Source organism: Oryx dammah, unplaced genomic scaffold, assembly GCF_014754425.2.
Source record: "Oryx dammah isolate SB20612 unplaced genomic scaffold, SCBI_Odam_1.1 HiC_scaffold_2, whole genome shotgun sequence".
Taxonomy (NCBI): Eukaryota; Metazoa; Chordata; class Mammalia; order Artiodactyla; family Bovidae; genus Oryx; species Oryx dammah.
Window position 1 is genome coordinate 22315213 of NW_024070186.1, and position 70808 is coordinate 22386020.

A 70808-nucleotide genomic window follows, 5' to 3' on the forward strand; every position below is an offset into this window, starting at 1 on the left:
AGTAATATATAAATCCATTCTTATTGTTAAAAAACCAATCCAGAGTGCCAAAGAACTCAAACAGAAAATTCCCGGAACTTCCCTGGTGCTCCAGTTGCTGACTCTGAGGTCCCAATGCAGGCAGCCCAGGTTCAGGCCCTGGTCAGGGAACTAGACCCCACATGCTGCAACTGAGAGTTTGCATGCTACAACTAAAGATCCCGCGCGCCGCAACTAAGACCCAGCACAGCCAAATAAATAAAATATTTTTTAAAAAGAAAATTCCCTTTTTACTCCATCACAACCATACTCCCCTCCCTGGAGATACTGTCATCAGTATACCGAGCACCTTTTTAGACACATCTCTAAGCTTGGAGAGGTATGTCTCACACACATATCTGTGTGTATAGATATGTATATATACCAACACCACGTGTTCTTATATTTGAATTTATTTATTTATTTGGCCATGCCACCCTGCTTGTGGGATCTTAGTTCCCTGACCAGGGATCAAACCTGAGCCCTCAGCAGTGAGGCCCTGACCACCCGGCCACCAGCGATTTCCCTATTTGCATATACCTGGAATAAGGTACTTTTTCTATAAAATAGGATATTTCACTGGTGTTTAGTATTTATTGAATGCTAGGCCTGGAGTCGCAGATTGATCCTGGTTCCCTGGGGCTCTCACAGTGTGAGGGCCCATTGAGCCACCCCTCTCCTCTGCAGAGCTCCCTACTTCGTTCTCATAAAAGCCAAAATCCTTACAGTGAGCCAGACATCAAGACCCATAGAGTGTCTTCCTTTGTACCTCCCCCACTGCCCCAGCCCTGCTCAGGCCTTTGTTCTAGTGGCACCTTCCACTGCCAAGCTCCTCCCTGAGGTCACCTCCGCTGACTCTACCCAAGGATACCGCTTGCCCCCACCGGAGCACTGCTCTCCCTGCTCTTCAGCTTCTGCTTGCCTTAGCACAGATCACCTCCTAATGTCTTCTGTCCTTCGCTTGCTTATTGTGAATAGTACTCTTGGTGTCAGTCTCTCCACCCCGTCATGGAATGCAAGCACCCAGAGGGCAGCGTCTTTGCTTTTCAGGGATCCAGACTAGTACCTGGCATAGAATGGGTGCTCAGTAAATATTTGTTGAGTTAATTAAGCAAATAATAACACAGATAAGTATAAAATTACTAATGTGGTAAGTGCTGGCTAGAAAGAATGAGCAAAATTATCTCTGAGCTTGTCTCAACTCTATAATTTTACTTCTGTATTTCTTTGAAATGTCATTCCGTGTTTACAATTATCCCATGTGGTCCAGACCGCTCTTTTCTATTTTTGTTATCGCTGTGTTTTTCCCATAGCTCAGGCCGCAGGCAGGGGAAGTATGTGAAGACTCAAAGGTCTCTCCGCTGCCCCAGGGTTCCTGGGAGCGAGGGCAGCAGGGGACCGGTGGGTGGCCAGCGGCCAGTCACGTATTCAGGCGGAACCAGTCACAGAGGCTGTCTAGAGGGAAGAGATAATGGGATTTCAGAACAATTGTAAAAATGCCTAACATGCCAGCAGGGAATGGCTCAGTGGGTTCAAGAGTGCTAAGACTTCTGAGCTTCCATGGAAGCCAAGGGAAGGAGAATTCCAAAGAAAGTGCTCAGGGTGTCAGGATTATGTGTGGCTGTGTGCATGTACTTGTGTAACAGAAGCTGACACCGCGACCTCACTCCTAGAACCCAGCAGAGATCAGAAAAGCCACCCCTCTGTAACAGAGGGAGAATCACATCCAAGGTCTAAACCATCAGAGAAAGGATGTCATGCAGAGCCCTGGAGGGAGTTAGCCCCGTCCCTGTTCTGGCACAGAGAGCAGAGGGGACAGCAGCCTTAGCTCAGCCACATGGACACTTAGCCTTCCTAGGGATGGGGTGGCGGCAGCAGGGCAGTGAAGTCTGAGTCTCTCAGGCCGCTATCTTCTGTCTCCCCCCATCTCTGCAGGTGGCTTTTGGCATTTGCCTATTATGAGTGAAGCAAGTGCCTGGCATCCTGGTCAGGGTGCCAGTACATGAGGGCCAGTCTTTGGTCTGGTTGATGTGCCCCTTTCCCAGAGAGGCAGAGATAGGCTCCAGGAAAGCTGGGATGAAGAGCGGGCTGGCCCATGGAGAGCACACCTTCTTGTGTGCTCTGGAGCAGGGGCCATCCCCAGCCTTTTCTCCGTGCCCAGATACCGTGGTGTCCCAGAGCTGCTGGGTGCTGTGCTCAGTCGCTTCAGTCACGTCTGACTCTTTGCGACCCCATGGACTGTAGTCCACCAGGCTCCTCTGTCCATGGGATTCTCCAGGCAAGAATACTGGAGTGGGTTGCCATGCCCTCCTCCAGGGGATCTTGCGAACCCAGGGATCAAACCCTCATCTGCATTGCAGGTGGATTCTTTACCTGCTGAGCCACCGGGGAAACTTCCCCCATCCCCATGTCCATCTGAACAAAGAGCCCCCTTCCAGGTAGCAGGCATTTCCTGGGGTCCAAGCTGTCCTGGCCATCCTGTTTCCAGGCCACCTAGTACCCCTTGGCCCTCTGCTCTCTAGGGCAGGAACCTTGGGAAAGCTAGGCACACAGTTCTCTGCCAGGGCGATGTGAGGCCACCTCTGGCCCGTGGGGGCCTATGGAGACCAAGACACCAGGCCAAGGAGGCTGCAGGAGGGGGGCCAAGGTCAGAGGTGTCATGACTGGGTCACAGCTGACATACTCCAGCAGGTGTGAGATGGGGGTCAAAGACAGTGACTGAGGTCACATGGTGGGGATGATGGGGGTACAGATCCCAGGAGCCCATGGGAGGAAGAAAAGCTGGACATCCTTCTGCTGGGAACGATTCCAGGCCAGAACTGTGTGTGGATCCATCGAGTCAGCCCTAGCTCAAGCCCCTTCTGTGGTTCTGATACCCCCAGATCCAAGTCCAGGTCCCTCACGACAGCCTTCAAAACCCAAGCACAGGCACCCACTCTCTCCTAGCCTCTCTCCCCGCTTCCCATCACCGCAGCTTCTTCCTTGGCACTTCCTCTCTTGTCACTCATCCCTCATTGTAAAGTGTCGCCACTTCCCAGAAACCTTTCCCAAACATGCCCGTGTCCTTGGTGACCTGGAATGGCTCTTCCATCTGGGAGTGTCCCTTCTCTAACCAGAGATAGGGATTGGGCACAGAGTGGAAGGCTGGGCCCAGGGAGCCTGGCTTTCCCATTCTCCTCTGCACAAGTTCGTGTACCAAGTCTCTCAAACACAAGGACAGCACCAAAGTGAAAATGAGTGCAAACAAAGCATAAGGCAGGGAGACTTCCAGAGCCCAGTCCCTGACTGTACTATCCAGACCAGCAGGTCCCAGGGTGGCCCCTTGGAGACAGCGGCTGTGGCAGGGACAAAAGGATTCCTTGCCAAATGCATTTCAGAATCTCTCCATGCTCTACATCCCTTATGCCCATTAGCACATTAAAGGCTCTGAAAAGTCCTGCAAGAAAGTGCCTGTTGTTGTTGAAGTCCGGGCTTCTCAAGTTTGATGAGGCCAGGGGCTCTGTTGTGTGCCTGTGGGACACAAAGGGTTAGGCCCATTAACATTGCCCAGGGTTCCTTCCACCACCTGCCTGATGCCACCACCTGACTTCAGGCAAGTTCCTTGGATGCTCTGAGCCTCAGATGTCTATTAGCAGGATAAGTTTTCCTCATGTCGTCAGTGAGAGTGAGCCCAGGTTTGGCTGGGAGTTCTAGGAGGACACACTGTGGGCTCCTGTGGGTGTAGCCTTGTCATGCTCTAGGGCTCACAGGGCAGAAGCAGGGGTGAGTGCTCTGGAGGGCATGGTCCTCAGGATTAGGCCCAGGAACCTCCTTCTGACTCACCCAGCGGCCATCTGAACAAAGAGCCCCCTTCTAGGCAGAAGGCATTTCCCTTTCTCCAGGCCATCTAGTACCCCTTGGCCTTCTGCTCTCTGGCCATGTAGAATGGCTGCTGGCCCCCCACCCCACCCCATACACAGCTCTCCCCTCTCACCCCAGCCACCCACCTTCTGCTCTCACACCTCTTCTCTTACTGGCCAGTTCAACCTACAGGCCTCAGCTGAGCTGCTCTTCCTCTGTGAGATTTTCCTGTTTCCCCCAGATCATAGGTCTCTGCCTTGGGTTCCTGTAGAATCTTTGCTTCCCTTCACCAACTTCACAAATGCTTGCTCCACCTGTTGTGAGTTTTTTTTTTTTTTTTTTAATCAGCTGCCTCCAGCCAGCTTGAACTCCTCTGAAGCAGGTCTGCCGCACCATCTGTGGCCAGCACAACAGTAGAGGAGGTGCTGAAATGCTGCTTGGACTGGTGAATCCCTCTCACCCACTCTGGGCCCGTTCTGGCATCTTCCTCCTTCCTCCGGCAGGAGCTAGAGACCATGTCAGCCTGCTGCTGCTGAAAGTGATGGCTCACCTGTCCCCGTGTCAGCAGCAGGTGGTGAGAAGCCCCTCCCAGGAGAGTGGAGGAAGTGCCACAGACTGTGGCTGGGCCCTGTCGTGGGGAGCAAGGGAGTGCTGGGTGGGAGATGCCTGTGCAGGGGGGAAAGGGTGGGAGCCCAGCTCCGCCCTGAGCATCTCCTTGGTTTCTGCTAGTAGGGGCTGTGCAGAGGGGCGGTGGTGTGGCCCTCATCTGAGTTGGGGCCTGGGGGCCTGGGCATCCCTGGCAGATGATAGAGGAGGAAGCCCAGCCCAGACTGCCTGACACTCATGGGATCAGTGAGCCCCTGAAAGTTGGTGAGGAGCCAAGGCCCTGTCATCCCCTCCTTAAGCCTGGGGTGGGAGATGGGTGGCAAACTTGATGCAGGACAGGGCCCTGGGGCCTTCTAGCTATGCCAGAGCAGCCCAATGGGCAGTCAAGGCAGGGCGGGATGGGTAGGCATGCAGGCCAGGCCCAGTGCCTTGGGGAGTCAGTGACCTGCTAAGAGGCTCCATTCTGGGTGGGGCCTGAGGGCCATGCTTCCCCCCATGCCTGGGGATCCTAGGTCCATGTGACCCTGGGCTTGATGGCCCCCGTGGTCAGTGTCTAGCCGGGAATCTCCCATGGGTAACTTGCCCGCTGGAGCCCCTGGCTGTCTTTCCCAGCCCTCTGGTAGGTCACTGTTGGGAACTTAGGGACAGAGCTGCCAAAGAAATACCAGGGTGCCCAGCACTGTGGAGCAGAATGAGTCTCCAGCTCCTCTAAGATGCAATCTGACCCTGCCATTCCCTGCCTTGCATCCTTCCCTGTGCCCTCCAGGCGGGCAGGGTGACAGGCAACCCTTGCCTCCTGTGATACAGTCTTGACACTCTGTCTAGCCTCACTTCCAGGAAAGAGCCCTCTTCCTAGGATCTGCTCTTCACACTGCTCACCTCTCACTTTTCTTCACCTGTGAACCACTTCTGTAACCCTCTGCCCTGAAGGCTGGGCTCCGGCACTCAGCTCAGGCCTGTGTGTGCTGCACTTGCTGCTCCAGGCCCATGACTCTGACTCCCATCTGGTTCCTCCGTGCAGCCCCTCAGCTCCCACCGGCCGCCAGCTCAGTGCACCGCTGAGCGGGCCCACATGTCACACTCTTGACCAAAGTGCTAAGGATCCTCCAGGAGCTTCTCCACAGTATCTTCTCAGCCTGCAGGCACCTGTGCCCATTCACCTACCTGAGCAACTGGCTCTACTTGGGCCAGGGGCCACCTGGCTCCACCAGGAGCCACTTACCCAACCTTCCTAAGTGTGGAATTCTCACTCCTGCCCCTGGGGGCTCCCTGAGTCTAGCTGTGGGTTCTTGCTCATGATGTCCAGACAAGATCTGACATCTTTCATGTGGCTTACATTAGGGCAACTGAACAACAACAGGGGGCCTAGGGTGAAGAAGGGTGAAAAGTAGATCCTAGGAGGAGAGTTCTTCCTTGGACAGACAAAACAAAGTTAAACACTGCATCCGTAAGTGAATGAATAAATGAATGAGCCAAGAGCAACACACGTTTTTGAAGATGATGGTAAAACTTGCAAATCAATGGTTTTGCTCAGGGAGTGCTGGCTGGCTACGCAGAGAAGCTGAGACACTGAGAAGTTGAGAAGCAGAGAAGTCATCCATGTGGAAACCTCTTCTCCACACTGGCTGCAGTCACTGTGCAGCTGGGTCACCACCACCTGGGACTCGGACATTCACATCTGCTCAGCCATCTAAGGATGGCTCGAGGTCTGCCAGGCATGTTGCTTATGGCTTTCGTTGAAATGAAGATGCAGGGGGTGTGTGTGTGTGTATTCTGGTGCACATAAAAGTAGTTACATACGCTTAGAAAATATAATAAAGCAAAAAGAAGAAAAGAAAAATTACCTGTAACTTTATCTTCCAGAGATGGCCACAATCAACACTGGTTTGTAAATCCTTAGTCTCCTTGTTTATACACATTTTGACATACTATATGGGCTGCTTTGTGTCCTATGTATTCCACTCAATAATATGCCATGGACTTTTTTTGTGTCAGTAACCACAGGTCTGTTTATTCAGCATGTTCTGCGTGTCAGACACATGCAACTGTGCAGTGATGGAAACACCAGTGTTCTCAGCCCCTGTCCTCATGAAGTCTGCAGCCTAGCAGGGGACACAGGCCTCAAGAAAACAAATACATAAATACTTTTTTTTATTTTCTATTTTGCGACCATTTTAGAATTACAGAAGACTTGCAAAATGAAGCAGAGTTCTCAAATATCCGTCACCCAGCTCAGCTTCCCCTGATATTGACATCTCCCACAACTATTATTATAGTTTTGAAGACCAAGAAGTTAATATTGGTTCAGTACCTATTAAAAAGCAGAGATGTTACTTTGCTGACAAAGGCCTGTCTAGTAAAAGCTATGGTTTTTCCAGTAGTCATGTATGGATGTGAGAGTTGGACTGTGAAGAAAGCTGAGCGCTGAAGAATTGATGCTTTTGAACTGTGGTGTTGGAGAAGACTCTTGAGAGTCCCTTGGACTGCAAGGAAATCCAACCAGTCAATCTGAAAGGAAATCAGTTATGAATATTCATTGGAAGTACTGATGCTGAAGCTAAAGCTCCAATCCTTTGACCACCTGATGCAAAGAACTGACTCATTTGAAAAGACCCTGATGCTGAGCAAGATTGAAGGCAGGAGGAGAAGGATGAGATGATTGGATGGCATCACCAACTGATGGACATGAGTTTGAGCAACTGGGAGCTGGTGATGGACAGGGAAACCTGGTGTGCTTCAGTCCATGGGATTGCAAAGAGTTGGACACAACTGAGTGACTGGACTGAACTGAACTGTCTAGTACATACTTTCTTATTCTGTTTTTTTTTTTTCTGTTCCAGGATTTAACCCAGTGTCTCATGTTATATTTAGATGTCATTTTTCCTTAATCACCTCCAACCTGTGACAGTTTTTAGTCCTTCCTGATCTTGAGACTTTTTAAGACTACTGGTTACTTTTTGAAGGTCTCTTAATTTGGGTTTGTCTGATACTTTCTCACTATTAGATTGAATTTATGTGATCATAAATGATGCCACAGGGGTGGCATGTCCTTCTCTGTGCATGGTATCAGGAGATGCATGATCACAATGTCTTATTACTAAGGAGGTCAATCTCTTTTTCACTTAGATTCATTAAAAATCTGCCAGGTTTCTCCACTCCAATTTTGCTATTTCTCCTTTGTCATTCATAAAAATTTGGTTTTGGAAGAGAATTTTTGAAACTATGTTAATAACATGTTTCTTCTTTTAACTTTTGCCCACTAAAGTTAACATCTAGGGGTGGATCTTGCCCATGGAGATCTGGTGTTCTAATAGTAGTTTTGTATTTCCTCATTCCTTCTATATTTAGCAAGTAGAATTCTTCTGTAAGGGAGAGTTGTCACAAATACTTCTTCTATGACAGCACTGAAGAGTTTTACAGGATGCAATGAAAATGGAAGAGAGTGACTTAACTTAGTCGGGGGTAGTCACTGAAGTCTGCACTGGGGAGGTGACATTTGAGAAATTCCTGCAGGATCAAGACAACTTACCAGGGCTCACAGGATGTTTCAGGCACAGGGAATAACATGAACAAGCGATTTACTCCCAAAGCTGAAGGAGACTATGTAAAATTGCATGATTAACTTTGGCCAGATAGGAACCTTGGCCATCTGGAGGTGCTTCCTCAGTTGAGAGGAGCACTGCTCTTTCCTCCAGCAAAGCCTTCCCAGGTGGAAATGAGGGCCTAGAATTGCCAGAATTTCTGGAGTTCAAGAGAAGCTAGACATTGGGATTTGTTTTTTTTTTTCCATAAAAATTTTCTTTTTAATGTTGGCAAATAATCCCATTCTCCTTAAAAGTCAAATGAAACCTGTGATCAGGGTTTTGGACTTTTTTAGAAGACTTTATTATTTTAGAGCAATGTTTGGCTCACAGCGATATTAAGGGGAAGGTACAGAGATGTCCCATTTGCACCCTGCCCCCACCTCCCCCCCACAGCTTCCTCATTATCAACACCCCTCACCACAGTGGCATGTCTGTTTTATCTATTGAACATACACTGATACATCGTGATCACCCTAAGTCCCAATTGTACATTAGGGTTCACTCCTGGTGTTGTACACTCTATGGGTTTTGACAAGCATAACATGATCTGTATTCACCACGGTAGCATCACACAGAGTAGTCTCGTTATCCCCTCCCTCTCCCTTCCCTTCCAGCCCCAGCTGTCAATTTTTACCTGTACATGGCTGAATCATAATTTACTTATCTCTATCCTATGGCTGGACCTTGAACTTATTTTCACTTTTTCACTGTTGACAACCTTGGCACCTTCTCTAGCTATGAAGGTTTGCTCTAAATAGTCACCTGTCGCCTCTTCATTCCCAGACCCATGGCTTTTCTAGGCCTGTTCTCCTCCAACCCTCCATGCCTGAGACTTCTGTCCTAACTCTATTATACTTTCATTCAAGCCAGAGTTGACTAGACCACCCCGGAGTTCACACCATTAGTAGAATCTGTGAGGTGATCTGGGACGTGGTCCCATAGAAGGTCCTTAGCTCTCACCTGGGTAGAGGGGCACTACTGGTCCTGTCTTGGGGGCATTTCAGGCTGGAGCTCTGGCCTGGGTAATTGTGCTGCTCTGCTTCCTGGAAGAGCAGGGCCCAAGGCCAGCTCTGCAAGTGTTCTGGTTGTTGAAAGGGCAGCAAATACATTCCTGGTAGATTCACTGAATTGCTTTGATAAGACTGGTATGGGGGAGATAAGGAGTTTAGGCCTGATGCCAGAATCCAGAGAAGAATTCCCAACACACGAGAAGGAAGAACTTGGGGTCCACTCTTTGAGCTGGTAGGCGGGCCCATTGCCCCAGCTTTCTGGACATGCCTTGCTTTCTTCCAGTGGTGCCCTCCTGAGCCTTGGTGTTGTGACTGGGCTGTTCTTATGGTGTGTGTCAAAAGCCAGCCGATACATGGTGGGAGGAGGGGATAAAAAGAAGGGCACCTTTCCTTTCCCCTAAAGCTCCTACTCAGTGAGACAGGAAAAAAAAAAAAAAAAAAACTTTCTTTCCTGCTTGTTTTGAAGAAGGCTTCATCTGTGTCCAGGTAAGAGGTGAGAGTAGAGCCCTGATGATAGCTCCTAGGTGGTGAGGTGGGGGATACATCATTTTCTTTGGTCTTAGATTGGTCCAAGTGGCACCTACTGGAGGATTTTTGAAGTTATGAATAGAATAAAGCTACAAGATAGTCTGGCTGTCAGTGGACTTCCTTCTAGAATAAATTTAAAAGTTTTAAAAAATGACCATAGATATAACAATGTTCCCATTTACCAAACGCCTATTCTATGCCAGAACCAAGAGCTCTTCATGCATTATCTCATTGAACCCACATGCCAGCCCTGTGTTCAGGATGAGTTTAAAAACCTACTCAGAAGCTGTATGAAAGCCAGATCTAGAGTGGTGACAGGTTTGGCTGCCACAGCATCCAGAAATCGCCACCTGGATCACAGTGGATAAGACCCCACTGCCCACTGCACACCCATTCATCTGCCTTGTGTATGCTCTTAGGGGCCCTAAGACATATGCCACCACCCTGGGTCCTTGCCATGTTTCCCTTGTTTGAGAAGGGACTTCCCATGAAGGGAGGATTCTGGAATAAGTTTCCAGAAGCTTCTGCCCCCCACCCCCAAGTCTGGGTCCCCAGGTGAGGTACTCTTGACTGGTGGACCAAGCCACCCAATGGGAAGGGCTTCATTCTATGTTTTGATTTTTCATAGTCTCCACTGCCTCTGTGATTTGTAAGGATAATGCATATTCAGACATTTGTAATAATACAATGATCACTATTTCTAACAAGAGCCTTTATGCTCTTGAGATCCTGTGCTTTATGGGTTCATTTTTTCATTCATTTCTTGGGGCTCAGTAGGTACTCACTGCACCTGGCCCGGCTTGAGGGACTGGCAATACTGCAATGATATGGCCTCAGCCTTGCTGGACATATATTCCTGTGGGGAAGATCCTCAATGAAACACTAACAAATTGAATCCATATAAAAAGAATGTATAATATGACCAAGTGGGATTTATCCCAGGAATGCAAGCTTAGTTTAGCATCTAGAAATCAATGCCATTCTCCATATCAATAGATTTCATGACAAAAATTGTGTGATCATTTCAATATTTGCAAAATAAAATTTAACACTCTCTTATAAAAGCACACAACAAACCAAAAATAGATAGGAACTTCCTGAACTTGATAAAGGGCATCTCCAAAACCTCATACCTAGTATCATGCTTAATGGTAAAAAATTAAATGCTCTTCCCCTAAGATCAAGAGAAGAATATCTACTCTCACTGCTTCTATTCAGTATTGTGCTGGAAGTTGTAGCCAGAGCAATTAGACAAGAAAATTAAATGCAAGGCATCCAGATTGGAAACGAAAACATAAAACTATCTCTATTATAAATGAGATAATCTTGTATATAGACAATTCTAAGGAATCCACTAAAAATACATAATAATAAGTTACTGTATACAACAAGGGTGCCAGCCCCCTGACACACAATCTCCAGGGCTGCATGAAAGTGAAAGTGAAGTTGCTCAGTCGTGTCTGACTCTTTGCGACCCCATGGACTGGAGCCTACCAGGCTCTTCCCTCCATGGGCTTCTCAAGGCAAGAGTACTGGAGTGGGTTGCCATTTCCTTCTCCAGGGTATCTTCCCGACCCAGGGATTGAACCCGGGTCTCCTGCATTCCAGGCAGACACTTTAACCTCTGAACCACCTGGGAAGCCCAAAACCTAACCAAAGGGTTGGAATAAAAGGAAACATCTACTTAACACCTTCCTCCCCATAACAACTGGGTTTTCCCTAGGTCTGTTCCAGTCGACCTTGGGTGCCAGAGTGTAGGCTGGCACTTAACATCATGGTGACCTGCATGTCGGGAATGCATAGGCTGTCTGCTCCTGGCCTTGAGTCGGTTCCTGGGAGCTCTGACATACTCCTGCCCAAACCTGACTCCACCTTGGCCTTGTCCTCCTGAAGGCCGGGTGGTAAAGGGACAGGCTTGCTGTTTGCTCCTGTGGAGCTGTGTTGGCAGGGTCACACATGGATGAACTTTGTCCCATCTGTCTGTCTGCCACTCACTGCAGACACCAGGTGTTTGCTCCTAGTAGAAATTCTCTTGGAGAGGAGTGGGTCTGGGTTCAGGGAGCATGTGTGTGTTTCTGGAAGTGTGTCTGTGGTGGGCATGTTGGTATGGATGTGGGCCCACAAGACTGTGCATGTGTGTGTGTCTTCGAGTGTGTGTAAAAGTGTGCATGCCCACATTAGTGTACCTGAAGGTTTATGCAGGATGTTGGTGGGCACGGGTGCATGTGGCTAAACCTGTGAGTATATTTCAAGTCTGGGTGTGTATTTGGTGTGGAAGTGTGTATATATGACTGGGTGTGCATTTATGGGTGTGAAAGTGTGTTCAACAAGAGAACACATGTCCATATGTCTCCACAAGTCCACTGCCACATACCCTGGACTCAGATGCAGATACGAATCAGAAGAACCTTTCCTGCAGTCATGGCCCGGCACTTTTGTGGACACAGGAGTGGGGCTCAGATCACCTCCTAGGCTGGAAACACCTCTTTTGTGCAAAGCTGGAAGTGGATGCACTGAGCCTGGCCAAGAGAATGTCCCATGGCAGGTGTGGAGAGCTGGCTCGTGGAGGAAGAGAGTCCTAAAAAGGGAGTGGAGACCATTTACAGGGCAACTGTGTTCCCATGAGGATCACAGTGGCTTCAGGGAGGCTCCTCCTGGGATCAAGACGGATGCTGAGAGGCTGTGGATCACCCAGGCCCACCTTGGGGAGACACACCTTGTGGAGCTATAGAGCCTGTGAGGATTCAGGGTCATCTGTGGGGATCCCCATCGTCCTCCCTTATAATGCCCCCTCACTTCCTGCCCTCTGCCCCTTACCCCTCAAGAAGGCTTCAGCCAAAGTCCAGACTTCAGACACATGTGCGGCTCTCCCCCTCACCTCCTTCAAATCTTTGCTCAGATATTAGCTTCTCAATAACCACCCCTTTGGAGCTTCCCTTGTGGCTCAGCTGATAAAGAATCCGCCTGCAACATGGGAGACCTGGCTTACATCCCAGGGTTGGGAAGCACCCCTGGAGAAGGAAAAGGCTACCCACTCCAGTATTCTGGCCTGGAGAATTCCGTGGACTGTATAGTCCATGGGGTCACAAAGACTCAGACATGACTGAGCTATTTTCACTCACTTACTCAACCGCCCTACTTTCAGCTCCTCATCTCTCTTGCCCTCCTGTTTTTCCCAAAGCTTTGTCAGCTTCTCATGCAGTGTGACCAGCAGCAGGAGTGGATGTGAGTACAGACATGGAAAGTAAACATTTAGAAACTTCTACAGATACTTCAGAATCTATAGCAATTTGACATTGTCTAGAAATAAAAATGCAGATTGGAAAAAAAAATAAACGGGCTCTTTGCACAGAGGATTTAAGAATCATTGTTCTAACACTCTCTATAAAATGTATTCAGTTTTCTGTTTGTCTTCCTCTCAGCCCATCGCTGCTTCAACGCGAGCTCCACGGGCCAGGTGCTTTGTCAGCTTTCTTCCCCACGTTCTTCCAGGACCTGGAATAGTGTCTGGCACATAGTGGGGGCTTAATGGATATGTGTTGAATAAGTGAATGTGGCAGAGGTGGAACGAGCGGGTGACGCATCATCAGCTGGACACGGGTGGGAGGGCAGCAAATGCTCCCTGAGCCCCGTCCCTGCCTGCTGGCCATGAGCACAGGGCTATGGTCTGATCTCTTGTGAGTTTTCTTGGGACTTCAGTATCACAGGGCATGGCTGGGAGCTGCCATCCTGATCAGAAGATTTCCACCCTGCCTTTACCCAGAAGAAGCCTGGGGCTGGCAGGGCCAGGCAGGAGCAGTTCTCTTGGAGGTGGGCGAGGTTTGGTTCTACCAGCTGTTCCCACGGCTGGGCTCATGGCCTGCAGTGCCTGGGCCTGCCTCATGGGCCAGCCATCCTGCAGGGCTGGTTCTGGGCTCACACACCCAGAGCTGCCTGCCTAGCTACTCCCCTCCACCTTGGCCTGAGCCCTCAGGCTCAACCTCTCCTTCTCTGACCCCAAGACTCCACCCACAGAATCTTTTTCGTCCTCCTCAATGGCAATCCACTTCAGTACTCTCGCCTGGAAAATCTCATGGACGGAAGAGCCTGGTAGGCTATCCATGGGGTTGCACAGAGTCGGACACGACAGAGAGACTTCACTTTCACTTTTCCTTTCATGCACTGGAGAAGGAAATGGCAACCCACTCTAGTGTTCTTGCCTGGAGAATCCCAGGGACGGGGGAGCCTGGTGGGCTGCCGTCTACGGGGTCGCACAGAGTCGGACACGACTGAAGTGACTTAGCAGCTAGCTCCAGAGTGGTGGTGGTGGGCAGGGGCAGGGGGGCGGTGACTGTCTACAGTCATACCTCCCTGAACGCACCCAATCTCATCAGAATGGTGGCGGGTGTGGCCCAGGAGGAGGGGGCATGGGCCAAACATCCTAGGGATGTCCAGGCAGTGTTCAGGGCCACTTGTGACCTCAGCACGGGAACAGGAGGAAACTCAGTGTAGTTAAAAACGTCAGTTAAACCTTCTTACCTGCTCCCTGTTGAACAGCAGAGCCACAGGCTAATGTCTGCTAACAAGGGTCCCATAGTCTGCAGGTTTCACCTCTCTTCCCTTTCCCTGTCCTGGGAAACACACAGGATGCTGTGGAGGGGGAGGCTACAGGAGTAAACGATGCTCAAGCCTGGTTTTGATGGATGACTTTTGAGCTAAACAGTCCAAGAGAAGAGAAAGGAAATGAGAAAGGCATTCCAGAGAAAAGGAATAGGGTGGGCCAAGGCCCGTTGGTGAGAGAGACCACAGTGTCCTCAGAACCATAGAGCCGTTGTTTGTATGCTGCATGTGAACAGCAAAGTGGTGGAATCCAGAACCAGGAAGGTAGACTGGGGCCAGTTCTTGTTTAGTCAACATCTTTGACCATCCCTGTGCTCAGCTCAGGATGGGGTATAATGATAAAAGAGGTGCTGGGAACATACGGATGTTTGGACACACAATTTGCCTTATTCATCCCTGGATCCCCAGTGCCCACCCCAGTGCTGGGAACAAGGAGGGCACTCAGTAAACATCTGTAACATGAATGAATGAACAAATGAAGGGATGTCCAGGTCGCTTACAGTGAAATAGCTTAAAGAAAAGTCAGTTTTGCTGGGGCAGAGAACCCAAGCCTTAGAGAAGATTCTCTGGGAAGGAGAACGGTTTTTATTTTCGAGAAGGTTGCTGTAGTTTTTCACAGTGAACCTCAGCTGTGGCTTGTGGAGTTAAGTCACTCCATGGTTATGATTTTGGTGTTTTTGCCAATGATGCAACAGGCTGTGAGGATTTCCACAGAACATTGTGTCAAGCAAGCAAAGCCTACAGAGGAGGGATGGGGCAGGGCCTTCTGGAGCTGGAAAAGAAGCCACATTGAGGCAGGGAACTGTCCATTGTTGCCCAACCACACCTGGAATGTGGCCCCAGGTAGGAGCCTTTGGACTCACAAGAGGAGTTTATCTGAGGACAGCTCGTGACTTTTGGCCAGCTCAGAATCGAAAGCGGATAGTCAGGCCCTGCACCATCAAGTCTCGTGGCTCTCCAGCCAACCGCAGATGTCCGTGTGTCCCCACCCCCACCCCGTAGCCACACCAGGTCTGGCAGGAGGCTGGAGCTCTGCTTGGTTGGGGAGAGCAGCGGGTGGACATGGACCAGCCATGGGTCTGGTCTTCTGCATGCTGCTCAGCCCTATTGTACAGGAGCTGTGGTGACATCTCCCCACCAGACTCCAGGCCCCTTGGTTGTGGGCACATCTGCCCCAGCGGGAGGGATGCAGGAAGAGAGGGGACCCAGAAGCAGCCATTCCTTGTGCCCTGGGGCTGGAATAACTGCAGCTTCATTGATCTCCAGCTCCAAGCTTCGGAGAACAAGGATGAGCCCAAATTGAATCATGGCACCTCCCAGAGCACAATTTCTTTGAGGTGACGATGCTCAGATGCAGGTTGATTAGGAAGTTAATGAAGCCTATGCCTTGAGGTGCTCACTTGAACAAGCCCCTTCCAAGACTCTAGACCTCTTTTTGTCTTTGCCATTTTTCATTCTTCTTCCTAAAGAGGATCTCCCCAAATTATATAAACTTCAGGGCCCACAAAACTGGACCCACCCCTCCAGTGCTCCTTGACTCTGGAAAACCTTGAGCAGTCAGTGGGTGCCTGGGGGCTCAGGCTCATGGGTCTTCTGCCCAGAATCTCAGGCCAGGAGGTCTGTCCCATAGCCTGGGAGTCAGATGGCTGAGGGCTCCAGCTCAGAGCAGGCAGTGTCCTCTTTGTAGCCCAGAGTGGGTGTGTTGGAATCGCCGGGCCAGCCCATTGGAAGGAGACTGTCAGCTATAGAAAGATCAAAGTGTCATCTTGAGAAGAAGGAACCGACAAGTGTGAATGTACCAGATCAAATAGCACTTCTCTTTGCGTCCGTATGGTCCACTGGTGGGGCATTTGGTGTTGACCCATGGCTGACTGCTGGTTTAAAACAGATGCTGTGATATAAAATATCCTGAACTGTATGCTTTGGAAGGGTAGATTTTATGGCATGTGAATTATGTCTTCATATTAATAATAACAAAGAATACTGAGAGCTCAGTGGCTGTGGAGCTTTCCTGCTGGCTTGGCCCTAGAGGGCACAGCTTGGTGCTGGGGCTTCTGGGCTGCTTCCTGAGGCATCACACACAGGACAAGTGTTCAGGGACTGTGACATCCTAGCCGGGTCCTCACTGAGCTGGGGGACAAGATGCTGGTACTGCAGACAAGGTTCCTGTCCGGCTTGGGTCCCTGGGACTGGTGGAGGGGCTTCAGCCACTTCTGGGCTCCTGGGTCCTCTTTTGCTGCACCCATCTTGGCATATTTACCAAGCCCTCTGAGCCTGCTGCCAACACTGCTGGGGACGGGGAAGAGTTAACCATTAACTCAGAGGTGAGAGAAAGGAGAGGGTCGGGACAGCACCCATAGGCAGCCTTCCGGCCCTCTGGGGCAGTGGGGGCCCCTCCTGAGCTCCCAGCCCTGTTGGCCGAGGTGCTGGGTGGGGGCTGGGTGGGCAGAGCAGAGCTGTCCCTCAGAGAGGAACTGGGCCTCTAAGGGCTCAGCAGAGATACCAGTGGGACTCAGGGACCGGCCTCATCTTGGCCCAGGCCCCCTTGTTACCTGTGCCCAGGCATGTGGGCAAACACTCCCCTCCCCAGGGCCAGCCCCGCTCCCCCCCACCCACACCAGCCCATGGCTCACCTGTTCCACGGCTTTGCCAGGCTGCCTTTCTTTCTATCTTTCTTTCCTCTTTTTTTTTTTTTTTTTAATTTTATTTGGCTGCTCTGGGTCTTAGTTGCAGCACGCGGGATCTTCGATCTTCGTTGAACCAGATGGATTCAGTTCCCTGACCAGGGATTGAACCCAGGTCCCCTGTATTGGGAGCTTAGAGCCCTAGCGACTGCATCATCAGGGAAATCCCTAGGCTGTATTTTAAATGGCAGTAAGAAGCTGACTCAAACCCTTTCTTGAGAAGACATGGCTCTTCACACACACTGGTGACCCTGTCACTGGACACTGTGGTGACCCAGAAAGAACACCAGCCAGAAATAGATGTCCTTCTTGTCTTTCTCTGTGGAACAGACTCAGGCACTTACATACATACACACACATGTATGTATGCCAGGTACAGTGGTTTCTTCGACCTCCTGGTCTATGCAGAGGAAAAACCAAAGTGACTCTTGATGGACTGAATTCTTGCAAAAGGCCCTAAAGATGCTTTGCAAGCCCCTGACCAAGGTGATGGGGATAGGATGGTGCCCTCATCAGGCCTTACTGCACTGGGTCTGAGCTGCCCTCCAGGGCTCTTTTGGGGGCAAGTAGAGGTGGACAGGAACCTCGTTGCCAGGCTGTTCTTTGGAATGCCCTGCCACGGGTGCTGCTCTTTTGTCTGGATACACCTTACCAAATGTTTCTGTGGGCTGGTGTGGCCAGGAGAAGCAGATGGGAGCAGCGGCTCTGCCCTTCAGGCCACTTTTGAGGACCAGGCCCGCATCTGAGGAGGGCAACCTACTCACACTCCACACAGCGAATCCTAATCTAGGGAGAGACGGGCATCCGTGCTGCCTGCCTGGTGGGAGGTGGCCTGCGGGGGCTGGGGTGGAAGCATGGACATGGGGTGCCTTGTGTTGGGACATGCTATCAGCAAAGTTGCTAAAAAATCTTTGGATGTTCCCAATTCCTCTATCTGTTTGGTTCCATCTCTTTTTGGCAGGTAAGGCCGGCTCAGGAGGTCAGTCTCTAGGATCCTGCCTCAGATACTCATCAACATGAATGCTGAGGGCAGGAAGAGACATGCGGATGTAAAGAACAGACATGGACACAGCGGCGGGAGAGGGTGGGATGAATTGAGAGTAGGGCTGACATATATATACTATGTGCATGCTCAGTTGCTCAGTCGTGTCTGACTCCGCAACCCCATGGACAGCAGCCTGCCAGTCTCGTCTGGACATGGAGTTTTCCAGGGAAAAATATTGGAATGGGTTGCCATGCCCTTCTTCAGGGGATCTTCCCAACCCTGGGATTGAACTTGTATCTCTTGTGTCTCCTGCATTGGCAGGTGGACTTTTTTTAGCCACTGTGCCATCTGGGAAGCCCCCATATATACATTCAGTTCAGTTCAGTTCAGTTCAGTCGCTCAGTTGTGTCCGACTCTTTGTGATCCCATGAATTGCAGCATGCCAGGCCTCTTTGTCCATCACCAACTCCCGGAGTTCACTCAGACTCATGTCCATCGAGTTGGTGATGCCATCCAGCCATCTCATCCTCTGTCGTCCCCTTCTCCTCCTGCCCCCAGTCCCTCCCAGCATCAGGGTCTTTTCCAATGAGTCAACTCTTTGTATGAGGTGGCCAAAGTACTGGAGTTTCAGCTTTAGCACCATTCCTTCCAAAGAACACCCAGGACTGATTTCCTTTAGGATGGACTGGTTGGATCTCCTTGCAGTCCAAGGGACTCTCAAGAGTCTTCTCCAACACCACAGTTCAAAAGCGTCAATTCTTCGGCGCTCAGCTTTCTTCACAGTCCAACTCTCACATCCATACATGACTACTGGAAAAACCATAGCCTCGACTAGATGGACCTTTGTTGGCAAAGTAATGTCTCTGCTTTTGAATATACTATCTAGGTTGCTCATAACTTTCCTTCCAAGGAGTAAGCATCTTTTAATTTCATGGCTGCAGTGATTTTGGAGCCCCCAAAAATAAAGTCTGACACTGTTTCCACTGTTTCCCCATCTATTTCCCATGAAGTGATGGGACCAGATGCCATGATCTTAGTTTTCTGAATGTTGAGCTTATTACCATGTGTAAAAATATATAGCTAGTGGGAAGCTGCTGTATAGCACAGGGAGCTCAGCTTGGTGGTCTGTGATGACATAGGGGGTGGGGTCAGGGGGCTGGGAGAGGATGTATATATATAGCTGAACCATGCTTATGTGCAGAGTACATCATGTGAAATGCCAGGCCGGATGAAGCACAAGCTGGAATCAAGATTGCCAAGAGAAATATTAATAACCTCAGATATGCAGAGGACACCACCCTTATGGCAGAAAGTGAAGAGGAACTGAAGAGACTCTTGATGAAACTGAAAGAGGAGAGTGAAAAAGCTGGCTGAAAACTCAACATTCAGAAAAAAGATCATGGCATCTGGTCCCATCACTTCATGGCAAATAGATGGGAAACAATGGAAACAGTGAGAGATTTTCATTTTCTTGGGCTCCAAAATCACTCCAGATGGTCACTGCAGCCATGAAATTAAAAGACGTTTGCTCCTTGGAAGAAAAGCTATGACAAAACTAGATAACATATTAAAAAGCAGAGACATTACTTTGTCAACAAAGGTCTATCTCATCAAAACTTTTTCCAGTAGTCATGTATGGATGTGAGAGTTGGACGATAAAGAAAGCTGAGCGCCTAAGAATTGATGCTTTTTGAACTGTGGTGCAGAAGATTCTTGAGAGTCCCTTGGACAGCAAGGAGATCAATCCAGTTGATCCTAAAGGAAATCAGTCCTAAATATTCATTGGAAAGACTGATGCTGAAGCTCCAATACTTTGGCCACCTGATGCGAAGAACTGAGTCATTGGAAAAGACCCTATGCTGGGAAAGACTGAAGGCAGAAGGGGATGACAGAGGATGAGATGGCTGGATGGCATCACAAAGTCGACAGACGTTGACTGGGGGTGCAAGCTCTGGGAGTTGGTGCACAGGAAAGCCTGGCGTGCTGCAGTCCATGGGGTCGCAAAGAGTTGGACACAACTGAGCGACTGAACTGAACTAAAGTGAACTGAACTAAAGTGAACTAATAGCTGATTGATGTTGTATGGCAGAAACCAGCACAACATTGTAAAGCAATTATCCTCCAATTAAAACAAAAACAAAAACAACATGGCTGCCGAGTCCCTACACCTACCCTGAAAATACTTCATTCATGGGCATGGCAGTGACTGTTCCCATCACTGGCCTGTCTGGCTGCCCACTGCCTGCCAGCCCACATCCTGGTGGGGAACCTTAAGTGTGCCAACCGGCCCACAGAGGCAGGGGCTTTGTTTCTGATACAAGGATGGTTTTCTTCTGTGGATTGGAGTGGTATGGCTTTGCTGGGCCTGGGGCAGGAGTGGTGATGCCACAGCTTGGGAAGGAGGCAGTGCCCAGAACTATGTCAAGCCCATGAAGACCCTCTGCCAGTGTATACTCAGCGAAGAACCCTGTCTCTCCAATGGTCTCAGACAAGGACTCTGTGCTGGGTAGGGGGAGGGAAGGATAAAGCCACCTTCGGACACCTTGGAGTAACCACAGCATGTGGCCAAACAAAGCTGTTTAGGACAAAGCTATCTGAGGAGGCTGCCCCTCTGCCGGACCCTCCCAGATTGAGAGAAATGTTCTCTGGAAAGTGGAAAGCCAGTCACATCCTCATTCCAACCCTCCTCTTCATGCAGCCTCACAAAATTTACAGGAATTTTGGATCCTCGAAGAGATTACACTGTGTGTCCTCCAAGCTTTGCAATTAAGGAGGGACCTGCCTTGCCCCAAGGTTTCCCACTACCAGAAAATGGAAACCAGCACCCTTCACTCTTCTCCTATGAGAGACAGCAGTTACCGAGCTGGTGGCTTATGGACATTCTCTGGTCAGTGTTTAAGAACCAAGGCGCCCAGGAGCCTAGGGTGGATGAGCTGGGGTGAAGCTCGGTGTCCTTCCCTGTCTCCTTTACCCCTCAGTGCAGTCTCTCACTTGTACAAACACAGTGCTTTTAATTTAAAAAAAAATTTTTTTTTAATTAAAATACTGTTATACCCAGTGGAATGCAGCAGCAATCCTGGTACAGGGTGGCATAACAAAACAGCCATGTTTACATTTTAAATATTCACGATAACTTAAACATACAGACACACATCATGGTCTTTGGCAGAAAATGTTCACAGCACAAAAAAATACTTTAAAAAGAAATACCAAATATTAATCCAAAATATATTAAGTTGTTTTTTTTTTCTTTCACAATATTTTTTTGCCTTTTTCTCTCTTTTTTTCTTTTTGTTTTGTAAACAATGCACATGAACCAAATGCATTTTTCAGTTTTACAGAGGGGTAGGGGGATTTAAAAAAATATGCAATTGTCCAGCAAATGCGAATGTTTAAAAAGGAAACTTGAGGAACCATAGGAATAAAATAACACATACAAAAACCTAAAAACAATAAAAGAAAAACAAAAACAAAGACTCAAGGAGAACTAAAAACAGCCGAGACAAACCACTAAAACCCACCAGTCACTCATGGGGCTGAGTTGGGAGACTCTTTAAGACCAGAAGTAAAAGTCACTGCTACTGGCAGGCTGCCCTCGGACACTTCACTCCAGTTCCCAAGCGCTGGCCCTGTTTCAGGGTGCTGCGCACTGGCGGCTTGAGGAGCCAGCCTCAGGGCGCCATGCTGTGACAGGGGCCCATTCAGAGGACCATTTGAGTCACGTCTTACAGCTCATGGACTAGTTTTCTCCAGCATAGCTCCCTCTCCCAGTGCCTCCAGGGGGAACAAAGACTCTGATGAGAACAAGGCCATACCTCCAGTTTCCTTTCAGAGAACTGGTGCTGGGAAGCCCACCACGGCAGATCTGGGTGGTGGCGGACTTCATCTAGTTCAGGGTTCATAACCAAACTGACAAGCTGTCCCAAGGACAGGAGCTGTGGAGCCATTTCAAGAGGCTGGTGGTGGGTCCCTTGGGCATTTCAAACAGGGCTCAAGATGGGGATTAAGCAGCCAATATCCCATGGATCAAGCAGTAACAAAATCCATGGATCAAGGACTTGAGAAGGGGAGATAGCTGGGAGGAACCGAGGCAGCAGGGCTGGGAGCATGGAATGAGGGGGTGAATCTGAAGCAGCCCACTTCAATCTTCTATTTCACAAGAAAGGGAATTATGTACAAACGGCACGGCACATCCCAGTCCTCTCCACAGTGCGGGTGACGCTGGGGCCTCTGCAGGACTAACACGATCAACAGGCTGCCAAGATTCAAGTCCGGGTGATGCCCAGGAGGCAGTGAGGAGCTGAGGACCAGATGGAGTTGGAGGGACCACACTGAGCCAGGCCTATTAAACCAGCCCACCTGGAGTCCATGGGCAGCCATCCTTGGAAATCAGCCACCAAATCAACACATCCGCTCCCTCCCTGCCTGAGTGCCCAGTGTGGGTGCACTACTCCCTTCTGAGCTTTCAATTGCTACCCTGGCAGCAAGCCAGGTAAAGGTCCAGTCCTCATGCTGCGTGGGCCCAGGAGGAGCATGGGGCTAAGGAACAGGGTCTTCTGGGGGCACGGGTGCTCACAGCTTCCCTCTCCCATGCGGCATCCTGCTGGAATGGCTGTGTGGCAGAGGGCAGCAGGAAATGGTTCAGAGTCCCCACGGCACCAGCTCCTTCAGATCAGTATCTCCACCATGTCAGAAAAGTCCTGGACTCTGGATGTAGCAACAGAATCTGGAGAGATAAAGAGCCCAGGCACATGGCAACGAGGGTTACTAGACTGCTCTTTTAAATCGGGTAACATTTTAAAGATAGGCTCTGTCTTCACCAACTTTTCCCACCTCAGCTGCCCAGGTCCCCATAACTTGGCCAACCAGTCACAGAGCTCTGCTCCCTCCCAGCTCTCCATCCCGACCACCAGCCTCCAGAGTGGAAGATGCAAATGTTTATAACTAGGAACTGGTTGGAGGGCTTGGAGGGAGGGTGGAGAGCCCTGAGGGAGGGAGGCTGCCACATTCTTTTCATGCCTGTGGTTTTCTGAGCCGGTGAGGCACAGGCAACTATGCAAAGGCTACTGTGAAAGAGAGCAAACACATTCAAGGGCATCTTCTCAAATTTCTCCTTCCGGGACTCTTAAAACAAAGTCTTCTAACTCGGGAGTGCCAAGCTCCGTGATCTTAAATGTTCAGATTGGCCATTAAAGATGTAAGGAAGACTTCTTAAGAGGAGATAAAGGGCTTCCCATGTAGATCTGTTTGTAATTAGGGTTTCCAGTTCCCCTATTCCTATATCTCTCCCCAGTACTGAGGTAGGTCCCACATTCTGCTCACCCTCCCTGTGCAGGGCTCCCGGTGGAGTGTGGGCAATGAGTGAGGGTGGGATTCACACTCCAGGGTGCCCTCAGTCCCCCACAAAAATTGGGGGTGACTTACCCAGTGAGGCTGTTCTCTGGCCGCTGCTGCACCCCAAAAGGCTGTCAGGCTCCAGGCTGTCCGGAGGGCCATCAGTCTGGGTGCTCCCATCCCTGCTCCCATGTTTGGCGTGGGCAGCGAGGGGAGCCACAGCCACAGGCTCCTCCAGCGGGGCCCTGTCTGCTAGGAAGGCAGGAGTTTCAGTTATTGCCCTGTCCACAATATGTAGCCCCCATGAAGAATACCCTAACTTAACGACACCTCCTGGGGATGCTAGTTGCTCTTGATTTGCAAGAACTTTGATTACACTCCTGTTTCCAAACAGGATTGGGTTCCAAAAGCTTGGAGTGGAAGAAGCTTTCTTAAAAGGTTGTAGATTAAATCTTAGAACAGTAAGGATTTCTGGATTTCTGTGGTGTCTGCTTAGGAGGAAAAGTGGAAGTGCTGGCCCAGAAGGTACCTCTACAGGGGAAGCTTATTTTAACTTTGATGGTGAGTGGCTGGGGCCAGGGTGGTGGAATTTCCAGAGACGGGGACTACAGCCTGCTTTGTCACACCAGGGGACAGCTGCGGGCTGCAAGGTCACTAGAGCCAGAGTGTAAGCTGGCTCCCATGGGTGAGGAGTTGGGACCCCTAGCTCCTCTGAGCTTCAGTTCTGGAAGGAAAGGCCTGAGCACAACCTAGCCTCTGTTGCCCACCCATCTCCTCTCACCTGCAGCCAGTTGGGCAGAGGTATCCACCTGCTGCTCGCCGGAGGAGTGTCCTTGCCAGCCCTGGGTCCCTGCTGCTGCAGCCACGAAGATAGATGGCACTGACTTGGCAGGCCTCAGGGAGCCTGGGGTGACCTTGCCAGGGTCTTTCCTGGAACGCTGCTGAAGGACCTTGATCACGGCATCCTTCTCCAGGATCTGAGCATGGAGCACCTTTAACCTGAGGGGTGAGAGGCCATGTTTACATCTTCAGACCCACAGATCCTGTGGCCTCTGCCCTCCTTGCCTCGTGGAAATTGGAGGGAAAGCTTTCCCTAAAGCCAGGCTGGGCTCTCCTGGCCTTGCAGCAGGGGCCAGGATGGGGCCTTCAGAAGTGCCATCAGAGCTCTGCAATGGGATGCTTTGAAAACTACCAGTGCCTGAGGGGCTGGGCCGTTTCCACACTGGCAAACCCAGAGATAGGTTCTGGGTTCATCCGATGATGGTAGTGGCACAAACCCTGTCCTAGAGGGCCATCCCCAGGGCTGTTGATCAAGGGAGCTAAGTCGACTGCTTGTGTTTTTGAGCTAGGAAGAAGTCAAATGGAAATCCTGTGGGGCCTCTAATTTGTCTCTGGAGAGAAAATACCAGCTCCCCACAGGCCAGGGGCCTAGGCCACATTCGTTCTGGGGTGGTACCTGGCATGTAGGGTAGGAAAGTCTAGTTCTCTGATTTACACGGTGGGAGGGGGGGAGCAGGTAGAAGTCTGAAGCCTTGAGTATCATCCAAGAGTGGAGTCTCTTGGGCAGACCAACAACTTGGTTGGCACCTCTGAGAAAGAATAGCCTGTAATGCCAGCTGGGCCTAAAGCAGGGGGTCAGCTCAGAAGTAGGAGGGATTGTTAGGCTGGGCGGAGTGAGGGGTGTTTATCATGGATTAAAGACCAGGCAAAGAAAAGAAACGAAGTTACTCAGTAGTGTCCGACCTGTGACCCTATGGACTGTAGCCCGCCAGGCTCTTCTGTCCATAGAATTCTCTAGGCCAGAATACTGAAGTGGCTTGCCATTTCCTTCTTCCTCCAGGGGATCTTCCCAACCCAGGGATTGAACCCCAGTCTCCTGCACTGCAGGCAGACTCTTAACATCTGAGCTACCAGGGAAGACCTAAGGCCCAGGCAGGGGCTGGACAAATCCCACCCTACCCCCACCCCCTACCCCAGGTACTCGGCCTGCAGTGTCCAACCTGCTTTCCATCTCCTGATGCCTGTGGCCGCCGGTGAGCAGGCCCTCGTTGAAGCTGCTGCTGGGCGAGGGCTGGGGCGAGTGCCGGATGAGAGTGGTGTCGCGCTGGGCGGCGGCCGTGGCGGCCGCATCCATGGCAAACTGCCTCATGGCACGTTCCTCCAAGTACTTCTGTTCCCACTTGGTCATGTCAGCTTCCAGCGCCAGCACCTGCTCCTCCTTCTCCCGCAACTGCTCCGACAGCCGCAGCGCACTGAGCTCTGGGGTCCCACCACTGCCACCACCACCTCCGGGGGGGCTTGCCTGTCTCTGCAGAGAGAGGGGTACCATGGTCAGGGGTGGAGAGTGGGGTGTGTTGGCTGCAGGTCCTCACTGCCACGTGAGGAACCTGAGGCCAGTGCTTGGTCCTGGCACCACGCACTCTGTACAGCCTGCTTCCAGCTGGAGATGAAGGCGAGCCACAGGGCCCCACAGCCTTGCCCCAAATCCTGTGGCCAAGGGCGCAGAGGAGATTGGGTTTGCTTTTGCATAGTGACCATATACACTGTCCTCCAAACTGGGGAAGGGGTGACTTAATGACACGGGACAACTGGTGTAAACAGGACAGACCCTGGCAATCTAGGACCTCTGGTCACCCTGCCTCTGTGGGAAGGGTGAGGCTAGGAGTGGAGACAGAACTCTATCTGGTCTATAAACATGAGAGCTATTTACACAGTCCAAAGTGAGGATAAAGGCCCAGGATCTGGGCGACTATCTTCCCCACCTCCGATCTTGGGGAGACATATAAGAGCTGGCTAGTCCCCACTCCAGCACTCTTGCCTGGAAAATCCCATGGACAGAGGAGCCTGGTAGGCTGCAGTCCACGGGGTCGCTAAGAGTCGGACACGACCGAGCGACCTCACTTTCACTTTCATGCACTGGAGAAGGAAATGGCAACCCATTCCAGTTCTTGCCTGGAGAATCCCAGGGATGGCGGAGCCTGGTGGGCTGCCGTCTATGGGGTCGCACAGAGTTGGACACGACTGAAGTGACGCAGCAGCAGCAGCAGTCCCCTCCATCACAGCTCCTGAGAGACTTTCTCCAGAGACCAAGGGTGCCAATCCCAGCTGCTGCTGAGGATAGAGGCCCAAGGCTCGAGTCCCTGAGATCGGCACATGGTCAAGGGGCAAGGCCTCTGCTGAGACTGATGGGCCAGGAGGGCACTTCCGCAAGGTTGGCCCAGGTCATCCTAACTTTCCAAGAGGGCTCGGCCTGGATCTCACCAGGGGCTCCTGGGGTCTTCCCAGCTCACCTGCTGTGCACGAAGGGCCTTGAGTTCCTGCTCCAGGCGCGTCCGCAGACGTAGCTCCAGCTGCTCACGCTTCTCGCAGGCAGCCTGCAGCTGCCCCAGGGCCTGCTGTAGCCGCTCCACCTTCTCCACGTAGGCCTGCTTCTTCCGTAGCTCCTCCTCAGCTCTTGCCGCACGGCCCTGTGCATTGCTCAGGGCCTGCTCCAGCAGCTCGGCCCGCCGCCGCTGGTCCTCGATGGCTCCGCGCAGCAGTGCCATCTCCCGCTCTAGCTTCTCCTGCTCCTGCTGCTGCTCATAGCCTGCAGCAAGACAGGGAGGGACCCGGTCAGGGACGGCAGCTCCCTCGCTGCCCCACAGAGCACCCACCACGTGCCACGCTCTGTGCTGACCGCTACTCAAGCTTGACTGCATCTTCTCAGTAACACAGGAGTTAGGTACCCTTATTAACCCCATTGTATGGGCCAGGAGACTGAAGTTTAAGTTAAGGCCTGAGCAAATGGGAATGTCAGACCAGGACCCTTGCAGTGATAACTGGGCCACACTGCTCCTCTGCTGGGAAGTGGCCTTGCCAGGAGAGAGCACGAGACACTGTCCACCTGTGCTGGGTGTCACATCGCCAAAACACATTCACAACTTCCCTCCAGCCTCATGGTGATACTAGAGACTGGGCAGGCAAGAACCACGATGCCCATCTCCAGATGAGAAAAGAGAGGCTCAGGTGGACTGTCACGTGGTCATCATCCAAGTGGGAGAAGCACCGTGTGTTGCCCCAGGAGTCAGGCATCTACACATCTTATTCCCCTGAAGCCTCCAATGACAGTCCGGGATCTGTGATCCCCACCTTCAAGAGGAGGAATCATAGGAGGTGCATGATGCTACCAGGTGGGGATCAAAGTTAGCCTGCCTCTGAAGAACCAGGCTGCTTGGCTATGGTGTGAGGCCCTCGAACTCAGAGGCCTCAGAGCTTATTCTGTGAAACCAGGCACCCCACCCCCACCCCTAGTGTGCAGGCTGCTTGCCTTGCTGGAAGGAAGAGGGGGACCTGTTATGGGGCCTGCCTGATGGACTCAAAGGCACCATCTCTAGAGCAGCACTGTCACAGCAGAGTGGAATTTTCTGCTGTAACGGACTTGCTCTACACTGTGCCAAGCAGAGCAGCAGCCACTAGGCACACGTGGCCAGTGAGCACTTGCAATGTGGCTAGTGCCACGGAGGAGTCAAATTTTTAATTTTATTTCATTTTAATTAATTTTAATCTTTGGGCCACGTGTGGCTAAATACCTATCAGATAGGACAGTATAGACTCTGGAACAGAAGAGAACTACACAGGGCCCTGGGGCAGAGAAGGAGGACACAGGCCACCCAGGTCAGCTCTGGTTCACTCTGAATTTTTGAAGGCTGGGCCCAGGCCCACCTCATTCTTTGGGGTGAAGGGGAAAGTTGGCGAAACTCAGTAACACTGGGCCTCTCATCCCGAGCTGGCCTGACACCTGAATGTGGTGGAGAGAGCAGGCAAGAGTGCTGACTGGGACTTTGGACCCAGAGACAATGGCCCTGTCCTGGGAGGCTTCACAGAGATGGACAGCTTATAGAGTTAGCCGGAGGCTGGCAGCTCATCCCAGTCTTAGATGGTCCCATCTTACAGCCTCAGAATCTGAGGTTCGGGTGAGAAGAAACTGCCCAAAGGAACCAGGCCTCAGGACTCGTGGGCAGGGCCTGACCAGAGCTGGCAGTCTGTACTGCTTGCCTAGTAGGAAAGCAGATAGCACTGGTGACTGGGGCCACACTCTCCTAACTAGCGCTGACTCTGGAAAACAGGTGAGATCAACCACAGACATTTTCCCTGAGGATTCTTGCTTCTGGATGTCAGGAGCAAGGAAGGGTAGTTTGGCTTTCCTCAGCCCTTGGGGACAGTTCCAAGGGCCCAGCCTTTGGCTTCCAGAAGGTTCCTGCTGCCTTGCACACCTCTAATACCCTGGTGGCTTCCCTGGTGGTTTGGACAGTAAAGAATCAGCCTAAAATGCAGGAGACTCAGGTTCGATCCCTGGGTCAGGAAGGTGCCCTGGAGAAGGGAATGGCACCCCACTCCATTATTCTTGCCTGGGAAATCCCACGGACAGAGAAGCCTGGCCGGCTACAGTCTATGGGATCGCAAATAGTGGTAAGCGACTGAGCAACTAACATTTTGAAGGCCCTGGTAGAGCTCGGAGGCTTGAGACCTTGGCCATCCCCAGCCACCAGGATAAAACTCTGGCGGGAGGGTGCCGCCGCCTACAGGCTGGGGTGGGAGCAGATTCGAGAGACACAGAGGGGGGCCATGGGCTGGGGAGCACTGGAGGGAGCAAGAGGGCTTCCATGGGGGAATGAGGCCCCCCCAGCAAGCCCCAGTCGCTTTGTCCCACTGTCCCTCCTCCCGCAGCGTGCCGGGCGGGGCGCAGGCAGGAGTGCGGGGGGAGGGGGAGGCACGCGCAGCGGAACAGCCCGGGCTCAGGAATGCCCGGCATCCAGGTCACCCGCCGCTTCGAGATTAATGGCTCCAGGCAGGAGCCAAGAACAGCCTCACTCCCCAGGGAGCGGAAACGCCTCCGGGCTGGCCAGCCCCCGGCCCCTCCCCTGCCTGCTCCCAGGAACCCGCTGAGACTTCCTTTCTTTGGCAAAGCCAGGCCCCATTCTGCCCCTTTCCAGCAACCCATCCTCTCTGGACAATGATGAGACCCCCCTCAGGGATATCCCCACTCCCCAGCCCTTACCACCATCCCCTCCCTCCCAGAGACCTTCAGTCATCTCCTCCTACCTCCTGCCTACCCTCAACCCTCAGCCCTTCAGTGTTGCATTCCCCCATCCCCTTTGGGGGCTACCCTGTCCAGGCCTGAGCCCTGCTTGAGGTAGGTGCTGCTAGCCAGAGCTCAGTCTTCAAGCTGCCTCTCTGCTTCCAGACACCGCCAACCACCTAGCTTAAGCTCAGTAAGCTTTTGGAGGGGTTCCTCCTTCATAGAAGGCATCATTGTTCAGACACCAGCTGCTCCAGTGCACTCCTTTGCAAACACTCAAACATCACTATAGCAGGCAGTAAGAGCATAAAGGAGGAGCTTATCAATAACTGCCTCTCTGAAGGCTACAGCTTCTTCCTACTATTGAGTTGGTGGCTTCCTTTGTCCCCCGTTCCTTCAAACTGCTTCCACCTCCACTGGAGCTATCCTGCTGCTGCTTCACCTGCCACCCCACAAAACCTCTCTCTCAGGGTTCTGGGGACTGCCCCCCATCACTGGCCTCCAGGGCCAGGCCATGCTTGTTCCCTGGAATCCATGGTGGGACGACCCTGCTCCTTACTCAAGCTCCCTACCTCTCTTGACCTTGTGCTGGCCCCTTCCTGGCCTGTTCCTGCTCTGCTGCACACCTGCCAGGGGCCCGGCACGGCTGCGCTAGGGAACAAATGAGTGACTGCACGGGCCAGTCAACAATGAACTCATCCGCTCTTCAAGAAGCCTTTGACTATCCTTTTTAGGGGATCCCTCCTGACTTCCTTCTTTAGGCTGCGGTGTTCGTGAGCTCCATTTTTGACTGGTGCCAACACTTGTTATGGCCCAGCCTCACCATGCTCCCTAGCTTTCCACATGTCCATGCCCCGGGAGACTCAGACTCTTCCTTCTCGCTCATCCCACCTGTTTCCAGAGTGCTTGGCTCTCCTCAACTGCTTCTAGAGGACACCGAACTGATGCTCAGCACACCTCCCCAGCTGTCCCTGTCCCTTTACCCACTGGTCTTCCCAGTACACAGGGAACCAGATCCTGCTCCCCTTGGGAAGCCGCCCCTCCCGAGTCCAGTCCAGTGATGGGTGCATAGTGGGCATTCAGTAAACCCACACTCCAAGCCTGCTTTGGCAGAGGAGGCCAACCCTCCCTCAAGAGGAGCTCTCCTGGTTCCACCAGCCACACCTCTGTTTGGGCTCCTGAGTGGGTCCCCTACTTACTCTGAGCCAGCAGCTTAGCCACCATGTCCTGACTGCCTGCCTGGGCCTCCTGCGTCTTGCTTGCCAGGCGGCGGTTTGCAGATTCTAATCTTTCTGTTTCAAATGAAGAAAAGACGTTTTAAGGAAAAAGGTTTGAGTACAGGTGAAGCTGCCTGCTGAGGTGCACCCCCTCACCAGGGAACTATCTGTCAGGCTGCATTCTCCAAGCTTGGGGTGGGCTCATAGGGAAGCCCCGGGTCACCCTGGGCCACACGGGTGAGAGCTCCAGGAGGGGCCCCAAGGTCTAGAACACAGAAACAAGCATCTCTCTATCGAGGTGGCTCCCAAGGAGTCTCAGCCTAGTCCCCTTTGAATTGATTTGTACTGTTTCTGCAGAGGCAAGAGATTCTGAATGATGTCCTAGAACAGTGGAATCAAGCTGTCCAAAGGTGGTCCCTGTCCCTCCACCTGCGTGAGCGGTCCTCACCTCTAAGATCCCGGTTGAAGTCCTGCAGCCGCCTCATCTCACTGTCCATCTTGTTCCGCATAGTCTTCTCCAAGGCCTCTCGCTTGGAAGAGGCCCTTGTTAGGCTCTCGTGGGCCTCAGAGAGCCGCTGGATTTCGCTCTCCAGCTGCAAGAGGCAGAGAGCAGAGCTGAAGGAATGGGAGAGCTCCCAGGGTGGCAATGGGATCAAGGTCCCTTCCTTAGGCCAGGGTTGACTGCTGACTCTCCATCAGAAAGGGTGAGAGAGAAGAGACAAAGCCACAGCAGAAAACCCACCTAGTCTGAGTGGGACAGGCTGCAGCCTGTGGCCTCCAGAGAGGGACCAGACTGCTGGAACAGGCAAGTCAGGGTCCCTTCAACTGTCCCAAGGTCCTGAGTGAACACAAGGCCACGTTCTCTGGAAGGAGCTGCCTCCAGGGTGACCAAGGGCAGCTACCTGGTGCCTAGAGTCCAGAAAGAAGCATTTTCCTTTTGTTTGGCTTCTAGGGAGAAATTTCAGCACAATGGACCAGGATCAAGCACTGAGGCTCCAACTGTGGTCTGGGGGGGTGGACCTATCTTGGAGACCACGGGACAGTCACAGAAAGCCTAAGGCTACCTGCTAAGGCTGAGTGCACAGCTGGTGCCCCTTCAGTAAGAAGGGAGCACCAGATCCAGCCTGAGCTGCCTGGAGTATGTGCCTCTTCAGCCATCCCCCGACAGGGCCAGCCTGGCCCCGGATGCCCCACCCACTTGGCAGCTGGCAGGTTCTGCACGTGCTCCTAGCTGGCCCGTGATTCCAATAAGTCGCTCGTTTTTTGCCAAGAGGAGGGGCTTTCTCTGTGACCAGGGCTGGCCTGGAACAGACTTGCTGTTGTGTGGGGGATACAAAGGGCTCTCTGTGGGAGGTGTCCACGGGAGGGGGCGTGTGCAGGGAAAGGGTGCAACCATGAGGGAGTCGGTGAATGGGCTCTTTCTAACCACTACTGGGCAGCAACTGCTCGTGCTCTGGGCCTGCTCTGCCGGCTGCTCCCCAGCTGTCTGGAGTCAGCCAGGGAGGGGTGCAGGAGGGATGGGGGGTGCCCCCAGGGGCAGCTGAGAAGCCCAGCTAGACCAGCTTTTAGACTCCTCTGCCTCCCTTCTGACAGCCCCCTCCCTGGTCAGCCCTGTTGGGGTTCCCTTCTTGCCCCCTGCTGCTTCTCTGAGGCCTGAGCAGGGCTTACCTTCTCGATGCGGCCAGCCTTCTCCACCGTGCTCTCCAGCTCCCTCTGCAATCTCTCATTGTCCCTCTGCAGCCTGGCGTTCTCCCTTAGCACAGTCTCCATCTGGGCCAGGTGGGCACCGCCTGAGGTGGCCAAAGAGGCCTGGGTGCTTGCCGGGCCCTCCACCCCAGGAGGGCTGAGGGCGGCCAGGTGTGGGGGCGGGTGGCGCCCCTGAGGCTGCTGCAAGTATTGGTGCTGCTGCTGCTGCTGCGGGAGGAACACAGGGGGCACCTGGGCCTGCAGGATCCTGGGGGGCAGAAGAGACGGTCCTGAGACCACGGAGCCACAAAGAGTTGCCCTAGCCCTCCCGGGCAGACAGCTTTCCTGCAGCGTTAGGCAGTAACCTCTAGGCAAGGCCTTTCCACATGGTGTCCCCAAGACCCGCAAGGGCCAGGGAAGCAGGGCTGCAGGGCATTACCATCAGCACACTTATTTCATGCCCAGCCTCCTGTGGTCCAGGCCTTGGGGATCAGCCTGAATAGTCCCAGCCATAGGCAGCTCTTTTTGAATCTGGAGGTCACACTCATCATGACTGAAACTCACAAACTTCCAGGCACCCGGGCCCCAGCAGCTACCCTGTGTCTGTTCCCACTCCTGGTGTCAGGCCCTCCATGCACACCTGCCCAGGCAGCACACTCGCTTCTTCTCCCTCCTATTTTGAGTCCTGTCACCCCTTGAAGAAACATTTTTAGAAGACTGTGGCTAAGGTTAGAGCGGTGAGACAGATGTCAGGCTGAGTCTGGGCTCCAGAGTCTGACAGATCAGGCGTTCAAATTCTGGCTCCAGTGTTTGAGTCCATGGCGCATGGGCCCATGCTCAGTTAGGAGGGTGAGAGTCTCTAGCCTCAGGCAGGTTGTCAGGGCCACATCTGCCTGGCAGAGTGCTGGGCCTGCAGTGGGCATCTCCACAGTGACAGTCTACCCTCTGTCTCTTCTCGTGGAGACTACAGCCTACTCTCTGCTCAAAGAGTAAATGTGACCTGAACAGTGGATTATCCAGGGTGAAGGGGCCACCTGTGAACTATTACAATAGCTTAGGTTAGGGACAGTGTTCTCCTGGCCTCTGGTACTGGGGTCCCATGTCAAGGTCTTCACCCTCAAGGTCCCACCATCAAGCATGTGGGGTCACACAGCTTTTCTGGGGCCCTGTGGCTCTGATGTAAGAGAATTAGACTGCCTCAGTTTCACCAGGAGCTTTCCCAAGTCCCAGAAGCCGCAGACGAATCCATCGCCTGCCCGTCCCCTCATCCTTCCCCTTCCAGACTCCAGCTCCCCTGCTCTTCTTAGACCCAAGGCTAAGTCCCACCGCCAGCTCCCAGCAAACAATCTTCACCAGATTAGCTGAAGGAGAAGCTGGCAGATGTATTTCTTTTCCTGTCCAAGGTAGAGCTTCCAGTGAGAGCTGAGAGGTACCCCACTGGAATATGCAGACTCTCCCTGTGCTGCTAAATGTGGCACCTTGGGGTGGCTCCCTCCAACTCGCTCCCCTGCTCCGGGCCAGGCAGACACAAATGGCATTCTTTGGGGATGACTGGGCTCTCAGAAAGCATAGAGCCTCCTTTCCTTCACACTTACTCCCCACCCCCCACTCCCCCACTTTTTTTGTTCTCCTGCAAACAGTCGACTTCCTTTCCACGACATTATCTTTTCCTGACAGGGCTCAATGAGCATGGTCCAAAGAAGAAACCACGACTCAGCTTCTGAAACTCTTCCAGGTCCAAGCCCTAAGAAGGGAGGTAAGGCAGGGGGGCCTTGAGGCCGGCAAAACCCCACAGGCTCAGTCCTCTGGCGCCTCCATTCCAGAGCTATCACGTCACTCATTTCTCGAGAGCGGAGAAAGGCATCTTTCCCGGGCAAGGTTGCACCATGGCAAAGCAGGTGACTAAATGAGGACTCAGCAGGCACGACGAAAACCAGACTTGAACCTTGGGGCACCAGAGGAAGGGGGTCTGCAAGCCTTCAGGCCCCTCCACTGGGGTTTCCTGGACCCCTGTGTGTGGGGTGGGGGGGGTGGGGGGGAATTAAGGGCGTGTGAAAAGGGCGTGTGCCACCTTCTCGGGAGAAGGTCCTGGGCCAAACGAGAGCCTCATTTCTAGGAACCTTATTTCTGAAAACTCTCTGGGCTTCCTGCCCCTCCTGGGCATCCCTGCTTCCATTCATGCCCCTAGAATCCATTCTCTACAAGCAACAGAGGAACCTTTTTGAAAAGGGACGCCAAATCACATCCTCTAAAGGCTTCCCTTCGCTCTCAGAATTAAAAGCTGAGCACCACCCCCCCCGCCCGGTCCCCTGCTAGCCTCCGCCACAGCTACTCTGGAGCCTCCACATAAAGGGGCTTCTGGAACAAGAACCTTCTCCCAGGCTCCTGCCCCATGGACCACACAGAAGAACATAAACGGAAATGAATGGCAGTGCCAGGGCAGCTCCCGCCCCTGTGTAGGGGAGGAGAGATCTCTACGGAGGCCATCGGGTCCTTTCTTCCTTGCCTCCACTTAGGAATGGCTCCCAAAAATCATGGACAGCAAAGAAGAAAAGACTTCTGTTTTTAGAAGCTTCCAGAGGCGGTCCCAGCTTCTTCCCACTTAACTTGGGAAAGATTCCCAACTCTAGTCCTTGCAAGTTCTTTCTGAAATCTAACCTTTAACTCCCTGCTCTGATTGACAGCCCCTGAGAACCCTAGTTACTTAAAGGCTACAGCCAATTAGGCAATGGTGTCTGTCTCGAAATTAAAGCGAGGGATGCTGCTAAATTCTCATGTGACCCTGGCTAAATCCTTCTTTCCTTCCAGTATTAGCTCCCATCTTGGGAGGGAGAGGGTATCATCAGCCTTCCTCTGGAGCTCACCAGCCTCCTGGAGGCTCTTCACCCTGGGAAAACTACACTGGAAGGAACCCAAGAGCCTGAAGACCAAGGTGGGCAGTTACCTGACTTCTGCATGCTGGAAGTGTGGACTGCCACGGGCACGGTACCGCGGGTCAGTGACGGCAGAGGTGGTCTCATGAGCTAGCATGACGTGTGGGTACTGAGGTGGAGGTCCTCGCGGCTCCGGGCCCTCGAGAGTGGGGGCGCCCCTGGCTGGGGGGCCCTGCTGGTTGCGGGCCAGCTGGGGGAAGCTGTGAGAGGCACTCATGTGGCTGGGGGTGCGGGCCCCATTCCTCTCCAGGGACAGCTGCAGGAGTCGCTCGCTCAGGGAGCGCACGTGCCCGTGCCTCAGCTCACGCAGGGCTTCATCCTGCCTCCGGCTGCCTCCTGGGGGTCCGCGGGGATCTCGGTCCCCCACGTGTGGCCAGGGCCCCGCCTGCTGGGAGGCATAGTACTGTGAGTGGGCTTTGGCCTCCTCATAGGTGGGCAGCTCCTCGCCCTTGCCAGGCTGTGGGCACAGGCGGTAGAGGCCGTTCTCTGCCAGGTGGGTCTCGGTGCCCTGGTGCTCCTGGCCCTGGGGTTCCTGCCTCGTGGCCTGCTGCAGCACCTGACTGTCCTCTGGTGCCATGATCTCCATGGGGGCCTGGGGGCTTCCTGTGCCCCCAGCCCCTGCCCCACCGCGCAGGGCCTGTTGCTGGATGGCCAGCAGTGTGCGGGTCTCAGTCAGGTTGCCATAGCGCAGCTGTTCCTGGATGAGGCGGTGCAGGACCGTACCTGAGGAGTCTTCCAGCGTCCTCATGCTCCCTGGGCTTGCACACACCCACCTGGACAAAGGCCAGTGGCACCTGGCCCCAGAGCACCTGAGGAGGAGAAAAAGAAGAGCACTCAGTGGGAGCACATGGGAAAAGTCGGACTTTCCACTGCTGTCTGATGAAGGGCACACATGCCCGTCAGACTGCCAATGCTGCCACCTACTGATTAAGGCAAGTCACCTAACTTCTGAGCCTCAGTTTCTCCATCGGAAATAGGGAAATAATGCTAGCTTCATGGAGTTGAGAACTAAGAGGCAATGGCTATTGAGCTCCCAGTGAGCTATAAATCCTTGGCAAAGGACTGCCATTATAATCATATTCGTGGAGACTTACTGTGCCTAGAGAGAGATACCAGGAACCTAGACACCAGGAACCTTAGGCTCCTATAGTCAACTTCCCATGAGAGAGCCTGATGAGAAAGTTCAGGGCAGGCCTAGTTCAGCTTTAAACACTAAGCTCTTGTGTCTCCTGCATTAGCATGCAGATATTTTACCACTGCGCCACCTCTACTTTATCACAGGTGATAAAGCGTGAGTCCCGCCCAGTAGATGTGGTAAAGAATCTGCCTGCTAATTCAGGAGACACAGGACACACGGGATGGATTCCTGAGTTAGGAAGATTCCCTAGAGTAGGAAATGGCAACCCACTCCAGTATTCTTGCCTGAAAAATCCCAGGGACAGAGGAGCCTGGTGGGCTACAGTCCACAGGGTTGCAAAGAACTGGACACAGCTGAGCATGCCTGCATGCGTGCAGCAGCCCGGTAGAAGCCCTAGGCAAACAGCCCCCACAGCATGAAGCATGCCTGAACCACGGCCCTGGCACAGCTAACTCAAAACCCTTTACCCTGCGGAGCCCTCTGTCATGGGATGACCTTGGCAGTCACTCTGCAAGGTGAACAGGAAGGAGAAAATGCATCCGGAGTGGTGAATAAGGGAGGAAGGATGAGACAGACTACACTGAGTGGTTTTGCAAAAGGAGGCAAAAAGGTGCCCCCCATCAAGGTTTGTGGGCCAGGCACATAGTCTGTGCACTGACAGTAAGCGCACACGTGCTCTAGGAAAAAGAAAGGGTGGCACGATGTCTCTGATTTTATGATCACCACCCCAGCCACACACACACTTGCTCCTTGGAAGTGCCCGATGGTCCTCTAGGTACGAGGGGATGGGCCCTCAGCATCTTTACATGGGTAAGACTGCTTGAGTTGACTGAAGGAGTGTGGGAGCTGCAGGCACTGGGGGCTGGTGACTGCCTAAACTGCAGGGAGATTGTCTCCTGAGGACGGTGTTCCCTTCTGAGCCTGCGCTCCCAGTGGCTTATGGCCTGGAAGGCTGCCCGCCTCACCTGGATTCCTTTCCACAGCCTTCTCCAACACAAACCTCCAAACTGGGATTCAGGGAAGACCAAACAAAACCCACACCTCCACACGTCCTGTGTATATAGGAGGACAGTGGGAGGAATGTGGCCCCTCCTCTGCCACAGAGCTAGCCCCAATGCCCGGCTCCAGTTAGGGCTTGGCTGGCTGGCAGAGCAGCCATTCCCAACCCACTCCCTCCTCCCAGCTGCCCAGAACTGGGGAGAGAGAGATGGGTCTAGAGGACATCTCGGTGTTCAGACTTCCCGGGACCACATCATCCCCCCTACCCCACCCCACCCTCCACCCCCACACATACACACAGGGGTCACACACATACACACAGGGGGCACACCCATATACGGGGCGCGCGCGCACACACACAGAAGATGCAAGACTCTAGAGTTACCCGAGGCCAAACAGGAATCAGTTCGCCCTAGCGTTTCATCCACGGGGCATTTCCTAAGTTAAACACTGTCTGGGCTGACTCCAGCCGAGAAGGACCGGGGAATGCAGTTTTCCGGACAGATTCCAGCCCTCCTCCTCCCCCAACAGTGTGCCTGGGATCAGGGAACACTTCGCGCGCCTTTCATTCCTCGTTTGTCTCAGTCAAATCTCTCAGATGGACACAGCTAAGCTGTTACTAAAATCCGCGCCCCCGACCCGGATCGTGCAGCCCTGCTGCGCTAGCGCGCTGGGCTCTCTGAAACACCCGCTTCGAAGCAACCACACAACTCCGGCCTTTACCTTGGCTCACTCTGGCCCAAGGAACCGAAGCGAGGGTCTTTTAAGTCAGATCGCACCCCAGCCAGGGATTCCGCCCTACCCGGACTCCTGGCTGACCACGAGCACCCTGCGGCCGCCGCAGCGCCTGGAGCGGACGACGGTAGCCGTGGTCCAGAGAGGTCTTTAAGCGTCGTGGATCCGCCTCCCCCCTCCCTCCCGAGCCCTCTTTGTTTTCCAAATGCCCCAGAGCTGACGTCACCGGGCTGGACGGCAGGCTGCATTCTTTCTAAGTGAGAGCCAGACCGTGGCTCCGGAGAGGATTTTCCAAGGAAGACAAAGAGGAATTCTTGGGCTAGTTAGGGAGGAAAGACACCTGTAACCCCCACCCGCGAACCAAATTAGCCCCCGGGCCCTGCAACTTGAGCTCCAAGCGGCGCCTCCTTCCCAGATCCGCGCTCCCAGACACCCACTCCTATCTGCCCACGGGCTGTCCCCTCCTTCAGCCCCTGCGGACCCGCGCCGCCTGCGAGAGTTCCCAGGAGACTTGCAAGGCGCCCCCGGACGGAGCTGCCCTTGCCCCGCCGGCTGCGGGCAAAGGCGCACCGCTCCTGGAGGACTCAGGGTCCTCTTGGCTTCTGTTCCCTCTCCCGGAAAAGGCTGGGCTGGAGCGCCTCTCTGCAGCCCCGCGCGCTCCCCAAAGCGCCAAGAGGCCTTTCTTACCGCTGCGGCCCGCGAGTGCTCCGAGCGGTCAAATCCGACGGCCCGGCCCGGCTCAGCTCAGCTCTGCGGTGGAGGTGTGCTCTCGGCAGAGGCGCCGACGCTCTGGCGGCTCAGCCCCAGCGCGCAGCCCCAGGGTCGGCCCGCGCCGGAGGCGGCTGCTATGCCAGGAATGTGAGAGTTTCAGGTTCCCCCTCGGGATCAAAGCGAACCACAAATAACCTCGTAGCGCGCCGCCCTCCTCCGCTCTCCGCCTCCTCCAGCTCCCTCCTCCCCGCCCCCGCCTTCCTCCGGGAAGGCGGCGCTGTGGACCTGGCCGCCCCGGCCTCCTGGACTCTCTGCGCCCCTCCCCGGCCAGCGACCTCCGCTCTCCTTAGGAGCGCTGGAATCCATCTAGGCCCCTTACCGCCCTCAGCCCCATACCCGGCCTTCCTCTCACTCCTCCAGCTCCATCGGCTGGACGACACCGAGAATGTACGTGGCATGCCCTCGAGAGAGACCCTGGGTGTTGCTGCTGGACGTGGTTGGGGGTGAGAGGGGCTTGGTGTGTGTGTGTTGTGCAGTGAGGGAAGACTGGAAAGATGTCCATATCTGCCCGATCCAGACCGTGCCCCAAGCGAAGAGTTGACTCTTGCTTCCAGCCGGGAGCCTCGCTGGTCGTCGCCGGCGGCAACCTTTGAATTGCACTTTTATTGTTTACAAACACCTTCGCCAGCCCTTTTCGGATCTGTTTCCACAGGAAGTGCGAATCTGGGATGAAAAATCTTCCGGCTAATTTGACCCACTTTACCAGCTGAATCGCCCGCCGCCAGGCGATCTGTCCAGCTCTTCCCAAAGAAGGGGCACCCCTTTACGGGTGCCAGCACCCGCTTACCGCCTGGTCATCCCGCCAACCCTTCCAGTCATCTTGCCAGGGATTTTTTTTTTTTAATCATCTCTGTCTTATAAATGAGGAAACCAAGGCTCAGAGAGATTAATTAGCTTGCCAAGAGTCACACAGAGAGTAAGTGATGAAGCCAGGTAACCAGTGGGCTGCTCAGCTTCTCATTCCCAAAACTTTTCCGTGGCCACCAGAATCCAGGTTACTTCGGTGGACAGGGCAGACTCTGGGAGCTCTCCTCTCTCCATCTGCTCTTTCTCTTTTTTGATTTCTTCGTTTCCCTCCACACCCCTGTCAGCCAGGGGCCCTCTCTTAGGTCCACTGTTGTGCTCTTGCTCTTCCTCCTCTGGATGGAATTCTGTCCTCTGACCCTTCCTCCCCAGCCTTCTGCACCGGTGGAAACCCCTTCTTCAGAAAGACTGCTCTGCCAGACCCTCCCCACCTGCAGGCACTTCCCCAACTCTGTGTGCCATTCCTGGGCCCTGACCACACTGGGTCTCTCAACATCTCTATGTGTAAAGCCCAGGCCCCTGTCCACCCTGAGAATCAGGGCTGACTTTCACCCCCATCCAGGTCCTCTCTGCCGCCCCTCACTGTGGAGTTTTCAATTGCCAGATCCGCTGGAGGGGATTGGGACAAGAAAACTTGATAAGTTCATAGAGCTATTTACTAGCCAGGGACATTGTTAATTTTTAATAAAACTCTCCCCCAAAATGTGTGTGTGTGTTTGTGTGTGTGTGATTTACTTGGAAGCCAAATATTGTATCTCAAACACAAGAGTACCTTGTTTTAGTGTGCTATGTTTTATTGCATTTCATAGATTCTGCATTTTTCACAAACTGAAGGTTTGTGGTACCATTTTTTTCCAGCAGCATTTGCTCTCACTGTGTGTCTGTGGGTAATTTCAGCAATAGTTCCACTTTTCTTATGATTGTTATGGTGATGTGTGATTTTTGGTATTGCTATTGCAAAAAGATTATGACTTGCTGAAGGCTCAGATGATGAGCAATAGGGTATTCTTTAATTAAGGTTTGTACATTGTTCAGTCCAGTTCAGTTCAATTGCTCAGTCATGTCCGACTCTTTGCGACCTCATGGGCTGCAGCATGCCTGTCTTCCCTGTTTATCACCAACTCCTGGAGCTTGCTCAAACTCAGTCCATCGAGTTGGTGATGCCATCCAACCATCTTTTCCTTTGTTGTCCCCTTCTCCAACTGCCTTCACAATCTTTCCCAGCATCAGGGTCTTATCCAATGACTCAGTTCTTCGCATCAGGTGGTCAAAGTATTGGAGTTTCAGCTTCAGCATCAGTCCTTGCAATGAATATTCAGGACTGATCTCCTTTAGGATGGACTGGTTGGATCTCTTTGCTGTCCAAGGGATTCTCAAGAGACTTCAACACCAAAGTTCAAAAGCATCAATTCCTCGGTGCTCAGCTTTCTTTATAGTCCAACTCACACATCCATACATGACTACTGGAAAAACTATAGCTTTGACTAGACAGACCTTTGTTGGCAAAGTAATGTCTCTGCTTTTTAATATGCTGTCTAGGTTTGTCATAACTTTTCTTCCAAGGAGCAAGCGTCTTTTAATTTCATGGCTGCAGACACCATCTGCAGTGATTTTGGAACCCAAGAAAATAAAGTCTCTCACTGTTTCCATTGTTTCCTCATCAATTTGCCATGAAGTGATGGGACTGGATGCCATGATCTTAATTTTTTGAATGTTGAGTTTTAAGCCAGCTTTTTCATTGTTAATTTAGACAATGCTATTGCAACACAGCAGACAGCAGTATAGTGGAAACATAACTTTTGCCTGCTCGGGGAAACCAAAGAATTTGTTTTATTGCAGTGTTCACTTTATTGTGGTGGTCTAGAATGGAACCTGCAGTATTTTCAAGGTATTCCTGAAGTGACTGGCTGAGAAAAATGGAAGAATATGTTATTTGTACCGAGTTAGGAGATATTTGACCATCCAGGGACCACCTCACCAAGAGGAGCTGTGGCCCACATGCTGCTGCCCTAACTGGATACTCCAGGTACAAATTTTAGAAATGAAAAGAAAGAAAAAAGAGATCCCCAGGTGGCCTCTTACCCTGTGGACAGCATTCTTCTTGGGAACACTTGGTGGAGGTGTGAGAGTGGGTGTGGGCATGTGCACTCTGGTTACAAAATCAGGGCAAAGGTTGCATAGGTCAGTTCTGTGTTTCAGGAGCATTTGGGCTGACTGGACAAAAAGCTTTGCAAACATTCTTGAAATGGTTGCAGAAAGGGTCTGCTCAAGGTGACTCGAGTTGGGAGGTACATCTTGGATTGAGCAAGCCCACAGTAGCCCCAAAAGGGACCCCTTCACTGCTTACCTCTGGGTTCCTGAGACAGAATGGGGAGAGAGCTCCCAAAACCTGGATGGGAAATTTACACACATTGTTCTTCTTGTTTTGGCCTTCTCTTTGCATGGGAAGGATGGAGGGCAGGGCCTCCCAGGCAGGGCAGGGCAAAGAGAAGGGGCCTCAGTGGAGCCTGCCTGAGCTGGCAGCCACATCTGGCTCTGCAGGGTGGTTGGGTAAGAGGGTCATCACAGCTCAGATATGCCAGAGGCAGGTGTGCGCAGATGCACACCAGGCTGGCTGGCCGGCTAACACACACATACACAGCAAGGAAAGAGAGGGTCGCCTGGGAAGTCAGTGCTTTCCAACCCCCAGCTTTGTCCCTCTCTGTCCACACTGACCCCGCTCCCTTCACCCTTCTTCCTGCAGGCAGTGATTCTCCCCGGGTGACTGTGTGGCTGGCTGGGCCCAGAATCCTGCAAAGAAAAGGTGCAGAGGTGACCCATTTCTCAGAGTGAGCCAGGCTGGATGCCTTCGCTCTGGAGAGTGCGGCTCCCAGAGGTGTGGCCGGCTCATAGGTGTGTACATAGCTTGGGTGAACACACCCTCCTCTGCACCATAGCCTGGGCCTGGGCTCAGGCCTGAGTCTGTGCGTGTGATATGGACTCAGTCTGGCCCTGCAGCTGTGCCGCACTGCACCCCACAGAGAAAATAAAGGCAAGTTCTGAGTTAGACTCTAGCAGCCTGGGTCCCCCATTGAGCTGAGAAGGGAATGGTCCCCTTACTTCCCAAATGGTTGATTGGTGGAGGAGGGGCACCAACATCAAAACAAGACCTCTAGTTGTGAAATCCTCCCTTCTGGACACTTCCTTTGACAGGTTATGGGGCACAAGATGCCCACCAGAATCTAGAGCAGGGAGCAAATTCCCAGGAAGAGCATGGACACTGGGATGGAAGTTCCCACTTCTACTTCGGAGAGTTAAGCTGGGGCCTTCTTCTCTTTGTCCTCTTGCAAGTCACGGTGGTCTACTTTCTGATCCATTCTCTACCCTCCCCCTCCCCAGTTTTCCCTCCAATTCTCTCCTTCCCACACCACCCCTCCTTCTACTCCAGGCATCAGGCCCACATCTCCATCAGGCACCAGTTGCTTCACTTGGTCCTTGTCTTTGTTGTTTTATTATTTTTTAAAAATTAAATCCGAACCATGTGTGCCATGCAGGATCTTAGTCTCTGACCAGGGATCAAACCCACGTCCCTTGCGATGGAAGCATGGAGTCTTAACCATTAGACTGCTGGGGGAGTGCTGGAACATTTTTGAAATTAGACCCCACAATGATTGAGGTAAGAGGGTGTAGACCTAAAAATTGAAGAAGCCCCGACTTTCCAAATTATACATACCCTTGAGGCCCTGACCTCCCTCTGTGTCCCTTGGTTTCAGAAGCTCCTGCAGGCCCAGGGCTGAGAGGACTCATGTGGGCAGTGAAGGCCCACTGAGGAGGGAACTTTGAACCCGCCTCCCATGTACTCCCCCTGCTCTGGGGTCTATAACTGCCCAGAACCTCCACTGGCCGCACCCCATTATTGTGAATTAATAGTAAACTGTAGGAGTCCACTCCTCAGTGTATTCTTATCTGGGCAGCCCTTAGGCTGAGGGAGGTGATGGGATGGAGGTCTCAGAACTAGTGTATTTGAAGCAGTAAAGGAGGGAAGATCATTTAGAAATGTCAGCTTCACCCCAGACACATGCAAAGCCTCCTAGTTCTGAGTAGGTACTGATTTGGTAGACGCTCACCGCTGGTTGGAAAGACCCTCTTGGTCAGAGGCCACAGGGAATAGGAGGAGGCCCCAGGATTTGCAAGCTTCCTTGTAGAAAAGAGCCCTGGCAGGTTTCTGTGTCTGCTGGGGCAGGGCCAGTGTGATGGAAGGGTGCCCCCTAGTGAGCCTCATCCCTGGCTGCCAGGGACAGCTCCGCCCAGGGCTCCCAAGGTGGACCTGGGGTCCTAGAGGGTCAGCGGGGATGTTGGGGACAAGGTTTTACCCCAGGGACATGTACCTCCCAGGCCCCTCTAAGAAAGAATTAATGGCTCCGGTTGTGCTTCTGAATTTTCCTTCTATTTCAGCCTCTCCTGTTGCTTTTCTATATCTTTAATACAATCATATCATTGATATTGGAAAAATACCTTTTATTTCCTCGCCCATGCACTCCTCCATTTATTTTTTTGGTCTTATATTTCATGCATTCATTCAACAAATATTTTCTGAGCACCTGCTCGAAGCCAGGCCCTCTGAATCGAAGGGTCTCCCTCCTTGCAGAGCTCATGGGTCACTGGAGGCAGGGGAGAAAGAGGCCAGTACACTGCAGAGGAGAGAGTTCTGGAGGAGAGGATCTGGGCACGAGGAGAAGTCAGGCAGCTTTCCACAAGGAGGTGCTTCTCACACTGAATGCTGAAGGCCAGGATGACCGGCGAGGTCTTGCCCAGCCTGGCATCTGGAGAACCTGCACTAGAGGCAAAGGCTCCCTGGTTCACCAAAATAAGCAGGAGGTATTCAGCTCCTTTATGGGTGGTTTCTGACTCCCAGCCACCCATATGTCCCTGTCCAGGAGTGATCCTGGAAGGGAGGGACTACAAAGGGACATGAGGAAACTTTGGGGCAGGGGGTTGGCTCCCTATGTTCACTATCTTGATTATGGTGTGCGTATGCCCAAGTTTATCAAAGTATGTCCTTTTATTTAGTTATTTTTAAATACTTTGTTATTTTGTTATTTTTGGTGGTGCTGAGTCTTTGTTGCTGCACGTGGGCTTCCTGTTGTGGAGAGCAGGGGCTTCTCTTGTTGCAGAACGTAGGCTCTAGATGTACAGGCTTCAGAAGTTGCAGCACATGAGCTCGGGAGTTGCGGCTCCAGGCTCTAGAGCGCAGGCTCAGTAGTTATGGCACTTGGGCTTAGTTCCTCCACTGCATGTGGAATTTTCCCAGATCAGGGAACGAACTCTGGTCCCCAGCACTGGCAGGTGGATTATTATCCCCTGTTCCGCCAGGCAAGTCAAGTATACCTCCATAAAAAAGAAAAAAACTTTAAGAAGTCAAATAGTAGTACAATGGAAGAAGCAGTGCCCTCTTGTAATTTTTCCCACCAAATTTCATTCCCAAGAGACAACCACTTGCAAGTCTTTTAGATTTTCTGAATTTACACCTAAATTTCTAAAAAAATCTTCTTCTATTTTAGGGTGTTTCTGTTTTAAGTGCTGCTTATCTACTTTCTACTACTTCCTTCTCACCACAGGCACACACAGACATGCTTCTCTCTTTCATCCTCCACATGGTGACATGACATTTTGGTCAAATTACTATCCAGTGTTTATGTTATTGTGGCTAAGTAAATATTGTTAATAGCTGAATCATCTACTGTTCCATGATGACAGTTTCTTGCTGATACAACTCTTGCTTCTCTTGGAGTTAAATACTGGCTTATTTTTTCATTGGCATACTATATACTTGTGCCCAAATGGATAAACAGAACCTTACTCAAGTGATGATAGACCCACTGGTGTTCTATCAGGTCCATTTGGCCTTGGCGACATCCTTCCTGGAGAGCTGGGATGGGTTGCTCTCTAGTCCTACCAAACAGCTTTCATCCTGAAATCCCCTTTGGTCTTCATTGTGGGCCCTCCACTCACTTCTCATTTGTTTGGTTCCTTGTTTTCTGGATTTCTTGTCTTCATCTTCTGGTAGCTTCCTACGAATGGGGCTGTTGGGAGGCAAATTTTTTTTAAAGCATTTTCTGTCTCAAAGGGTCTCTGTTCTACCCTCATATACTACTGATGGTTGGTTGGGTATACATTCTAGGTTAGAAATGCTTTTTCCTGTGCTTTTTGACAGTGTTGCTTCATTTTCCCCTTGCTTCCAGTGTTGTTATTAAGAAAAATGATGTGATTCTGAGTACTGATCTCTGGATAGAAACTTTCTTCTCTCTGGAAGCTTTTGGCATTTTCTTGGCATGCCTGATGTCCTGACGTTTCGCAGGGATGTTCTTCTTCTTTGTTCTTGCCTTTGATGGGCCCGTCACTCTGGCACTTCAGGTAACTAAGCCCTGGGAAATTTTCTCAAATGATTTTGTTGTTACTTACATCCAGTTTCTTCTTTTTTGGGGGAACTCCAGTTATTTAAATGTTCTCTAATGCTTCTCTAATTTTTAAATTCTTTTTTCCTATTGCCTTCATTTTTCTGGGAAATTTCCACCCCTTTATATTTCAACCCTTCTATATTTTTGCTGTCATTTCTAATTTTCAAGAGCTGTTCCTTATCCAGTGCTCCCTTTCACAACATCATCCTCTTGTTACAAGAATTAACCATCTTCTTTTCTCCCTCTGGAAGTGGTGATTATAATGAAAATTGTTTTTCTTTTTCCTATCTCCACATTATCTCTATTTCCTTGGAGTTCTTCTTCTTCTGTTTGTTTTGGTCTCTTTTTTTGTAGTTAATGCTTCCCTCAAATGACTCTGAATCTTGGCTGTCCAATCCTATTTAAGAGGGAGGCGTTTAACAGCTGAAGGAAACCCCACATGGATGCAAAGCTGGTTTCTTGGCAGGGTTCACAGATCAAGGATGGGATACGGTTCTGGCCCTGATGTGGGGGCCCTCAAAGTATCAGAATATGTAGGTCAGTTCCTTTGAACCAGTCAGTTTCCTAGAGAAGGATCCTCCGAATTTCCTGCCTGGAGGCTGGCTGCCTGGCTGCCTGTGTTTTGAGAGCAGAACAAAGAAAGAGGGGCTGGGGAGTTGGGGTAGCCAGACTCCTGGGCTACGGAAGCCTTCGGAGTCTCCATCTGGTGGCAAGGATGGGGCAGGGAAGAGGTACTGAGGAAGGTGCAGCTCTCTTCTCATGGCAAAGGAGAGGGATCTCCTTTCACAAGACCTTCAGTCCACCTGCCTGGTTTCTGCCTCCTCGGCCCCTGTCTTGGAGATGCTGGAGGCTCCATTTGCTAAGACTGAGTCTCCACTGAGCTTGCTTCTTTCCCTCCCTGAACACTCAGCAGTGGGGAGAAAGCTAAAATCTCGTCTATCTGCTTTCCATTCCAGAATCTTGCTGACATCATTCTCTTGCTCTCTACTCCAGCCTTCTTTCGCTGAGAGTTTAGGCTTTTCCCTTTGAGGTGTTTCCTGTCCAGGAGACAGGGCCTGGGATAGAGCCAGGGTGAAGGTGCTGGTCTCTCCTTCTTCTCACTTTGGCTGGACTGGGTCTCTTCTTGGTTTTTCTCATAGAGATGGTTCATCCCAGGCCATGTTGGGACTGGTGTGTACACTTGGGGCAGGAGGCTGGCAAGCTCAGGGTTGTTGAGCTGGTTCTACAACTTCAAGGCTTGCTTTCCCTGCTATGGACTGTACATCCCTGTACCTCTGCCCAGGATAAGCTGGGGTGGGAGTGCTTCTCTGAGGTGAGTTCTCCCCTTGACACATGGGGCTCTGCTACTCAGGCCCAGCAGGCCTACAGCCAAAAACCTGGACTGGAAGACTCAAGGCTTGGGGTTTCAGAGTTGCAGCTCCGGGAGATGGATGATCCTCCTTCAGACACCACTTCTTCCCAAACCCAGGTCTCTGGGCGAAGGCTGGCCTGGAGCTGTCCTTGCTCTCAGCCTGGCCTCTCTCGTCTTGGTGCAGTTACGGGAGAGGGTGGAGGACGCTGCCACTCCCAGGCCCATCTTCACTGCCTCCAGAGGGCAAAGTCTCTGCTCTTTCGGTCCTTTTGGAAAGGTTCTATTGTTCTAAAGGTTCTACTGGGTAGGGGGGGATGGAGAGTCACTTGGGAAACATCGCAGTATCTGGCTTATTTCATGCAAGAGGCTTTCGGGGTGTGCTGTGTGGGTGCTGACGCTTCGGGTGCTCCACGAGCTGTCAGATGTGCCAGAGAGACTCCATAAATATCATTCCTTCATAGAGGTCCACAGTGGCATCACCCTGTGTGGAGTCTGAGAAACCTCTGCACGAAAGAAACCATATATCTTTGTTTAAGGCCCCCACATAGGTGAGGACAAGCTGAAAGAAATTAGACTGGCCTGAAAAGGTATCATGCCGTGGAGAACTGGAACATCCAGTCTATCATCCTGGTGGGAAATAAGGTGGTGCTGGAGTTGGAGACAGTGAAGAATGTAGCCCATACTGAGGCTAGTTCTTGGCTACACTCTGTTGGAAGCCTGGTTGGTTTTGGCTTTCCGGCATGCTTTTTTCAGACCCTTTTGGAAGACCCTTCCCTAAAGCAGCCAGATCCAAATGGCTGGTGCTGGAAGAGACAGGGAATCTGGCCCCAGGACAAAGAAGTCATCTTGGAGAGGTGAATGGAGAGTGCTTTCTCTGCGGGCAGCAGAGACAGAAGGACGTCAGCTGTGGGGAGGAGATGGCAGGAGGATGGAGAAGCAGAGCCCTGGGTCAGGCAGATCAGTTATCATTGTTTCTGGACAAAATCATACCAGGATTTTCAGTAAGATGTAATATAAAGTATATAAGAACATGTATCAGTCAGTTCAGTCACTCAGTCGTGTCTGACTCTTTGCGACCCCATGAATCGCAGCAAGCCAGGCCTCCTTGTCCATCACCAGCATGTATAACATATAGCAAACTTAAACCATTTTGATGTATGTCTTTTCATGTGCTCACGCTCAGTTGTGTCTAGTTCTTTGCTACTTTTTGGACTGTAGCCCATCAGGCTCCTCTGTCCTTAGGATTTTTTAGGCAAGAATGCAAAGTGGGTTGCCATTGCCTTCTCTAAGGCATCTTTCTGACCCAGGGATTGAAGCCATGTCTTCTGTGTCTCCTGCATTGGAAGGCAGATTCTTTACCACTGTTCTACCTGGGAAGGCTAGTTTCCAGTTTGGGGTTATTATAAATAAAGCTGCTATGCATACTCAGATACAAGTCTTTTCTGGACACACACTTTCATTTCCCTTCGGTGAGTAGCTAGAAATGAAATTGGTGGGTATGTGGAAAGTGTGTTTTTAACTTGATAAGATACCACCATAGTCTTCTAAAGTGCTGAACCATTTTACATTCCTACCACAAATGTGTGAGATGTCCAGTTAGTCCACATCTGTCTGCAATTGGTACTATCAGCCTTTAAATTTGTACTCATTCTAGTGGGTTCATATCGGTGTCTCATCGCAATTTTAGTTTGCAACACTCTGATGAACAGTGATGTTGAACATCTTTTCATATGCTTTTTGCCATCATACATCTTTATGAAGTATCTGTTCAAATGTTTGGCCTGATTAAAAATTCTTTTTCTTTTTATTGAATTTTAAGAGTTCTTTATTCTGCATACAATTTTTTTTAAATAAAATATATATTTTGCTAATATTTTCTTCCAGTCTTTGGCTTGCCTTTCCTTTTCAGTTGGAGATGGACCACAAACTCTCTGGGTGACCTTGGACAAGTGACTTAACTTCTCTAAGCCTCGGTTTCCTCATATGTTAAATAAGAATAAAAATGGTTTTTAACCATAGATTTGTTATGAGAATTCATTCATAATAAGATAAGAAGTGCCTGGCACTGCCTGGGACATAGTGGGATATTGCTTCCAGGGGACATTCACTCTTCCAAGCATGACAATGAGGCAAGAATTACCATCTAGATACCCACGGACACCACTGATAAACTTGACAGGAGCCAGGATATGACTGTGGGCCTAGGAGAGGCTGGGTGGGCTCCATCTGGTATGTGGAGGAATATACTCTAGGCCAGTGGCCTTGAAATATTTTCTCCCATATACCCAACAATTTTCAACATTTTGTATGTCTAGCAGGTTTTTAAGTTAACATTTAAGTTTGTGTCAGTTTAGATAGTTCCAACTGATGTGATTTTCAGTACAAATGATATTTAAAAATAAGGCTGCTCAAAAAAAAAAAAAAAAAAAGACGGCTCAATTTTTTTTTTAAATGTATCATATGGGATCTAAATATTATGCTAGTTTGAAACACAGAAATATGCATTAGGAAAAAAAATTACATGACAGGTCTTTTTAAAAAAAAAATCAGAAATTCTAGTTAGTTCTTTTCTTCTTGAAATTGTATTTCTATTCTTTTTTCCACAGAAAAATTTCTCTTCTAATCTATTTTTTTAAGCTAGAAAATCTTTTAGTGATCCCTCATTGTATCTCTTTTCAATAAAAATATAAATTAACATTTTAAAATGTATATATTAAAAATAATTAGTTGATTGATTGATTTCTGGCTGTGCTGGCTTTTCTCTAGTTGAGGTGAGTGGGGGCTACTCTTTAGTTGTGGTGCACAGGCTTGTCATTTTGGTGGCTTCCCTTGTTGCAGAGCACGGGCTTTAGGGCTCACACGCTTCAGTAGATGTGGCGTGCAGGCTCAGTAGCTGTGGCTCCTGGGCTCAAGAGCACAGGCCTGGTAGTTGTGGTACACAGGCTAAGTTTCTCTGCAGCTTGCGAATCTTCAGTCCATGAGATTGAACCCATGTCTGGGAAGCCCTTTTATTTATGTTCTTACTGAAGGGATAAATTAGGAATTTGGTATTAACAGATACACTCTACCATATATAAAATAAATAACAAGGACCTACAGTATACCAAAGGGAATATATTCAATATCTTAAATATGTATATGTAAAACTGAATCACTTTTCTGGTACATATGAAACATTGTAAACCTACTATATGTCAACTAAAATTTTTTTCCAAAAAATTTGAAACATTTAAAAATTATCTGTGATTATGAGGTTCTAGGAATTAAGCATTTCTATTCTGAATTGTTATTATTATGATTGTGATTAGTATATGATTGATCAAAACAAATGTTACATATTTTGACAAATAATTATTAAACAAAATAACATTTTATTGGAAATCTACTTTTCAATGATACAACTTAAGTGTTCTCTCATTTGGAGTTCTGACCCCGGTGGGGAAATATACTTGAGTGAGCCTGCTTTGCTCAGTGGAGAGGGTGACAGTGAGAAGGGAGGAAGGGGAGGAGTCCAGCAGGGCACCTCTGTCACAGGTAGACCAGTTTTAGGAGGCTGTGCAAGTAAGCCGAAGATCAGGAAATTGGTTCTGTCAAAATACTGGTGCCCTCATAGTTCTTGGCAAGTCCATAGACTCCCTGGGAATGTGCGTAGGTTTGCAGCAGGCCAATGTAGATTACACAGGGGCCTGTTTGGCCCGCGTCCCATGCCTTCTGATGCAGACATCTGATGCATAGGGTGAGTGTGTGTCTGGAGGTGAGTAGGGTGTGAGTGTGCGATATGAGGTGTCTGTTAAGGAGGCAATAGTGCAGTAACACACAAGTAGAATGAAGAAATGATACACAATAAAATGATTGACGTCTTATATCGACGTTGCCTCCTCAGTAAATCGAATAGCAACAGACTTTTTTCCCCCAGAGATGTTTTCTTTAATGCATAGAAAAAGAATCCATATGGGTTCTTCATTTATATAAAAGGCAACAATCTAATTAGCCTTTTCTAAGAGAAAGGTGGCTGTGGAGGTTAATTTTCTGTGTTTGCTTACCTAGGCTATAGTACCCACTTATTTCACCAGACAACAATCTATGTGCTGCTGTGAGGGTATTCTGAAGTGATTAACATTTAAATCAGTAGACTTCAAGTAAAGCAGATTGGGCTTCTCTGGTGTCTCAGATGGTAAGGAATCTGCCTACAATGCAGGAGACCTGGGTTTGATCCCTGAGTTGGGAAGAGGCCCTGGAGAAGGGAATGACTACCCACTCCAGTATCTTTGCCTAGAGTCCCCATGGACAGAGGAACCTGGCTGGCTACAGTCTCTGAAGTCACAAAGAATCTGAGCTGAGTGACTAACACAACATTTTCAAAGCGGATTACTTTCCATTATGTAAGCAGGTGTCATTAAATTAGTTGAAGACCTTAAGAGAAAAGATTGAGAACCCCTGAAAAGGAAGGAATTTTGCTTCCAAACTGCCTTCAAAGGACAACATCAGATCTTACTGGAATTTCCAACCTGCCAGCCTAATCGACAGATTTTGGACTTGTCAGCCCCCACAATTGTGTTAGTCAGTTCCTTAAAATAAATCAACTTCTCTCTGTCTCCATACACACCTCTTATTGGTTCTGTTTCTTTGGAGAATCCTGACTAATACAGTGACCAATTCATGGATTTTCACATTGTAGGAACCTTGCCCTCCCCCCAGGGAGACTTTGTGAGAAAAAAATAAATTTCTTGTTTTTGTAACTTGGGGTTTATTTATTATTGCTCCCTGTGAAAGTGAAAGTGAAAGTGAACTTGCTCAGTTGTGTCCGACTCTTTGCGACCCGGTGGACTGTAGCCCACCTGGGATTCTCCAGGCAAGAGTACTGGAGTGGGTTGCCATTTGTGAAAGGCCAACACCTTGAGACTCCATGGACTATATAGGCTTGTACTTTAAGGCTTGTGCTCAGTCGTGTGCAACTCTTTGGGACCCCATGGACTGTAGCCCATCAGGCTCCTCTGTCCATGGAATTTTCCAGTCAAGAATACTGGAGCTGCTCCAGAGGATCTTCCCGACCCAAGGATCGAACCTGCGTCTCTCGTGTCTCCTGCATTGGCGGGAGGATTCCTTTACCCCTAGCGCCACCTGGGAAGCATACACTAATACACAAATCTACTATTTCTGGACACCAGGGATAATATTCACCTCAAAGGTTTTTTTGTGATAGTTTAATGAAATCTTCTACATGAGAGGGTGGTTTGGCTGCAGAGTCTCTCATGAGGCTACAGTCAAGATGTTGTCGGGGTTGCAATCTTTGGAGGTATTGACCAGGGCTGGAGGATACTCCCCCAAGGTGGTTCACTTGCGTGGGTGATAAGTCAGTGACACAAGTCCTCAGACCTCCTCCTCTTGGTCTCTCTCTTCTTTGAACGTGCATCTCCTGGGGCCACACTTAGTGTCTCCTTTCTTTGCCTGGGAGGCCCAATGTGTCCTTAAGGACTCAGCTTGGTGATGACTGGGAGGAAGTCTACTGACATCTTGAAAAAGCCAACTGCCTACTGGGAGGGATCCCATTCTCTAAGTTGCTAAATACGAATAGCTTTACTGCCAGCTTCTATTTTATTTAAAGACATTTATTTATTTGGCAGTGCTGGGTCTTAGTTTGGGCTTGTGGGATCTTCATTTGTGGCATGAAAACTCTTAGCTGTGACATGTGGGATTTAGTTCCCTGACCGGGGATTGAATCTGGGCCCCCTGCCTTAAGAGCAGGAAGTCTTAGCCACTGGGCCAGTAGGGAAGTCTCTGCCGCCAGCTTTTAGGTTGACATTTATGAACCCTTGCTTGTGCTGTTTATTGCTTTCCTTCTATGCTGCTGCTGCTGCTGTGGCTAAGTCGCTTCAGTCGTGTCCGACTCTGTGCGACCCCATAGACGGCAGTCCATCAGGCTCCTCCGTCCCCGGGATTCTCCAGGCAAGAATACTGGAGTGGGTTGTCATTTCCTTCTCCAATGCATACATGCATGCATGCTAAGTCGCTTCAGTCTTGTCCGACTCTGTGCGACCCCATAGACAGCAGCCCACCAGGCTCCTTTGTCCACAGGATTCTCTAGGCAAGAATGCCAGAGTGGGGTGCCATGTCCTTCTCCCTTTCCTTCTATAGCCACCACTGGGTGCGATTCACTGGCAGGGTCCTGGGCCCAGCTGCAGGCACTGTCATCTGCATCTGCAGCAGGTGCAGGTTTAGAATTGCCCCCTACGCTCTCCCCACAGGCCCCCTCTCCACTGAGGTGGAGCTGGTCCCCTGTGCCTGGAGAGACCCCTCTCTTCACACCTTAAACAGCACTCCAGTGAGCTTATTCTTGTGCCATCTTCTCACTGGACACCTTGCAAAGGCAGGGACATGGGTCTTACTCATGTCTTGGCACCTGGCACTTAGGAGATGCCTGGTAAACACCCACTTTTCTCCAGCTCTGTGCTTTCATCCCGGTCCACACCACCACCTTCTCCCTCTTGGCTCTGCGATCACGTCCTCACTCACGGCCTCACTTCCACTCCTACCTCCTCCAACCGAGTCTCCCCACTGCAGCTGGGGTGACCTTTCAGAGACATGACGTAGATCACAGTAGCTCCTCTCCTGAAAACCTTACCTAGGGGCTGTCTTTTCCACATGCCCCCCGACCCCATCCCCAGCTCTCCTGGCCCCTCTTCCTGGACCTCACGGTTCTCCAGACATACTCCTTCTATCCCTCAGCCTGGGGTCTTTGCACCTGCAGCTCCCACAACCTGGAACACGCTGGCTCCACCTCTGCCCATGGCTGGTGCCTTCTCTTCCTTTATGTCTGATCTCAAATATCACCTCCTCAGGGAGGCCATCCCTGACCACCTGGCTGAAAACATGCCACTCTCCCTCCCATCCCTCTGCTTGTTCCCTTCACAGCAGCCAGTGGTTTCATTACCACCTCATGCTTTGTGTGTCAGATGGTTTCCTCATTTCCCCCAGGAAAATGTAAACTTGATGGGGAAGGACTGTTTTCCTTTACTGCTTTATTCTTGATGCCTAGCACAGTGTCCAGTACAAAACAGCTGACTTGTAAATATTTGTTGGATCAATGAGCACAAAGAAGAAAGGGCAAGAGGAAAAGAAGAAAGGAAGAAGACAGAGGGAAGGCTAACAGATCAGGTAGGGAAAAATGGGGTGGAGGCAGGAAGGGCAAGACCACGTCATCGTGGTTACGAGCCAGGGCTTTTGCATCAGAACAGTCTTGAGCCTGTGACCATCTCACTTCTGCCTCAGCCGCTTGTCTGTGAAGAGGAGTTACCCTCAATGGGCTGTAGTGATAAATGGGAGGGGGAGAAAAGAGAGAGAACTTTGTCTCCTCTCCTGTGCAGTGACTTGAGAACCCCCTCTCTCCTTCCATTCAGGGGAGTGGAGCACTGAGGAGTATCCTGCTGATCAGACGTCTTCATGGCCTGGCCCTTGCTGTGGTCCAGCTCCTGGAGGCTGACATGGCCTGTTTACAATGAGCAGATTAGAGGGACTGAGCAGGGTCCAGCTGGGGTTCCCTAGGAGAGTCCCCTGCACATTCCAGACCCTTTCCTTTGAGTCGGGGTTTATAAAGGCACTACCAAGAAAGTGTCTGCTCCGAAGCCTCCTTACCAGGAGGAGCAAGGGCCTAGGGAGGGAGGTCCAGGGGAGCAGTTGAAGAGGGGAGTCTGGGTGGAGGGTGGGATGGGGCCGAGGTGAAGGCTGAGGCTCTAGTCTCTGCAGCTGCAAAACCCTGAGTGCTGAGACCTGGCCCAGTGCTCCCTACACCTGTGCTGCCACTGGGCCCCCGGGACCCATAGAACCCATCAGTGCTGCCATCAGAGGAGGAGGGAGACACTTAGCGGGAGCCATGACTTCCTAAGGCTATTTCTCTTTACTTTTTCCTCACTTGCTTTAACCCCTGCTCTTTCTGGGATGTCGGCCTGGTGGGCAGGCCCTGGAGATTGGATGGGTGAGTTTGTGATGTGCTCAGAACATTGACTCAGGGAGCCTCCTCCCCACTTACTGGCTTTGCCACCTTTCCCAAAAGACAAGCCTCCTCATCTTGTGTAAAAAAGCATCACGATAGCACCCACTTCATACGTAGGGTTGTTCTGAGCATTAAATGGAACCATCTTTCTAATGGCCACCAGAACATGTGTAACAATTACTCTCACCACACAGTAGTTCTGTAAATTCTCACCTTCCCCCACTCTGCCGGGGGACCACCCATATGCCCAATTGCCCCTCCCCACTCCAGTATTCTTGCCTAGAGAATTCCATGGATAGTGGAGTCTGGCGGGCTACAGTCCTTGGGGTTGCAAAGAGTCACACACGCCTGAGCAATTAACACTTCCACTTTTTTCCCTTTTCAAGACTTTGGGGCAGTTCTGAAGCAAGCAACACCCTCAATCAAAGTCATCCACTAGGACAAGTTGTATTTTCCAGAATATTTCCTCTTGCTTTGCCAGGGGTGGGTTGAAACATTTTGCCCACATCATTTATCTCCTTCCTTCTCCGTGCTGATCTTTTATCAATGATCCCCTCTCAGTATGATCTTCCCTAATTATAATGAATAATCATTATATAAACTGCAACCTACCCCATTCCCTGTCCTCTATCCTCCATTTCCCCCCCTCCATCAACTTATTACCATTCTACATGCAACTGATCTAACTTATGTATTTGCTTATCATTTCTTTCCCCCACTAGAATGTGAACTGAAAGAAGCCAGGGAGCTTTGTCTTTTTGCTCATTGCTGCATCACTGCTGGCTAAACAGTGTTGGGCATGTAGAAGAAGTTCTATAAAATATTTGGTGAATGGATGCAATGAACTGATGGATATTTGTTTTTGCCGTGGGAAGATCTCTGTTTTTTTTTTGTTGTTGTTGTTGTTTTTTTTTAATGATTGTTAGCGACTTATAAGAAATCACTCCCCAACTCCCAATTCATTTAAGTTGTTTATAAAGTACCATGGGCTTTCCGGGTAGTCCAGCTTGTAAAGAATCCACCTGCAATGCAGGAGATCCCAGTTTGATTCCTGGGTCTGGAAGATCCCCTGAAGAAGGGATAGGCTACCCAATCCAGTATTCATGGGCTTCCCTGGTGACTCAGATGGAAAAGAAACCACTTGCAATGTGGAAGACCTGGGTTCGATCCCTGGGTTGGGAAGACCCCCTGGAGGAGGACTTGGCAACCCACTCCAGTATTCTTGCCTGGAGAATCCCCATGGACAGAGGAGCCTGGGGGGCTACAGTCCATGGGGTCTCAAAGAGTCAGACATAACTGAGCCACTAAGCACATCTTAAAGCACCATAGCAACATCTCTGGGCAGGAGAGACAGGCACTTATGAGGTATTCGTGTTGCTGGTCCAAATCCATTAAACTCCCTTTCAGTCTGATTGATCAAGTGGCCTCTGCTCCTGCAGTGAAGCAACACTGTGCTCGTTAGAGGTTTTACATGGTACACAACCCAGTGATTTTAACTGGTGTAAGGTTAGTATCTGACACCGGGTGGGTTTTGCAGATGTAATGTCCTCAACCTTACATATCAGGAATTGTTCTTAGTCAGGAGCATTGGACACCACACGCAAAGTGACTGCAACTTAAATTAGGGATTTTTCTTTCACAAAGCATGTTGGAGGTGTGTCGTCTAGGGCTGGTGTGGTAGCTCCACAGCATCCTTAGTGTCTCAGGTTCCTTTTATCTTTATGCTGCTCCATCCTTTGCCCACAGCTTCTAGCCTCAGCATCGTGGTTGTGAGATGACCACTGAGGCGCCAGTTATCAAGTCAGCCTCCCAGTAATTAAGAGCGTTAAGGCTAAGGGGAGTGAGGCAAAGGGGTGCATGCTCCCTGAGTCAGCCCTCCTTTAAAAATATCCAGTTTGATAAACTTTCATCTAAATTGGAACATTTAGCTCAGTTATATTTAATAAAATTACTAATATCTTTGAGTTTAAATCCATCATTTCATTATCAGTGTTTTATTTGTTTCATTTGTTTTTGTTTCTTTTTTCCTCCTTTCTTGCTTTCTGAACACTTCTTATTATTCCATCCCATTTAACTGATTAATAATGTATTCTTTTATTGTTTTTTAGTGATCAGCTTAGAGATTACAATATGTACACTTAACTTATTAAAGTTTGGTGTAGATTAATACTTTTACAATTTCCAGGACAATGCAAAGATATTAGTGCACTTTGGTGATTCAGTTGCTAAAGTGGTGTCCAACACTTGCAACCCCATGGAATGCTACCCCATGGAATTCAACCCCATGGAGGCCAGGCTCCTCTGTCCATGGGGATTCTCCAGACAAGAATACTGGAGTGGGTTGCCTTTTCCTTCTCCAAGGGATCTTCCCGACCCAGGGATTGAACCCAGGTCTCCTGCACTGCAGGCAGATTTAGTACACTTTTGTTAATTTTAATTACTCCCCTCCCATCTTTTGTGCTCTAATTGTCATGTATTTTAATTCCATGTATACTTTAATAACATGGCATTGTTATTATTTTCTTATATATTATCAATATTTATTTAGTTTTACCATATATTTACCCTTTCCATTGCTCTCTATTCCTTCCTTCATCTCTATGCTTCCACCTGGAGTCATTTTCCTTTTGCTCTCTAAATGTTTCTTGATGACAAAATCTCCCTGTTTTTATTGATTGGAAATGTCTTTATTTTGTCCTTCTTCCCTGTCTGGAGAAGCAGAGCACTCTTGGCTGCCATGGTAAGACCCCTGTGGAGCCAGGCTGTCCAGGACAGCATGGGCAGGATAGAAAGTTCATCCCTTCTTTCTTGGGTGGGACAGGCATCCGGTAAAACCCGTGTTGGACAGAAGTCAGAGGCAGGCGTTCGATTCTGACTAGGGCCAAGGGTCAGATTTCACTGTGGTCAGATCTGGACAGGAGAGCTGCACTCGGCACTGTTGCACAGATCAGCATCTCCACTGGACAGCTCTGGGGTCCAGCCTCACTCCAGGCAGGTAGGGTGGGAAGGAGAACCACTGAGTACACCCAAGCATCCACTTTCACACACAGTGGGATAACTTTATCAGGCTTACTTTCTTTCCAGAGCAACTCAAAGTCATTTTGTAAGCTGCTCTCCCCTTGGAGTCCTCAGATAAACCGAAGGGCTGCATAGATAGCAGTGAATGGTCACGTATCCGTCTCCAGCCAGCTCTCAGCCACTAGCATGGCTCTGGATGGATGTTTTAGACCTCCAGGGAGTCTGGTCAAATGTGAATTGGTAGCTGGCCCTGGGGATCCCAAAGTGAATGGGGCAGTTCCGGTCTTTTCCAGATGTATCCCTCTGGCCCAGGGTCCCAGCCACCCAATCTCTACATCCCATATTCTGTGTCAAGTTGGAAAGTCATTGGAGCAGAGGGTGGGATGGAGAGGCATTAGACATTTCTTTCCTCCCCCAGGGCTTTCCTGGTGGCTCAGTGGTAAAGAATCTGCCTGCAATGCAGGAGACCAGCGTTTGATCCCTGGGTCAGAAAGATCCCCTGGAGAAGGAAATGGCAACCCACTCCAGTATTCTTGTTTGGGAAATCCCATGGACAGAGAAGCCTACATGGCATTGCAAAGAGTCAGACATCACTGAGTGGCTAACACTTGCACTTCACTTTCACTTTTCCTCTCCTCAAAATCACAGAAGCCCCACCTGCCAAGGTAAGTAACTGCCTATATTGAGGTCCTAGGAAACAAACAAAACAAAAACACAGCTTAGTTCTGTCTGGACCTGGAGCTCTCTCTGGGGCAGGAGGAGAGTTGGAGTGCATTTCTGGTGGGATGCTTGTGTTCAGTTATTTTTCTACAGGCTAAAAAGAGAAGCTTAAAGCCTTTCCTTCTCTATTATTTTGCTGAGCAAAACAAGAATGTATTCTAGACTGTTCCTTCTGAAAGGAACACTTTTCCCTGAGGTAGCCTGTGGCTCATGCTTTCACTGCTGGTCTCTGCTCAAGTGCCACCTTCTCAGGAAGATCTTTCCAAATACCCTACAACCACTGTCACTCCCATCCACCACCTACCCCAAACCCTGGCGATTTGCCATTCCCCTTCACTGCTTTGCATTTCCCTGTCACTAGGACTTGTTTACCATCTGCCTCCCTTCAGTTCAGTTCAGTCGCTCAGTCGTGTCCGACTCTTTGCGACCCCATGAATCACAGCACGCCAGGCCTCCCTCTTCATCACCATCTCCCGGAGTTCACTCAGACTCACGTCCATAGAGTCAGTGATGCCATCCAGCCATCTCATCCTCGGTCATCCCCTTCGCCTCCTGCCCCCAATCCCTTCCAGCATCAGAGTTTTCTCCAATGAGTCAACTCTTCGCATGAGGTGGCCAAAGTACTGGAGTTTCAGCTTTAGCATCATTCCTTCCAAAGAAATCCCAGGGTTGATCTCCTTCAGAATGGACTGAAGGAGATCAGAATGGATCTCCTTGCAGTCCAAGGGACTCTCAAGAGTCTTCTCCAACACCACAGGTCAAAAGCATCAACTCTTTGGCGCTCAGCCTTCTTCACAGTCCAACTCTCACATCCATACATGACTACTGGAAAAACCATAGCCTTGACTAGATGGACCTTAGTCGGCCAAGTAATATCTCAGCTTTTGAATATGCTATCTAGGTTGGTCATAACTTTTCTTCCAAGGAGTAAGCGTCTTTTAATTTCATGGCTGCAGTCACCATCTGCAGTGATTTTGGAGCCCAGAAAAATAAAGTCTGACACTGTTTCCACTGTTTCCCCATCTATTTCCCATGAAGTGATGGGATTGGATGCCATGATCTTCGTTTTCTGAATGTTGAGCTTTAGGCCAACTTTTTCGCGCTCCACTTTCACTTTCATCAAGAGGCTTTTTAGCTCCTCTTCACTTTCTGCCATAAGGGTGGTGTCATCTGCATATCTGAGGTGATTGATATTTCTCCCAGCAATCTTGATTCCAGCTTGTGTTTCTTCCAGTCCAGCGCTTCTCATGATGTACTCTGCATAGAAGTTAAATAAGCAGGGTGACAATATACAGCCTTGACGTACGTACTCCTTTTCCTGTTTGAAACCAGTCTGTTGTTCCATGTCCAGTTCTAACTGTTGCTTCCTGACCTGCATACAGATTTCTCAAGAGGCAGGTCAGGTGGTCTGGCATTCCCATCTCCTGAAGAATTTTCCACAGTTTATTGTGATCCACACAGTCAAAGGCTTTGGCATAGTCAATAAAGTGGAAATAGATGTTTTTCTGGAACTCTCTTGCTTTTTCCATGATCCAGCGGATGTTGGCAATTTGATCTCTGGTTCCTCTGCCTTTTCTGAAACCAGCTTGAACATCAGGGAGTTCACGGTTCACATACTGCTGAAGCCCGGCTTGGAGAATTTTGAGCATTACTTTACTAGCATGTGAGATGAGTGCAATTGTGCGGTAGTTTGAACATTCTTTGGCATTGCCTTTCTTTGGGATTGGAATGAAAACTGACCTTTTCCAGTTCTGTGGCCACTGCTGAGTTTTCCAAATTTGCTGGCATATTGAGTGCAGCACTTTCACAGCATCATCTTCCAGGATTTGAAACAGCTCAACTGGAATTCCATCACCTCCACTAGCTTTGTTCGTAGTGATGCTTTCTAAGGCCCACTTGACTTCACATTCCAGGATGTCTGGTTCTAGATTAGTGATCACATCATCATGACTATCTGGGTCGTGAAGATCTTTTTTGTACAGTTCTTCCGTGTATTCTTGCCACCTCTTCTTAATATCTTCTGCTTCTGTTAGGTCCATACCATTTCTGTCCTTTATCGAGCCCATCTTTGCACGAAATGTTCCCTTGGTATCTCTAGTTTTCTTGAAGAGATCTCTAGTCTTTCCCAATCTGTTGTTTTCCTCTATTTCTTTGCATTGATTGCTGAAGAAGGCTTTCTTATCTCTTCTTGCTATTCTTTGGAACTCTGCATTTAGATGCCTATATCTTTCCTTTTCTCCTTTGCTTTTCGCCTCTCTTCTCTTCACAGCTATTTGTAAAGCTGTTAGTTACATGAGTGCAGAGTTTTATGTATGTTTTGTCCTCTGCTATGTCCCAGGACCAAGAATGATGTTGACACATCATTGGTGTATGAATTATGTGTTGCTTTATAACAAATTACCCACAAAGTTAGTGACTTCAGACAATAACTTTTATTGTCTTACAGCTACTATGGTCAGGACTCTGGAGGCAGTTTGGCTGGATCTCTCACCAGGCTGCCATCAATGTGTTGGCCAGAGTCTGCCCTCATAGGATATCTCAAAGTGGGGCAGCTGACCTCATTAGAGCGAATAAACAAGGAGAACCACAGAGAGTGTGAGCAAGGTGGAAGCTACCATCTTTTGTAAACTTGCGTTGGATGTGATGTCCCATCACTTTTTGCTGCATTTTACTCATTAGAAGCAAGTCTCTGGGCTTCCCTGGTGGCTCAGTGGTAAAGACTCTGTGTGCCAGTGCAGGAGATGTAAGTTTAATCCCTGGTCCAGGAAGATCCTCTGGAGAAGGAAATGGCAACCCACTCCAGTATTCTTGCCTGGAAAAACCCCCTGGACAGAGGAGCCTGGCAGGCTACAGTCCACAGGGTTGCAGAAAATCGGACCCAGCTTAGAGACTGAACAACAATAATAAGAAGTTGCTAGGTCCAGTGTACACTCAAGGGGAAGGGATTACACAAGAATATAAATACCAGGAAGTGGGACCATTGGGAGCCATTTTAGAAACTGCCAACCACATTTGACTTTCAATTAGTGTTTGTTGATTTGTTTTCTTTTTTTGGCCAAATCGAGTGGCTTTGGGATCTTAGTTCCCCAACCAGGGATTGAAGCTGCACCTTTGTCAGTGAAAGAGCAGAGTCTTAACCACTGGACCACCAGGGAATCCTTGTGTTTGGATGAAAGAATGAATGTGGATAAATGCAGAGGGAGCACAGAGATAGGCAGGGGCACACTGGTGTTAAGAATTTGTGTTGGGATCTGGACGTCAGAGAACTTGTCAGTCTCCACTTGCCACTTGCTTCATTTGCAAGATCGGTTAACTTCTACTCTGATTCCATCCTCCTCAATCACTCAAAACTGCTTGTGTGCCTATGACATACAAACAGCAGGGCAATTCATTCTTTAGAGAGATGGAGAAACTGGACAGCTTACACACTGGGCTCAGAGGTTTGTGAATTGCTTTCAGAGGAAAGGCTGGGGGAATTTGTTAATTTTGGGAAAAGCACATTTTTTCCCACTTGCACAACTCAAATAAGTCTGAACCCTCCCAAGCTGGAATTTTCCAAACCATTTTCATTTCTCAGGCTAGAGAGGGGGAAATTTGGAGAAAGCAAAGTCTTATTTTTAAGGGAGAAACGAGCTAGATTTGTGGCATACCTTTTGTGTGCTCAGCACGAGCTTGCATCTCAGGGAGGAATACCCAAGACGGTTAGAGGGACCAGGCTAACTGTAGGGAAATAACCGTGAATCGAAGAGACCGTGTTGCCTCAACTGAGGCTCAGATGCTGCGTGCTGTTGGAAATCAAGAAGAGCATCTTCATAAAGCTGCCATGGGCAGGGAGGGGTTCTGGAAACAGGTGGGTTACAGCTTCAACTTTGTGTACAAAAAAATTTTTTTTTCTTTTAGTTTTCTTTTTTTTTTAAATTGGAGGGTAGTTGCTTTACAATGTTGTGGTTGTCTCTGCTGTGCGCCAACACGAATCAGTCATGATTATATATATTCCCGCCCACTCGAGCCACCCTCCTGCAGCCTCTGAAAAATGTTTGAATGGGAGGAGGGCATCTGAGGCGAGGAGTGGCAGGGAAGAAAAGGCAAAGAAATGGAAACCTGTGTGTCATGATCATGGGCAGAGAAGCAGGCCTGAGTAAGTGGAAGGTATGTGGTAACAACTCAGGAAATAATGAGACTGTGGGCCATGACCTCTCTGAATTTAGGAAGTAGGGTTAGCGGGATGAGTCTTGGCAGAGAGGTAAGGACAGTACTCGGTTCTAGGGGTAATTAGTTCAGCACTGGGCTCAAGGATGGGCAGCCCCAGGAATATCCTGTGATGGGACAGTTGGGGGAAGGGGGCCGGCATGATGCCCTCCTCTTCCCCGAGAAAAGCAGCTGAGAATATGAGCAGGCCTTGGGTACAGCTACTGAGGGAACAACAAAGTTTACCCTGATTCCTTGTTGTCTGTTCTAAGATCAGGGTGAAAAATCATCACAGGAGAGAAGAGGGCTTGTCACACCAGCGCTTCTGTGAAACTCCACCCCTTCCCCTCCTAGCTCCACCCACAACCCCTTCCTCTCTCCTGGTCTCCTCTCCTGTCTCTGCTTTATTTTTCTCCCTGGCACTTACAGCCATGTGACACTTGTATGTTTATTATTTGTCTTGTATATGGTCTGTTTTCCCAACTGGACTGTAAGCTCCATGAAGGCTAGGATTCCCAGAGACAAGAGCACTTGGCAAGTGGTAATACTCAATACATGTTGAATGGAAAACAGCTTACTACAAAGTGAAAGCTCAGCTAATAGACTGATTTGCTCAGAAGGACAGGGTGCTGGGTCTGCCTCTTGCCCACAGCCAGGGCAGCTGCACAGGCATGTATGTGTGTCAAGACCTGAAAAGAAGAGTTTGCCCTTGTAGGGGAAAGCCCCACCTTTGTCTACGTACCAGAGAAGGTTCAGGTGACACAGCTTCCTCCAAGGTCACACTGCTGTCCCCTTGCTTTGACTGCCCCTAACAGCTTAACTTCCCCTGTCTCCAAGGTTGGGACATCTACTGGGTTGGAGTCCTGCACCAGCCTGCACCACCTCTCCAGTTGCCTGTAGGAGTTCCTTCTCCTGGGTCTCCTCCTGCCAGCCTCCATGGTGCCAGGACTGTCTTGTGAAACCCTGGCTGGAAAGGGGCAGAACTGGGGTTTTCTCTTCCCCACATCCATCCATCCTGAGTCCCAATAAGTATCAAGAAAAATGGCTGTTGGTGGTGTTTCAGAGGCTCCATGACCCTGTAAAATATGCTTCATTTTTCTCAGAAAATGAGCCATTTTTTTTTCTCTTATGTTTTCATATGGTGCCCAGAAGTCCCTGGATTTCCTGGAATTTATATGAAGAATTCCAGCTATTCCAGCCATCATTTTCACACACATAGCTCCTGCCAACAGACTTTGGCCATCTGGGGGCTGCAGCGGGGGTGGGGTGGGTTTGGCACTCCGGCCTAGAGATCTGGCTAGGGCTTCTTTGCTGACTCCGTGCGTGCTCTTGAGTGTCTAAAAAAGAGAGATTTGTTGAGGCCTCATTGGCATATGATAAACTACACTGAACAATGTGTTAAATGTTGACTTAATATACACACCACGAAATCGTCCACTGCCGTCAAGGGAGTAAATATATCTATCACCACTGAAGTTTCCTTGTGCGCTTTACAGCCCCGCCCTCCTCCCCAGCAACTACTGATCTGAGACTGTTCCTCGTCTGGTTTCTTTCACTCACCATAATTCTCTTGAGATTCATCCAGCTGTTGTGTGTCTTAACAGTTCATCTTCTTTCATTCTAGGTCATATTCCATTGTATGGGATGTACCAAGACTTGTTTACTGATTTATCTTTCAATCGACTTTTGTTTCCCACCACCCCCAGCTCTTGGGTATTATAAATAAGGCTGCTATGAACATTTGTATACAAGTGTTTCTACGTATATATATTCCTTTTTCTGCTGGGTAGTCACCTCGGAGAGGAGTGGCTGGTTAATCTGGCTGGTTAATATGCTTAATTTTTAAAGAAACTGCCATACTGTTTCCCAAAGTGGTTGTACTATTTAACTTTCTTATCCACAGCGTGTGAAAGTTATCAATCAGTTCCTCCACACGGCGGCTAACATTGGTGTGCAAGCCTTTCTAACTGTAGCTGTTTTAAGAGGCATGTAGTAGTATCTCATTGTAGTTTTCATTTAAATTTCCTTCATGACTACTGCAGTTGAACATTTTTTCATTTATTTGCCAACTGTTTCTTCTTGTGAAATGTCTATTTGAACATATGACCTCCTTTCATTAAAAAAAATTTTTTTTATGGTTGAGTTTAAGGATTCTTAGGGCTTTCCTGGTGGTAAAAGAATCTGCCTGCAGTGCAGGAGACCTGGTTCCATCTCTGGGTCTGGAAGATCCCATGGAAAAGGGAATGGCAAACCACTCCAGTATTCTTGCCTGCAGAATTCGATCGAGAGAGGAGCCTTGTGAGCTACTCTGCGGTTGGAAAGAGTCGGACATGACTAAGTGACTAACACTATGGGCATTCCTTATATACTCTGTTTTTGTTTTTACTTATTTATTTAGCCATGTGGCTTGTGGGATTTTGCACTCAACAGTGAAAGGACAGTCCACTGGACCACTAAGGAATTCTCTATTCTGGATACAAGTGCTTTATCAGAGGTATGTTTGGCCGGTGTTTTCTTCTGGTATGTGCCTTGTCTTCTCCCTCTCTTAACAGTGTCTTTTGAAGAATAAAAGCTTTTATTTGTGATAAAATCCAATTTATCCAGTTATTTAGTTATGGATTGTGCTTTCGGTTTTATAGTTAAGAAACTGACAAACATAAATTCATGAAGATTTATTCCTTTACTTACTCTTAGCTTTCTTCGAAGAGTTGTAGGGTTTTAGCTCTTACTTTAAGGTCAATGGTCCATTTTGAGTTAATTTTTATTAATAGGGGAGCAGGAAATGCTCCAATTACTTCCTTTCTTAGCTCTCCCTTTTTCTCCATCTTCATAGTCTTCCTTTTGCGTATACAAATCCAGTTGTTCCAACGCTATCTATTGAAAAAGCTGTCCTTTCTCCACTGCACTACGTTTGTCTTTTGTCAAAAATCAGTTGTTCATATATGAATAGATTTATTTCTGGATTCTGGATTCTCTATTCTGTTTAATTTATTTATTTATTTTTGCACCAATACTGTGTTGTTTTTATATACTGCAGTTTTATAATAATTTCTGAAATCAGGTGTAGTCCTCCAGCTTTTAACCTCTTCTTTGGGGTTGTTTTGGGTCTTCTAAGTTGTTTGTTAGCACGGAGAGATAAGAAAGCCTTCCTCAGTGATCAATGCAAAGAAATAGAGGACAAAAATAGGATGGGAAAAATTAAAGATCTCTTCAAGAAAATTAGAGATACCAAGGGAATATTTCATGCAAAGATAGGCACAATAAAGGACAGAAATGGTATGGACCTAACAGAAGCAGAAGATATTAAGAAGAGGTGGCAAGAATATATAGAACTATACAAAAAAGATCTTCATGACCCAGATAACCACGATGGTGTGATCACTCACCTAGAGCCAGACATCCTGGAATGTGAAGTCAAGTGGGCCTTAGGAAGCATCACTACGAACAAAGCTGGTGGAGGTGATAGAATTCCAGTTGAGTTATTTCAAATCCTGAAAGATGATGCTTTGAAAGTGCTGCACTCAGTATGCAAGCAAATTTAGAAAACTCCTCAGTGGCCACAGGACTGGAAAAGATCAGTTTTCATTCCAATCCCAAAGAAAGGCAATGCCAAAGAATGTTCAAACTACCGCACAATTGCACTCATCTTACATACTAGCAAAGTAATGCTGAAAATTCTCCAGGCTAGTCTTCAACAGTACGTGAACCATGAACTTCCAGAGAGTCAGGCTGGATTTAGAAAAGGCAGAGGAACCAGAGATCAAATTGCTAACATCTGTTGGATCATCAAAAAAGCAAGAGAGTTCCAGAAAAACATCTACTTCCGCTTTATTGACTACACCAAAGCCTTTGACTGTGTGGATCACAACAAACTGGAAAATTCTTAAAGAGATGGGAATACCAGACCACCTGACCTGTCTCCTGAGAAATCTGTATACAGATCAAAAAGCAACAGTTAAAACTGGACATGGAACAACAGACTGGTTTCAAATTGGGAAAGGAGTACATCAAGGCCGTATATTGTCATCCTGCTTATTTAACTTATATGCAGAGTACATCATGTGAAATGCCAGGCTAGATGAAGCACAAGCTGGAATCAAGATTGCTGGGAGAAATATCAATAACCTCAGATATGCAGATGACACCACCCTTATGGCAGAAAGTGAAGAAGAACTAAAAAGCCTCTTGATGAAAGTGAAAGAGAAGAGTGAAAAAGTTGGCTTAAAACTCAACATTCAGAAAACTAAGAGTATGGCATCTGATCCCATCACTTCATGGCAAAATAGATGGAGAAACAATGGAAACAGTGACAGTTAATTTTTTTGGGCTCCAAAATCACTGCAGATGGTGACTGCAGCCATGAAATGAAAAGACACTTGCTCTTTGGAAAAAAAAAACTGTGACAAACCTATATAGCATATTCAAAAGCAGACACATTACTTTGTCAAAAAAGGTCCATCTAGTCAAAGCTATGGTTTTTCCAGTAGTCACGTATGGATGTGAGAGTTGGATTGTAAAGAAAGCTGAGCGCCGAAGAATTGATGCTTTCGAACTGTGGTGTTGGAGAAGACTTTTGAGAATCCCTTGGACTGCAAGGAGATCAGACCAGTCAATTATAAAAGAAATCAGTCCTGGGTGTTCATTGGAAGGACTGATGCTGAAGCTGAAGCTCCAGTATTTGGCCACCCGATGTGAAGAACTGTCTCATTTGAAAAGACTCTGATGCTGGAAAAGATTGAAGGTGGGAGGAGAAGGGGACGACAGAGGATGAGATGACTGGATGCATCACCGACTTGATGGACATAAGTATGAGTAAGCTCTGTGAGCTGGTGATGGACAGGGAAGCCTGGCGTGCTGCAGTCCATGGGGTCACAAAGAGTTGGACACGACTGAGTGACTGAACTGAACTGAGGTTGTTTGTATTTCCATTGGGTTTTAGGTGCAGTTTGTCAGTTTATATTTTTTTAAAATGCCTTTCAAACTTCTGATTGCGATTGTCTGAATTTATAGCTCTTAGATATTTTACATTACTTTCTCCCTGAGCTTCAACTTCCTCTTCTGTAATGTCAAGATGGTAATTCCTGCATGACAAGGAAATTGGGAGCTCCATATGGGCTAATACCATACAACTTCTGACATACTGCCTGGAGCAAAATAAAACTACAAGATGTCAGTTCTTTTAAACCTTGTCATATGACAAAATCTTGCATCTTTTACTCCAGACCTTCCCTGTGAATTTCTGTCTGTCATTTTTGGAAATTTCATCATCACATCCTGCAGTGAATAGTACTTTTTTCTTTGCTTTCTCTCTTTTAAGTGGCTTCAAAAACAATTTATTAAGGTTCAGTTTAGTTTTAATCACCATTACTCTGCTGGAGTTCCACAATCAACCTGCCTGAATTCTTCCTCTCTAGGTTTGATTCTCTCCAAAGTTACCTGAGCTCCAGTCTATTAGTTAAGAATGTGTTCAGCTACATGTAACAGTGAATTTGATTAATCATGGTTTAAACAAATAAGGGTTTATTTCACTCATGTAACAAAAAGACTAGCTGTGGGGGGTTGCTTGTTTTGATTCAGATGATTACCAATGTGACCAGAATCCCAAAGGGTTTCCTTCTTTCTGATCTGCCATGCTTAACCTGATGACTTTCACCCTTGGGCTTGTTTTCTCAAGGTCACAAGATGACTGCCAGATGTGCAGCTAGCATATCACTTTAGGGCAGGAAGAAGGATTTGGGAGAAGTAGAAAGTTTCTCAGAATTCTTCCTTCTGATTTCCGCTTGCTTGCTTGGGCCAGCTCTCCCTGATTGTGCCACGCTCCAAGGCAGGACTGAGAACTGGACACTTGGTCCATGGACTCCTGGTCACACTGTGAGGAGGAACTGTTTATCCTGGCATCCTGTTTGGAAGGATTCAGAGGTCAAATGCTCATCAGACACACTGTGATGCAAGATTCCAAGGCTATGTGATTTTGAAGAAAGAAGGTTACAGAAATCAAGCCCTGAGCCTTTGGAGTGGGAGCACTGACCCAAAGACCCTAGACTACCAGAGAACTAACCCTAGGGAGTATCAAATAGTGAGAACTCACAGGAAGGAACCCACTTGAGTACAAGACCCGGCATCACCCAACCACCAGTGACACCCTGTGCAGGACGCCTCACCTAAACAACAAACAAAACGAAAATACAAACCTAATCATCAGCAGACAGGATTATCATGTCACTCAGCCTTGCCCATCAGAGGAAAAACAAACCAACAAAAACTCAGCACAAATCTCTCCCTATACGAAGCTTACACAAACCACTGGACCAATCTTAGGAGGGCAGAAACCAAAAAGAAGAAAGAATTCAACCATGAAGCCTGGGAAAAGGAGACCTCAAACACAATAAGTTAAAAAAAAAATGAAAAGGCAGAGAAATACTACAAAAATGAAGGAACAAACTAGAAACACAGAAGTCCAAATAAATGAAGAGGAAATAGGCAAATTACTTGAAAAAAAAATTCAGAATAATGATGGTGAAGATAATCAAAAACCTTGAAAACAAAATGGAGACAATGCAAGAATCAATTAACAAAGACCTAGAAGAATTAAAGAATAAACATACAGAGACAACACAATTACTGAAATTAAAAATACTCTAGAAGGAATTAATAGCAGACTATCTGAAGCAGAAGAATGAATCAGTTAGCTGGAAGATAAAATGGTGGAAATAACTTCTGAAGAGCAGAATAAAGTAAAAAGAATGAGAAGAATTGAGAATAGTCTCAGAGACCTCTGGGAGAATATCAAATATACCAACATTCGAATTATAGGGTTCCCAGAAAAGGAAGAGAAAAAGAAAGGGTATGAGAAAATTTTTGAAGAGATTATAGTTGAAAATTTCCCCGACATGGAAAAGGAAATAGTCGATTAAGTCCAAGAGGCATGAAGAGTCCCATACATGGTAAACCCAAGGAGAAACACACCAAGAAACACACCAACACATATACTAATCAAACTAACAAAGACTAAACACAAAGAAAGAATATTAAAAGCAGCAACGGAGAAGCAACAAGTAACATACAAGGGAAACCTCATACACTTAACAGCTGATCTTTCTGCAGAAACTCTGCAGGTCAGAAGGGAATGGCAGGATATATTTAAAGTACTGAAAGGGAAAAATCTACAACCAAGATTACTGTACCCAGCAAGGATCTCATTCAAAATTGGTGGAGAAATAGAAAGTTTTTAAGACAAGCAAAAATTAAGAGAATTCAGTACCATCAAACCAGCTTTGCAACAAATGTTAAAGGGGCTTATGTAGTCAAGAAATACAAGAGAAGAAAAAAGATTTACAAAATCAACCCCAAACAATTAAGAAAATGGCAATAGGAACATATATATCAGTAATTACTGTAAATGTAAATGGATTAAATGCTCCAGCCAAAAGACACAGGCTGGCTGAATGGATACAAAAACAAGACCCATATATATGCTGTCTACAAGAAACCCATTTCAGACCCAGAGACACATATAGACTGAAAGTAAAAGGATGGAAAAATATATTCCATGCAAATGGGAAGCAAAAGAAAGCT

The 70808-nt window shown here is 49.4% G+C and overlaps 1 protein-coding gene across 4 annotated transcripts; it reads right to left on the minus strand.

Moving 5' to 3' along the window:
* Positions 1 to 20862: 20862 nt before the first annotated feature.
* AMOTL2 (angiomotin like 2) lies at positions 20863 to 38816 on the minus strand. Of its 4 annotated transcripts, none has more exons than XM_040232848.1 (10): positions 38642 to 38816; positions 35094 to 35891; positions 32132 to 32417; positions 30912 to 31056; positions 30446 to 30538; positions 26479 to 26774; positions 25189 to 25496; positions 23970 to 24187; positions 23279 to 23437; positions 20863 to 22580 (listed from the first exon to the last, which is right to left on the minus strand). In XM_040232848.1, the coding sequence occupies exons 2-10, from the start codon at positions 35828 to 35830 to the stop codon at positions 22522 to 22524; spliced, it is 2301 nt and encodes a 766-aa protein (XP_040088782.1). In that variant the 5' UTR covers positions 35831 to 35891; positions 38642 to 38816; the 3' UTR covers positions 20863 to 22521. The 4 variants fall into 4 exon arrangements, with proteins under 4 accessions (XP_040088782.1, XP_040088766.1, XP_040088792.1 ...); XM_040232832.1 differs by having other exon boundaries at positions 23279 to 23440; XM_040232858.1 differs by lacking the exon at positions 38642 to 38816 and adding an exon at positions 37943 to 38059.
* Positions 38817 to 70808: the final 31992 nt, after the last annotated feature.

What these genes read in the sequence shown, in the direction of transcription:
- AMOTL2 (XM_040232832.1), bottom strand. Translation starts at nt 35,830, where the DNA reads ATGAGGACGCTGGAAGACTCCTCAGGTACGGTCCTGCACCGCCTCATC. An exon ending in AGGCCCTTCGTGCACAGCAG is followed by an intron (nt 25,497 to 26,478) that starts GTGAGCTGGGAA and finishes CTCTCTCTGCAG; the next exon opens with AGACAGGCAAGCCCCCCCGG. An exon ending in CATCAGGAGATGGAAAGCAG is followed by an intron (nt 24,188 to 25,188) that starts GTTGGACACTGC and finishes CTCACCCCTCAG; the next exon opens with GTTAAAGGTGCTCCATGCTC.